Source organism: Medicago sativa, chromosome 4 (genome assembly GCF_051527215.1).
Source record: "Medicago sativa cultivar Bolivia chromosome 4, Bolivia_mono, whole genome shotgun sequence".
In the NCBI taxonomy this organism is placed as follows: Eukaryota; Viridiplantae; Streptophyta; class Magnoliopsida; order Fabales; family Fabaceae; genus Medicago; species Medicago sativa.
In genome coordinates, this window is record NC_140752.1 from 99,020,864 (window position 1) to 99,091,660 (window position 70,797).

The following is a 70,797-nucleotide window of genomic DNA, read 5'->3' on the forward strand; positions in this document are numbered from 1 at the left end:
CTCAAAAGCTCGTGCTCATACCGTTTCCCACTTTCCACCACCTAGACATCCAATGCGTCCACAAAGATATACTTCCATCCACCAAATTGGTTATCTTCTCGCCATATTTTCCCGAAGCACATCATTTCAAAGAGCTCTCTCCTCTTGTAACAACCTTCACGTCCATTTAGCTAATAAACTCAAATTAACCATTTAGCTAATAAACTAAATGTAAAAATATAATCTTGAAAATTGTGCAATACTATCTTAAAAGCCTAAAAACTTATCTTTTCAATGCAACATTTATTTTTTAATTCCATAAGGGCGCAATATGCCCCTTAATTTTTATTTATTAAATTACATAAATTTTTTTAAAATAATTGGAGTATATTTGACTAAGAGATGCAACTGAATTGAGAGAGCTTACAAATTCCTTATCGTGAGTTCGTAAGAGCAAAGAGTTTCAAATGTATAAGCGTGTGTGTTTGGGACCTCAGTCAAAATCATGGTTGCAAATGCATTGTATGGCATTTGGCAAGTTGATGCAACGCGACATAACTTCTAATAGTCACATTGGATTTGGATTGCATGCACTCCAAACTACATGTAGTCAAGAAAGATTTGACAGTTCGATTAAAGTTGTCTACATTTGGGCTTGGCATTTTTAAAGTTAATAAAAGAATAAAGATACTTTAAATTTGGATTGTTTGATCTTAATCGGTGGTCAAATTTATTCCAACTATAACATTGCATCCAATTTTGGTTACATGTAATCCAAGTTTGGATGACACTTTATAATCAGAGAAATGTTAATGAGTGTTCTCGAGACATTTTTTAAAAACTTTAAATGATAAGTTTTTATAAAAATTTGCATATTCTATACATTGAAAATTGAAGTATTTGATTTTTTTAAAGAATAATTTTTTAATTTAAAATCATTAAAGAGTGTCTCGAGGAAACTCAAGATCCTTAAAATTATACGAGTAATGAAATTGCTACTTAATTAAGGCTCAAAGTCTATGAAGGAAAAATAAAAACAAGATTGAACAAAAAGTGAGTCAAGTTATTTTTCTATAATAGCATAACAATTTAGGTATCTCCAGAAGCTTAACTCAATTGATAGGAACAATGCATAATGTATTTATGGGTCATAATTTAAATTGCGACACTCCACTTATTCACCTTAAAAAGGTGAATTTCTACCACAAGACTACTAATTTATGCTAAACCAAGCACACGACATTACAATTCTCCCTAGAGAATCCTCCCCTTAATACCACACGACATTACAATTTTTTCCAAACCACATAATACCATGTTGTTTGATAAGTAATCTGTAACGCCCTCCTTTTTATTTAATTATTTTACTTAGTTTTAGAATATATTTATGTATTTATATGATTTATATGAGGGATATATGATTTATTGAGATTAGATGTCTTTTTATAATTTAGTTAATATATTTTGTTGAGTGATATTTTGTTATGTTATATGTTGGTATTTACTAGCATAATATATATGTTATTTGGTGTAGAAATATATTTTTTATTTTGTGTAGAAATATATATGTTATTTGGTGCATAAATATATTTGTTATTTTATGTGGCAATATATTTGTTATTTGGTGTATTATTATATATTTAGTAGAGAAATATTATTTATTAGAATATGAGGATTATTAGTGTGAGTGGATTTGGGGGTTAGAATAGAAAGAAGAATAAGTTGTTGGACCTAAATAGATTTGGGAAGAATATTTTAGTATTATAAATAGAGAAGCTTAGGTTAGAAAGAGTTTACCGGAAACCGCTTTTTGGAAAAGAGGAAAACAAGAAAGAAGAGAAGAGGAGAGAAAAGTCAAGAGAAGAGGAGAAGACCTTAGGAAAGAAGAACGCTGCCGCTGATTCAGGAATTAATCTAAGGTGAGGGTGAGACTATCTTGCATTAATATTAAGTTGTTAAATCATTAGATTACATCTAACAAGTTGGGGAGAGTTTGTGAGAATTTGAGAATTAGGGTTTTGAGAGAGATTTGATGATTAGATGATGAAAACTTGTTGAACTGATGTATAAATTGTGTACAGACCTTAGATAATCTATAGGATGATTATTGGAAGTAGTTTTGAGGTTAGCACCATGAGATTAGGTGTAAACACGAAAGTTGTAGGTATGGATGTTAGCTTTCTAATGTCGTTGGTCTCACGTCAAAAAAATTTATAGAACTTGAGTTATGATCAAATTACTACATGTAGGTCACAGTGAATTTTTATGGACTTTCAGCACAACTTTTCCTAATTTAAAATGAAAACTGGTATTGATCGGTACAGAATTGGTCTTAGGCGCATGAAAGTTTTAGATAATTTTGTTAGCTTTCTAGTGGCTTTGGTTTGACGTGAAAATGATGTTTGGTCTGTGAGTTATGATGAAAATACTACAGGGAGGTCTTAGCAAAATTGTACGGTGACAGCATTCTCTGGTTCATGTTTTTGCGTTTTGTTCATATGTTTCTGTTTTGAATTGATCTTTGTTGTAAACATGAAAGTTGTTGATATTTGTGATATCTTTCCAGTAGCTTTGGTTTGACATGAAAATATGTTGTGGATAATTTATTATGTTTTTACAAAGATACTTAGTGAATTATTGTCGATGTTTAAATACGATGTTATATGAAGTTGTTTATGATTGATGAATATGATGTTTTAAGATGTTGTTTATTATCATTTGATATTGTTATATTATGATATGACATGAATTATTTATGTGATCCATATGTTGTAAAGATGCTAAGATGTTAAGATGTTAAGACGTTAAGATGATAAAAGTTGTTAAGTCGTCGAGTCGTTATGAAGTCATCAAGTTGTTAAGATGTTATGTTGTCAAGATGTCAAGATGTTAGGATGTCATAGATGTTCATGATGTTGTTTAAGTTTCCAAGTTGTAGGAAGATTGAGTCCATTGCATACTCATTAAAGATGGGGGCTTGAGGCCCGGCAGCTTAATGCTCAAACTACGTTGGGGGCTTGAGGCCCGACAGCTTTATGCTCACTTGTTGAAGAGCCTATTTACGCTCATATATGTTGGGGGCTTGATGCCCTGAATGGTACCACATGCATTTGCATATCAAGAAGTTTACGATGAGTTAAGTTGTTAAGAGTTGCATCGTCAAGTTGAGTCGCATTGTCAAGTCAAGTGTCGAGTCGACTATGAAGTTGTTTAAGATTGAATATGAAGTGAATGATGAGTTTGATTAAGAATGTTGTTTATGTTTGATGATGATGTTTGATTATGATGATGATGTTTGACGATGATGTTGTTCATGTTTGATGATGATGTTTGATTTTGATGATGATGTTTGACGATGATGTTGTTCATGTTTGACGATGATGTTGTTTAGGATTGATGATGATGTTGATTATGATTTGTTTATGATGATGTTGATTATGATTTGTTTATGATGATTGAATATGAAGTTGTTATGATAAGATGCTATGTGATTTATGATATGCTGATATGTGAATATGATAAGATGTTATACGTTTACTAATGATGATGTATGATGATTCCTCGTGATTATATTTAAGATGGATTGTTTGTGATTATGTTTATGGTTGATATATAATGTTATGAGATGATTATGATTAGTACTTGATGTTATATGATGATGTTTATGTCTATGATTAAGATGCTATGATTAAAAGGATATATGATAATGCTTATGACTAATATTTGTAGATATGTGATGATATTTATATGATGATATAATATGAAGTATATGACTAATGTAGGAAGAATAATGATACTAGTTAAGGAAGTTTAAGTTGCTAGATATGATTAATGAATTATAGGATGTTTAAGTTGTTGAATGTACTTTACATGATTTATATGTTTTATATTATTGTTTGAGAAATTTTCACCCCTCTGCTTGGAAATGTTGCTCTTCGTATGGGTAACTTGCAGATAATCAAGATTAGAGGCGTCGTGAGTGGACTCCTCACATGTGTGTCTAGGTGCTCTGATACGTAACGGGATGGGACTTGACTTTACTTCTATTCCTTACGTATTGTTTATGAACTTTTATGAATAAATATTGAACTAAGACTTATGAGATTTTCTGATGAGGCCTGCGTGGCAAAGACTTTTTATGTTGAATGAACTAATTCCGCTGCGAAGTTTTGAATTACTTATGTTAAATGATTTTGAAGAATAAATTGTTATTTATTCAGTTTATGAATTTTTAAGAAGTGTAGCATTCCGTTTAAAGTTGAATTACTCTGATTTTTAATTATGAAATTTTTACGTTGGGAAAACGGGGTGTTACATAATCAGCCAAATTATTTACGACACTTGACAGCATACACATAGTATGAGTTATACAGGCAGGCAAGCTGCCAAGTTTAGTCTTCGAATTATTTAGGGTTTCGCGGACAAAAATAGATGGAAAATTTAACAAGTTTCTTTCTTTTGATATCACAATTTATTAATCACCCACATAACATAATCAACTATGATTTTTAATGTCATTAGCCATTACTTTTTGGGTTGACAATATCATTAACCATGATTTTTAACATTTAGCATTTGAAAAGTAAGAAACTTGTATTTCTTTTCGAATTCTCTTCAATGTGTTAACATTTTCAAGGAATCGATTCTTAGATGCCACAAGTATGCCTCTTTTATTCGAGACATCAAGATCTCATCAACCTTAACCGGATCACATGCATTGCCTACATCATCTGAGAAGGTACGCTAACTTTTTAACAAAGCTCGAAGCTTACTTCCTCCTCGGATCTTATCATCCCCACCTCTCCTCGGTCAAACTTATCGGAACTTCTAGTAGTAGGCTCTACGAAAACTTAATTTAATTTCATAGATTGTTATTTTCTTTGTTTTCTGTTTTTCTTTCTTGGCCTTGTAAAAAAAAAACTAAAATATATGATCAATAACATTAAAAATTATGGTTAATATGTTTAATGGATAATTAATGAATTTTGACGCTTCATAATCAACTATGATTATTGACTTTAGACTTGAAACTTATTGTCCTTTAGTTCAAACTTGTTGAGTTATTTGATTTGTTGTCAAATTTATGTGTTAAAATATATTTTATTGAATTATGATGAATGGATGAATATTTGTTGGCAAAGAACACCTCACTCAAGTCACATGCACCCATTCAAATCCATCGCCTCTAGCATCATCATTATTTTGTTTTTTTCATCTTAATTCTAAAAGTCAACAAAAGCATCTGAATCCCAACCTAAGGAACTTTTTTTTTTGAAAGACCTAAGGAACTTTTAAAAATTTAATAATGTATTATAGTTAAAATAAGTTTTTTTTTAAAATAAGTTTTTTTTTTAGGAAATATAGTTAAAATGTTAAACTTTTGTTTAGATTAAAATAAGTTTTTTTTTAACTATATCTTTTAAAATAAGTTTTTTTTTTTAGGAAATATAGTTAAAATGTTAAACTTTTGTTTAGATTAAAATAAGTTTTTTTTAACTATATTTAAAATGTTAAACTTTTGTTTAGATTTTGGTGGTGGCCGGGATTCGAACCCCGGACCTGCTTTAAAATGTTAAACTTTTGTTTAGATTTTGGTGGTGGCCGGGATTCGAACCCCGGACCTGCATATTTTATGTATTTGTCCCTACTAATTGAGCTAAGCTCACGAGGACAAACATTTGTTTAGATTAAAATAAAATAAATAATTCACATCACTCAAAAAAAAATCACATAAATATTAATTAAAATAAACAAAAAAAGAGAGAAAAGAATTAGAGAGTGGTTTTGAAAAATTTATCATTTCTGCAATTCTTCCACGGCGTAGAATACAAATTATTCACATATCAAGATTTCTAAACGACGTCGTAACTGATAATTCCTCCGGCGATGGTTGACGACAAATCTCCGTCGACGGTAATCGGCAACAGAGACAGAGATCGAGAGCTTCTCATCCCCGTCGCTAATTCCGGCGACGATACCGATGCCTCCAGACCATTGGCTTCATCCTCTTCGATGCATCATAGCGGCCGCGAGGTACTTTAGGGTTTTAATTGTTCATTGTTTAATTTGAAGCATTTGATTAATCTCAGTTTTATGCGTGCTTGCATTGAATTTGTTAGTCTCTGGAATTTCTTTAACTTGAATTGTTACTAATTTTAGGGATTTATGTTAACTGGATGAACTTCTTAATTAAACTATTAAAATAATTAAACTACTAGTCCAATTAAGGGCATAAAAGCTAATTTTTTATTACCTTTTTTTATAAGCATACCAAATTTAAATTGTCCAAATATTTTCCTTTTTCTTCTTTATCATTCAAATATTTTTACCGGGTCTGTTTTTCTGTTAAATAAATACTTGATTAATAGAATTTTTGCAAAACTGATATTGAAGCTAATTATAGCAACAGCACAAGCTAGACCTTTGATTCGTCAAAAAAAACAAAAAACCGGAGCTTTGAATTTGCATGAAATTCAATGGGTTTCAGTGAAATTTAATTCACTGACTATGCATCTGAATTAAATTATCTGTCTGACATTTGGCTATGTGATTTTTTCTGTTGATTTGTAGACTTTTTCCAAAGTTGTTCAGAGCTGGGCATCAAAAAAATTCATGACTGGATGGTGCGTATCACTTTACTCAACCCAATATCTTGCTGTGTGCATTCATACTCAAACTAGTGCCACGTGTCATATATGTTGCCTTCTTGTTGTATGGATGTCTGTGTCTTGAATAACAAAGTTAACACTTAAGATTCTCATAGTTGTATTTATGAAACCATTTGCTAGTAATATATTCAAAGTGGTACTCCTTGTTAAATGGGGAAGGGGGATCCTAATTGAACAAAACCTTTGAGTTCTAGATTATAAATCTCCATATAGCTTATTCAATTTTGTGACATACTGACCAAAGAAAAATATAGAAATATTTTCGTCATTATCTCTATCACTGGTTTTAGAAGGGTGAGGCAATGGAGAAGTAGTGATCAGGATGATATGTTCTTACACAATAAATCACTAATCAATGGAGAAGTAGACAACTTTTTAAAGGATTAACTATTTGTAAGCTAAAGACAACTTATGAAAATAAATTACCTGAAGGAGTTTATGAAAATAAGCTGAAAACGTCTTACACAATACGATAAATAAGTTATTTCAAACGCCCCCAAACCTGATATGTGCATTATTACCTATAAAATGGCAGTAGCAGCTGAATGTTATGAATTCTTTGTTAATATGTCATGTTTAATTAGTTGATAGGTCTTTTTTTTGTTTTTTTTTTTGAAGTGTCATTCTTCTTCCAATTGCAATCACCTTCTACATAACATGGTGGTTCATTCATTTCGTGGATGGATTTTTTTCTCCAATCTATGCTCAACTTGGAATCGACATCTTTGGTAAGTGCTTCTATTTTATGGTACTTCCCTTTACACCTTTACTATTTCCCACATAAGGTCAGTATTATGGCTATTCAATTTTATTGGATGGATCAAATATTCCAGTGCTACATTCATATTATTTGGGTTTTGCTATTTTTTGTTTTTGGGGATTATTGGAAGTAGTATTGTGCAATAGAGCTTCCAAAGAAATACAAATTTCTACATGGAAAATATGTTATTGGCTTTTGTTGTCTGTCTCTAACCCATTAGGCCATGGTAGCATTATACATGTTGATTGTTGAAGTAATTGCTAACACTCCTTGGCCAGGTCTTGGATTCATAACTTCCATAACCTTCATCTTCTTGGTTGGGGTTTTCATGTCATCATGGCTGGGTGCATCTGTCCTGGGACTTGGGGAGTGGTTTATCAAGCGAATGCCTCTTGTTCGTCATATCTATAATGCCTCTAAGCAAATTAGTGCTGCTATATCACCAGGTGTGTTTGCAAAACATCATTTTCTATAACATCTTACACTTTATTGTGTTGTTATTGTTGGGCTAGAACTGTTTACGTTAACATATGTATTGCCACAGATCAAAATTCACAAGCCTTCAAAGAAGTAGCTATCATTCGACATCCACGTGTTGGTGAATATGCATTTGGATTCATTACCTCATCCGTTGTCCTTCAGGTTTCTGAAAATTTTCTACATTTGGCAGCTTATAAGTTTAGATTTTTTTTTTCTTCATAATGACTTAAATTTGGTATTTCGCTGTTTTCGTATGAATGTCATGGTGTTTGTTAATTGTTACTTAATGCTCATAGTCAAACAATGAGCCAAGTTCTGGATCGTGCAGAAAAAAGCCTAACATATGGCTTGTGCACTCTAGGAGAAACAGGAAAATAATAGAGAAGAAATAGTAATATGGTAGTAAGTAATTTTAAATTTTGTAGCAGGGCAGTTATATAATAGAACAATCCTGTATCAGTTTTTTTTTTGTTTTTTGAAGAAGCTAAATTAGTCCACTCAAATTGACACCGGAGAGAATCGAACCTGAGACCTCGAGGAGGAGCATACTCCCAGGTCCCAAGCCAATACCATCAGGCAAACCCAAGTGGGTTCCTGTATCAGTTATTTAATTGTATGTGGTTTAGTTATTTGAAGGATCTGTATCAGTTTCTGGTATGCATTCTGTTTTTCCTTTGTGTAACGCTAAGAATCGGTTTCTCAAAGGACAGCCTTGGCTCTAAAACTGGTCGGGAAGTTCAACAATTGTGATAGAAAATCCCTTGGTGATTTAGTTAGTGAGGACCGGAATAATTAGAGAAATAAGGCGTGTTGCGTATAAATAAGATGTGGGTGGAGAGAGAGATGTCTAGTCATTTGTCGAAGAATTGGGGCCTTTGGCTGTTGGGAGGTTTATCGACCCTCAAAGTTTTGCAATGATCTATCTCTGTAATTGGGGTTTATCCCTATCAATTGTTATAAGAGTTCTTGATCTTGGGCACCAAAATTCATGGTGCAAAAAGGAAAGGGAAGGATGTTTGGAAGGCTTGGATAAAGGGTCTGAGGCGAAAAGTAGAAATGTGGAGAGTTTATTTTAAGGGGAAATGGAGAGTTTTTGCTCATAGTCAGCCGGAACTGCAAGATGCTCGGACGACGATAATTGAAGGGATGCTATGAAAGTTTAATATCAGGAAGCATTGAGACAGGAAGGTTGTTTGATCAAAACTCACAGGGAAAATTGTCAAAATGAAGGAGGGAGCAAGGAATACCAAGCCGAGTTGAGGAGGCATATGGATCGATTAATAAGCTTGAAATGTATATTGGTCCTGTTAGTTTAGACTAGAGTCCATTAGGTTTTATATATATTCTCTAGTAACCTTTTGTAATGTTAAGCTAATGGTATTCTATTGAAACCCTAGCCGTCATTGTTCCTGTTCTCTGTTTTTCTATTTTGTATATGTATTGTTAACAGAAGGGTTATGTAATTGTTGGTCTTAAGGATGTGCTCCAAGTTGTTATCAACTAGAGGTTTTCTCTCCCAATCCGACTTTGAGTATCGACCAAGACTACTTTAAGGAATCTTGCGTTCCTAATCCACCTTTTATCAAGGAATTCTGATAGAAATATGAGCTCTATGCAAAAACTTTAAGGAGTATTTACCAAAACTACTTGAAAGGAATTCTCTGGAAAGGGTTGAAGGAGGAAATTGAGGTGGAGTTGAAGTTGTAGAATTTGGTTGAGTGAATTGATGGACTACGTCATAGGCTAGAAGAATCAGATCATTGATTTTGTAGGGGCAAGCTGGGTGATTCGGGGAGGGGAAGGTGATGGTGGAAATGGTTGAAATGGAAGTGCTTCACTAATTTGATAAATAAGACTTGTTACCTTCGGATTTTAGGCATAGAGAGGTTTGCAAGCTCTCAATGTTCTGAAGTGCTCTCTCTGCAATTGGAGTTTATCCCTGTTTCATTCTAATAAATTACCAGTTTCCATTCATTATTGTATGTGTAATCTTCATGTGGAGTGCAATGAAGTTTGTGTTAAACCCTATGAGTATCATTACATTAGTGTCTCCCTTATACAGTAATCCTGGTTGTTTTCTGATGGACATGTGCCATTATATATGATTTTTCTTTGGGAGTCTTTGGACTTAAAGGATAGTGCTGTATTTAACAGTAAGTTTCCACTTTTCTGAATCCTCGTTCAAATTGCTTGTAATCAATAGTTTGGAGTCATGGATTTATATAGATAAGCATTTGATGTATTGTATTTGACAAACAGGTTTAGTTTTAATTAATGAAGATTTCTGCAAATTGTCGCAACTTTGAATAACTTGTTGAGTTTAACTAAATTATTTATACAACTTTTTCAGAGTTACTCTGGAGATGAGGAGTTATGCTGTGTCTACGTTCCCACAAACCATCTTTATATCGGTGATATTTTTCTTGTAAACACCAAGGATGTCATTAGGCCTACCTTATCCGTCCGCGAAGGAATTGGTGAGTTGTCTAGTTTTTATACTTACTCATAGTCTTGAATATTTTATGGAAGGAACCACAGGCTAATGATAATTACTTTGCACTTTGTTAATGTTCTGAAGATGGTCTCTTTTTTATGAGTGAACTAATTTCTCGAGCTTCCTTTGCTAATTCGGTTGATGCGGTAAAATTTGAACCAAGATTTGTTTGGTCTTACTGATTTAGAATTGGGGGATAATGATAGAAAAGACTTGTACTTCGCTCACACTTTTTTCATACTTTTTCAAATCAGTACTAGACACTCAAACCCTGTTGCAATATTTTATGAACATACAATTTCTTTGAATGCCTCAGTATGTGTTACTGGTGCACTTTATGTTGCAAGCAATAACTATTTGTGAATGTTTGTGGACATTCTAAATGGCAAAGTAACTAAACGATATAGTTGAACTCATTCCAGTATACTTTTAACATTTGCTATGTTTTGCTATGATTTGCAGAAATTGTTGTTTCTGGAGGCATGTCAATGCCACAGATCCTATCGACGCTTGAATCACGTGTTCCAGCTCAAATAAGTAGACCTGATAGAAGATGAAAGCAAAAGTATAGTAGTTATTCATTGAGCAGCTTATGTTGTTTTATATGGAGCCATCAGAATGGCAATGCAACCAACTTGTGTTGCGAATGCAGGCATTTAATTTACATTGTTGATTTATGAGCAAATGTTAGATTCTGATGGTTAGTGTAACATTCATTTGTGTAATAGAAATATAGGAATTAGAGATTGTTTGGAAATATAGTTTGGAAGTACAGACTTACCACGTTCTACTGTGGCAGGAGTCCCAAATGTTATGCATGTGCATATTATTATGGTGGTGATCTCCTGTTGTTATAGCAATTCAATTTTGTAGTACTGATCACTTGCTAACACCTTAATTTATGTTGTTTCTGTGTGGTTTACAATACATTAGGCGACCAACATATTCAATTATTACATCCTCATTTGTTTGAGTCAAAAAAAGAAAAACAACTTAGATTAAATTTGCATAGATTTTTTAAGTCTGCATGAGGAAGCTAGTTTCTCGTAATTAAGGTAGCAATCACGACCTTTGCTTGGAGGTTTATACCTATACATATCTTGTGTCTTATGACTCTTCAAACATGATTGTCTTGGTCGATGGAGACTTGTGGTTCCAAGTGACATGTTAAGTTATTAAGATAATGATATTTTAATGTCCAGCAATGTCATGTTATAAAAAAGTGTGGCTTAGAACATGTAACATAAACATTTCTAGAAAGAAAAAAAAGGATAATGTTGATAACAGAAAATTTAGAGGGACCAACGTTTGAAGAAATTTTTTAGAGAGACTAAAAATAAAAATTAGTATATATGGAAGGATCAAAAACATATTTAACCAAAACGGTTTCTCAAAAATACTTATACTAATAGATGTTAAATGAACATGTGGTATTATTCTACATGAACTTTAGGCTTGTCACATCAAAATTTACATACATTAATTCCAAGTCTGTGAAGCATGAAGAAAGAAGATTTGAAGCAAAGAGGAGCTGATTGAGTTAGGGTTCAAGTGAAGAGGATAATTGAGGAAAGAAAACTAAGAGCAAATAATTAGAGAAATGGAGCATTAGAGCTTGGAGTATAATCATTGCAACATAGAGCATTAAGCAATTGAAGGTGTTTTTACCACAAACTTGTCAATTGCCATTTTTTTTAATATAATAAAACCAATATATTTTTTGTATTAATAAACTGTAGTAAAAAAGATGAAAAAGTTTTTGCCAAAAATAGGGTGGGTGAGTGTTTGAACCCCATCTTAGTGGTATTAGCAACATGTCAAGAATTTTGCTCTCCACCCAGCACGTTTTGCTCGCACCCTGCAAGCGTACCAAAAATGTCCTTGCGCAAGTTAACTTGCGCAAGTGTTAATTTCTGCGCAAGTTAACTAACGCTACGTGAGTTAACATGCGCAGCGTTAGTTAACTCACGTGGCGTGTTGTCTTAAGCATGCAGACCACCTCATTTCCTCATTTCTCATCTAGAATCTCAAAAATCTCTCTCAAATCACCCAACTCCAAAATTCCTTCAAGTTCAAATCAAACAACACTCCAATAACAAGTAAGTTCTCATGATCAAACACCATTAACCTTTTATGTTTGCATGTTAGATTTTTTCTCTTAAATTATAAATTTTTTAGATTTAGAGTTTGTTTAAATTTTGGTGTTTTAACTAGGAAATCATACAACTTTAGCATGTAAATGACTTGTGTTGCTTAAATGTTTAGATGTTTGCATGTTTATGTTGATTTTTTTAGAATTAGGGTTTGTTTAAATTTTGATTTTTTTTTGCAAGATATGCTACAATGTTACATGCAAATGAGTAATATTGCTTAATTATTTAGATGTTTGCATGTTTATGTTGTAGTTATCATTTTTAGGGTTTATGTATAATATGCACACCAAGTGTTTGATTAAATGTTTGAATGAGTTTTTCATTGATTATTTTTAATTTCTATGTGCGTAGATTTGAAACAATGGCCGGGTGGATCGACGTTCATGCAACATTCAACGGCGGAGAACCTCAGAGGTTGAAGGTTCGGTGCCTTGATGTAACGCTAAGAGATCTCAAGGATCAACTGAATGAATTCAACCAAGGAGTCAACCTAATAGACACAAGGAGGGTGCAAAATGTTCGATATAAACGTCCAAATCTCGACGAGGGGAGCGTATCATTCACTTGGGTGGAGTTAAAGAACGACGAAAACGTGACGAGCATGTTTTGGGAGCACACCAAGTTCCAGTGGATCGATATGCGGGTGACGTTGCTGAGATCAACTGAAGATATCATCAACAGCTTGATTCCGCCAGAAGATCGTCATTAGTTAGGGTAAGGTGCATTCCAACTACAACAATTGTCTCACCTCTGAAATGGGGTGATTCAAACTTGCCAAACGGCTAAGACTCAAACATTTCGCTGGGCATTAATGTTTTTCCTTTGAAAAGATTAAATTTTTGTTAGGCTTGCTTAGATGATGGTATTAAGTGTCAAGGAATGGACCTCATTTCGTTGGCACTTGAATACCATCATCTAAATCAAGCCTGGCAAAAATTTATTCATTTCAAAGGAAAGCATGAATGCCCAGCAAAATGCTTGAGTCCTGTTGTTCGGCAAGTTTGAATTTACCCCATTTCAGAGGTAAGACAATTGTTGTAGTTGGAATGCACATTCCAACTACAACAATTGTCTTACTCTGGATGGGGTAATTCAAACTAGTTAAATGGCAGGACACCGACATTCAATCGGGAGTGTTTTTATTCCATTCTAAATGTTAATTTCTGGTTGGCTTCGTTTAAATGATGGTATCGAAGTGTCAAGGTCTGAACCTCATTCCGTTGGCACTTAGATACTATCATTTAAAACCATGACCAACCAGAATTTAACATTTGGAATGGAATAAAAACACTTCTGGACGAATGCCGGAGTCCTGCTTTTTAGCTAGTTTGAATTGACCCCATTCAGAGGTAAGATAATTGTTGTAGTTGGAAGGTACATTTCCGAATGTTATGTAATGATAGTTGACGTACATGTCTTTTACGTAATGTAATGTAATGATACCACAATGTAATGTAACGTAGATGAAATTATATCTAAATAAAATTGTATAAGAATTAATGTTGTGTACTTATCGAATTTATTTATTCAATACGCCATTTTTATTTGAATTAATGTTGTGTACTTATTATAATTTACTTATTTGATACGCAATATTTATTTGAATTCACGCTATCGCAATATTTATTTGAATTCACGCTGTCGTAATATTTATTCGAATTCACGCACTCGCAATATTTATTCGAATTCACGCACTCGCAATATTTATTCGAATTTTATTCAAATTTATTTTATTGACTTTATTCTTCTAATTTATTTTTTTTACTTTATTAGAAAAAATATATTGCGTTAATTAAGTCACACTGCGTGACTTAACTAACGCACCATATAAGTTGTGCGTGACTTAAGTCACGCACGTTATAAGCTCTGCGCAAGTTAACTTGCGTAAGTTGGCCGGTTCTAAAAACTGAAGCACAAACGTTTCTTGGACGGTAGTCAATGGTCTTCAATGGTTTTTGCACGTTTTCCTTCACATTTGACCACGTTTTTTGACTCATTAATTGCTATATACCTAATACCCCCTATAAAAACCCTCACATACTTCCTCTTTTCCTCACATTTTCTCATCCCACTCCCCCCCTTCTTTCTCTTCTTCTTGTTCTTCTTCTTTGTTTCTTATTAGTTTCTAGGGTGGTTATACCGCTTTAGGTATATACCAGTGGCTTATGGGAGAAGTAGTGGTCGGTCCGGTCGGGAAAAGGGCATCTTGATGTCGTTTTCCCCAGGGCTGATCATTATTTTCCCCATGAGCTATTTGGCATATACCGAAGAGGGTATCAAATAAGTTTTGACCTCAAGAGGGCATAAAAAAACGAAGTAAAAATCAGTCTTATTTGCGCGACTTAACTCGCGTATTGCGTGACTAAAGTCACGCATAAATACAACGTGCGTTAGTTAAGTCACGTTGCGTGACTTAACTTGCGCAAGGGTATTTTTGGTACGCTTGCAGAGTGCGAGCAAAACGTGCTGGGTGGAGAGCAAAATTCACATGTCAAATGATCTTTTGCTCTTCTCCATATAAGCGGATTTTGATTCCCTGTCCATATTTTTTTTTTGTTGTTAGGATTTCAAGTTTACAATTAAAGATTTTTTTTCTCGCAAAAAAATTAAAAGATTTTTTTTTAGACCTTTGTGACATTTTATTGTACAAAATAAATGATAAATGATGTGATAAACAGGTAGATCGAACTTCATCTAAAATAACGAGGGGCGAAAATACTTTTAATTTTATGTTTTTGTTGCCATAAATTACAAGTTGTAATCACATTTTCTTTTTTTACATCGAAAACAAATTGCTGAAAATCGCTTTATGCAAGAGACACTCATGATTAAAAGTATAATTTTTTTTTTTGTGATCAAGGTTTGAACCCCAAACTTTACATATAATATGCATTGTCCTTGGATAAGCTCACGATAACGATTAAAAATGCATTTAACAATCATAGACATTTTTTTTTTTTTTTTGGGTTACTAGACATTATTTTAAACAGACTAACGACCACTTCAAAAAAACTATATTTAATTGGTAAAAGAACTAGGTTATCTATGGACTTGAATGGTGGCGCAGGTTAAGCAAAGGCGCACCATCCGCACATTCTAGAAATGAGTTACACGTGTCTACAATTTCACACTCAAAACCCTAGCTCACGCTCCCAGCACTCTTTATAAGCACCTCGATACTCCCTTTGCCATTGTATCACAGTAACGACTAGGGTTTATCGCCGCAACTCCATGTTTTCTAGTTGTGTTCTTCTCGCATGTTCTTTACTTGTTTTCATTACTGTTCAATTTAAATTTTAGTTATTGTTTGATGTAAAATTGAATTTGAAAGAGGACGGTGACGATTGTGATTAGGTCTCGTTCGTCGTAATGGCCAATTGGCCTTGCCGACCATCCTGTTATATCACCACCCATATTCTGAGTCCTTTATTCTTTTCAATTTAGGTTTTTCGTTTTTCTTTTATTTTTTGAAATTATTTTTCAATTGGCCGATGATTAAAATAATTAATAGACAAGCATATGTCTGAATTAATTCATGTGGAAAATTCTAATCTTCTCTATGAGGCCATTATTTGAATCATAAATTGCTTATAGATCTAGTTTTGTTCTGTTCTTCCAATGATGAGATCGATGGAAAATGTGTTAGGGTATGAACATTGATGATTACTATACCATACTGCCTTCCTTCTGAGGAATAATTTTATTGTTTTATTTAATTTTGTTGTAATCTCTATGTTAGTATTATTAAGTTTAATATCTTTGATTGGTTGGAGAGTCATATGATGATGAATAGCATAGTTCAAATGATCTATTCATGATTAAACAAAACTTTAGTCTTTCGCTCCTATCTGATGACTCTTTCATATCAACCAGCCACATAGTTTGTATTAATAACTTTGTATTGTTAAAGTGGATCTGTATTTATTTGCAGTTTTTAGGGACTGTTCGTCTGCCCTGTAAGCATTATTTCCGATTGCTTATGGGAAGAAGGAGTTCCTTATATGCAAGTTATCCATCTGCTTCACTTTGTCAGCTCTGTTATTTTATATTTTGCTGATCATTTTAGGATGGAAAAGTATATTTGTTTGCTTTTACATTATTTTTATAATAATGTCGTCTGTGATGATAACATTAAGGCTGTTTCTCAAAACATTCGCAGTGGCCGCCTAAGAACTTTCGCCTTCGCCAGGCTTGAGAGTTAATGCTGCTTTATCCTTCCTTGGATGTCTGAGACGACACTTATTTTTTTTTTTTTATTGTTTTGTTTTAGTAATTATTAGTGTTGTGTTTTGTTTATGTAATTGTTTAAGTTTATTTTGAATCATTCAATGATGACAATCCTAAGGCTTGTTTCTCAAAACATTCGCAGTGGCCGCCTAAGAGCTTTCGCCTTCGCCAGGCTTGAGAGCTAATGCTGCTTTATCCTTCCTTGGATGTCTGAGTTTATGTGTAGAAAATTCAGTATTTTGTTTTTGTTGGAGTTTATATGCTTGTTACAAGTTTTTCTTGTCTTTGATTGTGCTGATTTATTTGCAATTAATAACTTTTGTAAACGTAGATGCTTCTACTAATAGAGTTTGTTCTTTTTGTTTGCATATTCCGTTAGGCAGCATGTATGTTTGCAACTGGTGAGCAATAATCCTGTTGAAGATGGCATTGTCAGCATCCTACACAACCAAGTTCGCAAAAGGAGATGTCTATTAGCAATATCTGAGGATGATGTAGATGTATATGTATACTGTTTCATAATTAATTATCAAATGTAAATGCTGAGCTAATCTCATTAAGGTCTAATGTTTATGTTCTTAGGGTTTTTTTCTTGCTATCTTTCAGACATCGTATTCTGTTACTGGATACAATTCAGTGTAGAAATTCTATGGAGATACAAATTATTCATTTGGACACACTTATAAGTCATTCCTACCGCCTTGTATTTGTGAAGCTAATTTTGTATATTGCATTTTGCCAGACGTATAAATTCAAACAAACTAACCAGTTAAAATATTTAGGCAGATTGATTCGATATGTTAATTAAATAACTTAAAAAAACGTAAATGGTATGGAAAAAAACTTAAAATCAATTTATTACAATTAAATGTGTAATTTAGCCTAAAAGTTTAGTGCTTAAAAAAAATTTCAATCACTGTTAACTCCTCCTGAATCCTTTCCCGTCTGCAGCAGCAGCGATGGGCCTGATTAAGATGGAGGAGTGCCTTTACCGGCGTGTTTGAAGAAGCAAGGAAGATCCACAGTACCGCCACTGAATCTGGTGGCGATCAGGAGATAGTGAAGAAAGGATGCTCAGCTCTGAATAAATGCGAGGACATGATTAATAAACTGGGTTTGTTCTCATCTAATGAAACCAAAGAGGATATCTCCATCACCGATCTCAAGTACATCCTCGTATGCTACTTCTCTCTTCTTCTGCTTTGCTTCTTATTATACTACCACTTCTTATTATACTACCAATATCTAATGAAACCACCGATCTCAAGTACATTATAGAGTATAGATTATAGGTAATTACCGTTAAGAATCAATCGTCCGTGTGATTCTAAACCATGTTAGAATAGAAAATGTTAGTGAGGCTCGTTATCTTTTCCATCTGGTATACTTGTTTCTGCTTTTAGCCTTCTTCTGGCGGTTTCGTAATCAAATCAGTATTTTAAGAATATTTTTTATAAAATAATTATAGTTAAGTAAACCAAGTGAAACCTGGAAATTTAGTACATTATTTCTTCCTAAACATCACTTAAAAGGAATGTGTGCAACAACTGGTACTTTCAATTTAGTAGTTATGCATAAATTCTATCATGCACATATAGCCCTTTCTTAAGTATCCTAATGTGTATTAATATGGGAAAGCTGGCTGGAAAATGCACTATGGAATATTTGTTTCATCTGTGTGACCTTCAAGTACAGATTATTGAAGATAACTGATGAATTAATGTTAGCTATTTTTAGTTACCATTTGCCAATTTTTTGTTATGATTCCCTCAGGTGCCGTATTATCTTGCTGAGTCAACCGAAAAAATAGCACATGATGACAGGATACCGATTCTAAAGGCTTCCCAGACAAAATTGAAGGTGAGAGCTGATCGCTAGAAAGGAAACACTGGCCCCACTTCCAACAACCAATTCACATGATATGCTAAATCCTCATTAGTTTCTGCAATATTATTTCGATTAATGTCCTTTTATCGAAGCTTACTGAAAAAACTATTTTTTAGGAATTTATCTCATCTTATATGCAAGGGGTACCAAAATCTGTTGCTGATCAAAGAGCCAGAAAGGTGTCATTTATTTTAACAATGGTATATCTGTTATGCAGATAGCTAGATTTAAACGACAAAAAGCTGCAGAATCGAAGTTGTTGGAAATAAATGAACGGAAGGAACGGCAGGCGTTCTACTAAAGCAGCTGCCTTGTCCACCCCTGTTGAGGCAGGAGAGGAAGAACTATTGGATGATGATGGAGAAGAAGAAAGAGAGGTTTGAATCTTGATCTAATCTGATACTTATTTTAGCTCAGTGCTGCTAAACTCCATTACTGCTACTTTATTTATTGGGTGTATGTTGTATGACAGCTTCCCTGAAAATGTGTTTTCGCCTGGTGATTTATCTACCATTAGATGGGCTTAAAAGTAGGTTTGTGGGACCTATAGTTGTCTTATATATTCTCTGACTAGCTTGTGATTTATGAAATGGACTATGGCGATTCCACACTTTCAAAAACATATCTATATGTATAAACAATACCGATTCAAACAAAAATCATTCCTGCAAGATTGGATCGGAATTCTCATACAATCTTGCAAGAATGATTTTTGTTTGAATCGGAATTGAATTACAATGAAAAATCTCAACTTAAGCTAAAAGCAAAAATAAGCACTTTTTTTTTCTGAATCGTAAAACTAGAGCTGAAAATGTGATGCCCTTTCTGATCAGCTGCGCCTCATTATATAGCTCTGAAATTGTAACTGAATTGCTCAAACTTGCGCCCAAAGATGTGGGAATTGATTGAGATGAAATCTGAAATTGTATGCAGGAAAAATCGGAAGCCTGGAACGCGTGAGTTCTGGCTGATCTGACTTAGGTGTGACATCAGCATGGTGTTGGGCTGACCATCATTGACTAGCTCAAGTTGCTCTTTTCACCTCCTTTTTGATTCTTTTACTTTTGACACCCTCGTTACCTGAAACACAACGAAATACCAGGCAGAAGACATGCAAAACACAATAAACGACTCTAAAATAAATAAAAATATTTAGACAATGTAATTTACGTGTTATCAAACTCCCCCACACTTGAACCATTGCATGTCACACCTAAGTCAGATCAGCCAAAACTCATGCGTTTCAGGGTAATTCAATGATGCCCCCTATATGGAGAGGTGAGGGTGCACTGAGAATAAACACAACTCATTAAAAAAAATCACATTCACTAAAATCTTAATACAATGAATATATGAGTCTCATTTAGTGCATTACTAATCGAAATGAGATTAATTACTCAAACAAATTTTAAATTGAAATAGAATAAAACGTGAAGCAGTGAAGAACAAAGACTTTGTTTTTATTTGTTTTGTTTCTATCTTTCCATTAACAAGTAGATATATGCAATTTATATAACTTAGCTCTGCTTACTTATATTGATTGACTTATGATCTTGTATGTATTTGTGTTTGTGGCAAATAGGGACTTTTGGGATATATCAAGATTTTGGCATTTAAGAAAAGGGTTGCCAACATACTCAAAGATGTTAGTGGAATTATAAAACCATCAAGGTACTTCAATTAGTGATGCTATATCAAATCTTCTTCTATTCAGTGATGTTCCAAACATGAACTCAAAGTTAATTATGCATCAAAATCCTACAAAATATTTGAGAAAATTGAGAAAATTATTTAAAAATTATTTTCATAAACAAAATATTTGAATTACTAAGCATAAGTTGTACTTCAACCCAATACAAAATAGAATCAATGTATTAAATACACCTCAAAAAACTGAGAAGATTACCATACCATGCTGCCAAGGGCAAACCAACACTGCTCTTCTCGTTACATATATATAAGCTACTCCCCGCACAGGATTTTGATTTGGTTAATGATAGCATTACAATCAAGTCTCAACACTCCTTTAAAAATATATAATTTGGTTTCTCAGAAACAAATGTGAAAACGCAACAGCTAGGCATATAATGCGTCGGACCCTCATGAATTTTCTCATAAAACACATCCACATAGCCATTCCATCTATAGACATCTAGCAGTTCAGGTATTGTATGAGAACGAACAACTAAAGAAGAGTGGCCACTATTAGACATTATGAAGATAAAAATACAAGAATTAAGCTTAACATTGGAGTCAACCTTACAAAAATAAGTAAAACGGTCAAGAATAGAGTCATAATGATTTTATAATTCCATGTTGTCTTTTTATCATAATAAATTCTTGAATACATAGCTCCTCTTTTTCAGAATGACTTTATTATTGGGACCTCCAAGTTCAGGAAAAACTACACTGCTACAGGCACTTGCAGGGAAATTAGACAAGGATCTAAGGGTTTGTAATCTCATTCTAATTCCTTTTTCCAAAATGATAAATGCATCATATAAATGAATTGTAGCTCAATAGTTGAGTATGTTCCTAACATTAGTGATCATAATTTGTCATTTAAAACATTTTGAATAATTCTTTTCAAGAAGAAAAAAAAAAGGATGTTCATGATAATTTTTTAAAAAGAATAACTATTTCCTTATATAAGTTTGCCAAACATACGCATCATAAAATTCTCAACAGGTATCAGGAACAGGAAGAGTCACTTACAATGGTCACCAGGAACATGTGCTTATATTAGTCAGCGATCTTCACCATGAAACGACAGTGAGAGAGACGCTTGGGAGTTGGAACAAGATATGATATGTTGACAGAATTGTCAAGACGCGAAAAAGAAGCAGGTATCAAACCAGATCCTGAAATAGATGCTTTCATGAAAGTAACATCAATAGAAGGTCAAGAAACAAGTCTTGTTACAGATTATATTCTCAAGGTTTGGTTATGCTATTACTTTTAAAGTTGATTGATTTTTAGTCAACAATAATCCAACTTTCTTTCATCTAATTTATTTATATAATACATAGATTCTTGGGTTGGAAATGTGTGCTGATATTTTGGTGGGAGATGAGATGAGAAGGGGCATATCTGGTGGGCAAAAGAAGCGTTTAACCACCGGTAAGTGCTGTGTGCTTCTCAAATTGCAAGTCTTTATAGAATAATAACAATATCGCATAGAATCTTTGCATAGAATCATATTCATTTTATCAATTCTCAATCTCAATTCATAAAAACACAATGCAGGTGAAATGTTAGTAGGACCTGCAAAAGCACTCTTTATGGATGGAATTTCAACTGGTTTGGATAGTTCCACAACCTTTTAAATTGTCAGGTTTATGAGGCAAATGGTTCATATCACGGATGTTATTATGATAATCTCACTTCTGCAACCTGCACCAGAAACATATAACCTTTTTGATGACATAATATTACTTTCCGAAGGTGAGATTGTCTATCAAGGTCCCCGGGAGAGCGTTCTAGATTTTTTTTCAAAGTGTGGGCTTCAAATGCCCAGAAAGGAAAGGAATTGCAGACTTTTTACAAGAGGTAACTTCTAGAAAGGATCAAGAGCAGTATTGGTTCAGAAGGGACATACCTAGGTATTTGATCCATGTAGCCGACCCCACTTAGTGGGATAAGGCTTGGTTGTTGTTGTTGTTGTTGTTGTTGTATGAAGAGTTTGAGTTAGCATCAAGAGCAACAACAAAGATACCACAACACTACATCTTCATCCAAAACCTAAAGAATGTGTTTGGATAAATGAAATTTCTGAAGCAATGTAATTTCTCAGGTCATTTTGTTGGCGACGGTTTGGGAAATCTGGAAAGAAAGAAATAACAGGTTGTTTAATGATAAAGTATGCTCGATAAGTCAGGTGGTCGATAAGATTAAGTCACTCGCTTTTCGGTGGTTGAAGGTGAAATTTGCTACTCTTCCCATCAACTACCACAGTTGGTGGCTTAGTCCGTTCACCATGTTGGGCATAGGCTGATAGTTATTTCTTTTTTGTTGTCTCTTGTACAGTTTTCTCTCTTGTAAATATTGTTTCAACTTCATTGTCTTTCCTTCGTACATCTTGTGTTAGGAAGACTCTTTGATTTGGTAATATATTCCATTTTAGCCTCTTAAAAAAAAAATGTAATTTTAGTGATTAATTCAAATTCTTATTTGTAAGTTCTTATTTTCAAAATGAGTATATTTTGTGAATATTTTGACAAGAATTTAAAATTCTATCATTACTATAAGATTGTACATGGATTGGTTTTTTTTTTGGTAGTGTACATGGATTGGGTTTTGCCAAAACGGAATCAGGACCAAGTAGTAAACCCCAGGTTGGATTTGGGAAATAAATAACCAACATACAATTAAAAAGTTCATCCAATTGCTACCTACTGCAAAAGTTCAAAACCAACAATTGCTACCTACAGCAGAAATTCACCCAATTCCCAATTACCAACCATTAACCAATGATCTTTTGTGAGTGTCTTGCTAATTTGGATTCAATATCTCGTTACTGAAGGTTGATCGGCAACGACACGAGCTAATACAAAGAATGGGAAGGAGCGTAAAAACGTTTTCCCAACAAACTGTTGTACACGATGAATGCTAAAATGAAGCTTGACAAAAGGTTGATGCCTTCATCATTGAGATGCCAGAGTAGTACTAGGAGTCTCCTGCTTGGTATCAACAGGGCACCCTCCCTTAGCAACTGTGGCAGCAATTCTATTTGGTGGCCAATAGCGGAATACTGATCTACCTATGATATTCTTGGCTGGCAGGGGACCCCTAAGAAAATTGCATTTAACATTGTAAGGAAATAACTCATAAGATGTAAGAATAGTGTACATAATGCATATAATTCAAACAAATTTTACCAGACATGGGAGTCGTAGCTGTTATTGCGGTTGTCTCCCATCACAAAAACGGAGTTCTCAGGAACACGCTGCAAAAGCAAATAATATTATTAAACTAAATAAAAATTCAACTAGTTCTGAACTTTTGTGCAATGACAGAAACGGTCTGAGCTCAATGATCACGCCTTAAACACAATCAAGCACAAGACAACACAATAGGACGACCAACCCTCATATGCCCGTCCCAAATTATCTTCATAACCCTTGTTTAGGGCTCATCCACCACAGCGTATATATTAAATTTGATTATGCTTTCTTGACATAACTTCGTCTTTTAGTCCATTCTCTCAAAGAATGACATGCGTAATTATTCTAAAAATTGTTTTGTACATTAATTACGCATAGGACTAATAAAGAAAATAAGAGGAAAACTGAGTACAATATAAAAGGGTAGAACTTACTGTGGGTTTCATCTCATACTTCGGTTGTTCATTGATAAACTTCTCATCCCTCTCAACCCCATTAACTATTAGATGCCCATTACGGACCTGCAAATAATTCAATTGCTCACATTTAATACACCAAGGCACTGAATCAAACACAACAAGAATCTGACTCAAGTTTTTTTTGAAGAAACTAAATTAGTCCACCCAAATTAGCTCCGGGGAGAATCGAACGTGAGACCTTGAGGATAAGCACACTCCAAGGTCTCAAGCCAACACCACCAGATCCACCCAAGTGGGTTAGAATCTGACTGAAGTTACAATTGAATATTGATGAAATATACTACATTCATGCAAATTTCAAACTTCCAAGTGCAGGTAACAGACAGTGAGCATAAGTCAGTTAACCAAACCTTAATCGTTAAAACAGATTAACCTTCCACTAAAAACTTTAATCAAGCAAGAGTAAAAATAAGTCATCGACAAACAAAAGATAATGACAAGACCTTGAATGACGTTAGCTCAACAAGGAATTGAACAAAAAGCTAAGCATGAATGTTCATCTCCAAATATCATACCTCTACGACATCACCTTCCTTTGCAACAACACGTTTTATGAAAACATCATCATCAGTGTACCCAACTTCTTGAAGGACTGGAGGGCTTTTAAATATCACGATATCATTTGCACACGGCTTTCTAAAATAATATGAAACCTGAAAACATGAGGATTTATCATTACTAAGAGATGCATCATAAGTTCATAACAGAAAGTCTAGTTGACATTTGATGTCAAATCTATTAAAGGGGTATAGCCATAAATCCACATGATTCTATCCGGTGAGTATTTGAGTTTTGAGACTTGCAATAACAATTCTCAAGACAACAAATAGCTACAGCTATGAGACTGTTATCAGTAAATAACTAAGCCAGCAATTAATATGCTTCAACAACATGAACTAAGAATTAACCGAGTATGTATGAAAATCAATATTGTATCAAATTAGTGCACTATGAAATACAATGAACAAAAATCTATGATGCACAGCAAACTTGAAACATAATATATGTTCTGAATCTGAATCAACATTCAAATCACCAATACTCGCACGAACGTCATAATCTAACCATTCCATGTAAACTTATGTCAATCAATTCAAAATTAGTGTTTGGAAAATGAAAACAACAACTCAGCCCCCTTGTTCTCTATCCCTGTGAATGTTACAGAAAAGCCACTGAATATAGAAGTATACCCCCATCTTCCAACAAATAGGTGAAGTTTTTCAAATGGAGAAGCATCTAAAATCTACAAAGAGATGCACCATTATAGAGAGTCTATCTAATTGGATGCTGATGTCAAAACCTATAACAATAGCATGGCCATATATATTTACTTGAACTTCTATGAATCACCGATGCAAAACACGTTGATACCGTAAATAATTTGAGAAAATGAAATATTTGAATGTAACTAGTATTCGATCAGACTCGTCTTCAATCTTAAGTGTCGGCGCTACTACATAACTATCATTACTGTTTATATTTTTCATTTTCGATCTGAAAATGAAATATTTGAACTAAACATAGCTTAGTGTTTTTTTTTTTTTTTATCTCATTTGTCTTTTGGAGTAGTTAAATACAACATCAAGCAAATACAAAGCCAGTAAGAAGTTCATTTCATTGAAACCCTCTTGGATTGAAATGAAGAAAAAAAGTACCTTTTCAGCAACAATTCGATCTCCAACATCATAAGTAGGATACATTGACAAAGAAGGAATGAACCTAGGCTCGGCAATGAAAGTACGAAACGCAAGTGATATAGCAAGAGCAGCAAAAACCGTTTTCGCATCATCGGAAGTGAAATTCAACCAATCAGGAAAAGGTCCCGACGACCCATTTTTCTTATCCACCTCCCGGTCACCACCACTATCTCCACCACCGTCGCCGCCACCTCCGCCGGAGTCTTTCAAAGCTTTACTACATGGAATTCTTCTACGGCGAAGAGTGGAAGAGGTTTTGTAGAGATGGGGAAAGTTGGGGTGAGAATAGAGTGTTCTTGAATTGAAATGGAATTTAGGGAATTTGATTGGATTGAAGAGATGAGCATGGTTGGAGTTAGGGGTTTGAAGTGAAGGTGGTGATGGGAAGATAGAGAATGATGATGGCATATCTAAGAAACAAGAACAAGAACAAGAACAGTGTGTTAAGTGTTTGAGTTGAAGTTGAAGCTTGAAGTGAAATGAAACCTGGTGAGAGATATTGTAAAATCTTTGTTGTGTTTGGTTCGTTTATATATGTACGGCTAAGATGGGTTTTTGTCTTTTCCCTATGCACTCTCTCTTTTCTTTCTTGTTTCTCAAGTTTGTTTTTCACATTTATTTTTTGGAATGGTATGATTTTTAAAACATCAAAATTGCACATTGATGTTGGTTACTCAAGAATGAATTGTTCCACCAATAAAATTGAACTTAGATTCTAAATGTTTGTTTTTAGTTGGAGTCCATTAACCATTTGTAACTAATGACTTGGTTAGGTTTGGTTTTATTTGTGTTTATTTACTTTTTGGAAAAATATTATTTTATCATCAAAATGGTATATCTCAAGAATGAACTGTTATACCTATAAAATTGAATTTGAATTCTAATAATTTGTTCTTAATTGAAGTTCATTAACCATTTCAAATTAATGATTTCATTAGGTTATATTGTGTTTACTTTTATTTGTCATATAAGACAAATTTAAGTGTAAAATGTTCAAATATAAATATTTTTTTTTATGGAAATATTAGTAAACTTTCAACTATTTTTTCTTTATTCGATTTTACAATATTGTGGTTAAACTCTCTTTCGAGCGGATAAAAACCATAGTAGGTGACAAAACTCTTCCTCAATCGATCAATGTGATAATAATATTATCTTTTTATATAAAAGATGTGATAATAAATTTCAACAACCAATCATACCGACATTGTTATACTCAATGGTGCTCGCCACTTGGTTATAGACCAAAAGATCGAGATGTGTATGACTCTTGGACATGAAGTCTTGCTATATTACTTAAATATGCTTCTCTCAACAGTGGTGGATCCAAGACCCTGGTCTAGGAGTGCAAAAAATTCATGTGGATAATGAAGGTGAGAAAAACACAAGAAGGGGGGTTGAATTGTGTTTTAGAAAAATTCTTCGTTTCTCCTAAAAACTGAACACACTGATCAGAAGCTAAGCGAGACAGCTTCTGAAGTGATAATCAGAATCTAAATGCAGCGGAATAAAACAGAGAGAGAGAAGAAGAACGACACAAAGCAATTATACTGGTTCCTTCCACAATCCGGAAGTAGTCCAGTCCCCCTTGCACTTCCAAGGAGATTTCACTATGAGTAATATCTGATTACAAATGCTCAAGCACACAAGCAAGAGACTTCCAATGCTCAAGCACACAAGCAAGAGACTTCCTTTGCTCAAGAACACAATCAAGAGACTTCCTGCTCAAGCACAACTGCAAGAGACTTCCTAACTAAACAAAATTACACAGAAAATTGTTTAAGGTTGAACACTTGATATACAATCAGAGGTGCTCACAATACAAATCAGATACAGACTCAATGGACTTAAGAATTTCTAAGATATGACTTTGAGACACAGAAATTCTAAGTGAATGCAGAACAATTTCAGCAGAGGTTTGGTACTTGTGAAAATCTTGTGAGTCTTTCGTTCAGCGTTCTTGCATTACCAATTCTCTAGGTCTTCACTCCTTTATATAGAGGTGTGAGAGAGACGTTGTGAAATTGCCAGCACACCAAAGAGTCGTTGTTGAAGCTTGATCTTTCACCAATAATCTTTTGCCTGATTTGGCTGTTGTCCTATGAAGAACAAATTTGAAATTCATTCCTTATCCAAAGGAACATCTATGCAGGCGAAACCGTATTCTGGAGCTGTTTTCTTGTCCTGTAGCGCGGACACAAAACAGAGTAGTGGAGAACGTGGTTGTACAATTCGTACAAAGTACAATGTCAACGCTTTCGTCCAAATTGCAAACACACGCCTTCAAACACCTTTGAAATGACCGTTGCAAACTCCACTAATCCTTTGTTTGTGTTTTCGAATCCAATAGACAGCTTTTGCATTGATAATTCTTCAATTCTTGATTCTTTGCAAATCCAGTTGATATTCAGCTTCTGGTGAAATGGCTTCTGATGAGGCAGCTTCTGATGATGCAGCTTCTGATGATATGACTTCTGCAGCTTCTGATGACGCAGCTTCTGATGATGTGGCTTCTGGACCTCTTGTCTTCAGAAGCACTATTCTTCAGGAGCAGCTTACTTCAGGAGCGCTATTTCTTCAGGAGCAGCTTGACTTCAGGAGCGCTTTTTCTCTTCAGTAGCAAGTTGCCTTCAGGAGCGTCCAAGCTCCAAATTTTTGTTGTTTCCATAGCTCTTTATTTGCTCATTCAGAACCAATGATGATGTAACTTTATAATTATGGTCCTGTACACTTGAACAAATATTAGCTAGTCCAATTTACAATTTTTAATACCTTGTTATCATCAAAACCCTTTAAGGTTCATTGTTAAACACATTTTGTTCCAACAATCTCCCCCTTTTTGATGATGACAAACAAAAGTATTTAAAATTGATCAATTGTTGTTAATCTAATTAACAAGTTGACTTTGGGGTTCTGAGGTTTGTAAGCTCAGAATCTGAGGTTTGTAAGCTCAAACTCCCCCTGAGTCTGATAGTCTTTAAGGTGAGGTTTGTAAGCTCCCCCTAAGTTCTATCCAGGTTAATTAAATTCATTTTTCGCGCAATAATATTATCAGAGCTTAAAAACAAAATTGAATCATTGAAAGAATTAACTTATAGATAAGAAGAATGGTTCAATTAATTTTACTTGAATTTTGATACTCCTTCGTTCGTTCATAGCTTATACCAATAAGGTAAAAAAAATGATAGAAGGTTTTCAAAAATTTCAAATGCCATTAATGGGGCTCAGAGCCTTTAAATACTTGTCACATATACTCCCCCTTTTGTCATTATCAAAAAAAATTAAAATAAATTTAAGCATAAAAGACAAAAAGATATGAGAAAAACTCAAACAGGAGAGAGTATAAAAGAAAGTGAGCTAAATAAGTCAGAGCAAAATATATGAACATGTATATCAATTGTCAGAAGCAGCTAAACAGTCAGAATCAGTAAGCATTCAGAAGCAAGAGAAATAAGACAAGATGGTTTCAGAAGCAAGGACTAAGAAATTTTAAAACAGACAACAAACAAAGAAAAACACAAGGGTGTGCAACTAAGGGTTGGTTTGTTGTTGTTTCTTCATCTCTTCCATTTCTTCAATCTTCTTCTTCAACAGTTCTTCAAGTTGTTGTTGCCTCTGAAGAAGAGCTTGTTCCCTTTCTCTAGCTTCTTGCTGCTGCTGTGCCATCTGTTTCTTCAGAAGCTTACACAGCCTTGCTTCTCTGGTCAAGTAATCCGTTTCAAAGAAGAAAGGCTGGTTTGCCAGGAGCAGTGTAGAACTTCTTACTCTAAGACTCTGATTCACTTGCTCCATTAGCCTTCTGACTGAAGCTTGCTTGACTCTGATGCATTTGGCCTTGATTTCTTCAATAACCCCAGCTGCCCGGTTTTGAAGAGATGCCCAGGAGTCTTCATATGCACCTGTGAGATCAATTGTCCTTCTTTGATCCACCAAATTATGCATCTGACTCAAGATTGTGAGAAGCTCAGAATTAATATATCCAGATTCCAGGATGTTTGTGGGTGGATGATCAAGGGTTTCAAGATCAGAATCACTGATTTCTAAATCTTGAATGGGGTTAGGAATTGGAAAGGTAAGGTGTGTTTGTGTGTTTGAAGACGAAGGCTGGTCAGAATCAATGTGTGTGGTGAAGGTTGAGTCTTGAACATTGACTTGAGAGATGTCAACATCCATGGGAGTTGGTTCTGGAGAGTGTTCAGGTAAAGGTTGAAATTCAGTTTCAGTTGGTGGTTGTTGTAGTGAAGTTGTTGTTTGATTGTTGAGTTGGGGGTCAATGATGGCTATTGGTGATTGTGGGGGTGTTGTAGGTTTTTGTGGTTCAGGTGTTTGTTGATGGGGGTTTTCTGAAACAACATTTTCAGAAGCAGCTGCTTCTGGAGTTGCTTCAGAGGCCTTTTCTGAAGTTTTGTCTATGGGTAATTCACCTGAGTAGTGGAGAGCAAGATTGTCTAAGACAGAAGTGTCTTCTATTTGTTCAGGTGCTGATGGTGAAGAGGGTGAAGAGGGGATAGAGGTGACTGGAATCTGGATTACCTGATCTGCAGGGTCAGCTTCAGAAGTGATCTTCTGTGGATCAGCAGATTGAGAAACTGCTTCTGAAGTTCCCTCTTCTGGAGCATTTTCAAAGACGAGCATCATATCGTCTTCCTCATTGTCTTCAGTAGGTTTACCAGCAATGGCTCTTACTTCAGCCGGTTTATCTTTGTAGAACCTATCACAGTCCTCCAATCCCAAAGCCTTGAGCTTTTCATCTCTTTGATGAATGTATTGAGCTTTTTGATCCTTTCTTTCTGATATAAGATCAGCAGCACGTTCATCTGCCATCCTTTTCCTTATTCGAGTCATCTCAACCATAGGACTCACAAGTTGAAGGGGAGCCTTCTTCTTCTTCAGCTTGGGATCAGCCTCCTCTTTCTCTATTTCTTCAAGAGCTTCATCCAGCTGCTCTTGAGTGATTACCAAGTCTGCCTTACCTTTTCTCCTCTTCTGTGGAATAGAAGCAGCACCAACCTTCTGCATCTTTCCTTTTTCCTTGATAAAAACAGGTTTAGCAGCTTCTGACTCAGTACTAGTTCTGGCCTTCTTTCCTTTAGTAGGAGCAGCTTCTGATTCAGAACTAGTTCTGGCCCTTTTCCCTTCAGGTGCCTCAGAAACAGCAGCTTCTGACACAGCAACTGCCTTGGCCTTCTTGCCTTTCCCTTTAGCAAGAGCAGCTTCCTCCTGAGACCTTGCATCTTCCTCCAAGACGTACTCAGCTACTGATTGAACTAGGAAATCAGAGTCACTTTCCTTAAAGATGGGAGGAAAGTCCCTGATTATCTCAGTTTCAGCAGTTGTCATCTCTAACCACTTTTCATCTTTAGGGGCTTCTTTGATGAACTTCATAGAGCATAAGCTCCTGCTACTGATAGTCCTTTCAGCAGTAGAAACTTCGAAACATTTATCAGAAGCACTCCTTGTCCTTTTTAAGAACTCCAGCACCCTTCCTTGATGAAAGAATTCAGAAAGCAATCTTCCATAGGGTACTTGTTTTCTTCCTCTTGTAGTGCTTTCGTTTATGGCCCAGCAGAGATGATCCATTACATATCTGGGGAAGTTTATCTTTTCAAGATTGGTCATGAAATAAATTGCTAGCTTCTGTTGGTTGTTGGGTTGGTCAGACCCTCCTGCTCTTTGAAAGAAGCAATCATTACTGAATTTCACCAACATTCTGTTGTGAATCTCCATCTCTGAAGGCTTGACATCTTTCTTCCCACCCAGAAGAGAGTTGTAGTAACCTTTTAGCAGGACATCTTCCTTCCTGACTATTTCTTGGAATCTTCCCTCTGCATGCATCCTACAAGCTTTAGCTATAACGTCCTCAGTGATGGTTATAGGAATGCCCATCACTTCAGACCTTATTTCTAAGCTATCAAATGATGTAGGATTCATATCCATGACCATTTTCCCTTTCTTTGACCCCGCTTGTTTGCTTACGACTTTTGCAGGCTTTTCATTGTACACTTCAGCTTTTAACCAAAAGTCCTTGACCAAGTTCACATATGTTGGCCCATTTAGCATCTTGAAATACTCAGACATCATCTGAGTTTCTATCAAACCTTCCATGTTTACTTCATACTTCTTGAGTGAAGCAAAATCCACCGGTGACTCTACTTGAACTATTAAGGATTCCCATGGAATATCCATAGTCTTCTTTTTGTAGATGGACCCAGATTCTGATACGCTTTGCTTGTTTGATGTAGATTCTGAAACTTTTGAGCTTGATGATGCCATTTGATGATTTACGAAGATTTGAAGAAGATGAAGATTTTAGGGTTCTAAGGTTGAGAGAATGCGCTTACTTCGCAAGAGGTTTGAGAGCAAATGTGTTTGTTGTGAGTGAGTAGTGTGTGAATTGACAAAGTGTTAAAAGTAAAACGATTGCAATTCAAAAGAGACAAACAAACATAACATTAATGACAAAATTGGGGGCGCGTGAAAAGTACTTTCAAAGCTTTTAAATCATCATTGCCCTTTTAGTTATACACCAACACATACAGGCCACGTAAGAAGTTCACAGAGTAACTACCAAGTTAGTGGGCCAAAAGTTACTTTTTAAAAGGTAACTTCCAACGTTTCCACTAATTCAACTATTCAGAAGCAATAAATCCAGCTTCTGGACTTCAGATGCTGACGTCATCATCAGAAGCGAGTTTTCCTCAGAACCTCAATAAAGAGCTTCTGATGGACTACTGCTTCTGAACTAACTTCAGAACCTAAAATCCTATTCAGGAGCAAGCAAGCATTTAATCAGATACAAAGTGCATGTTCAAATTTTTCTTTATAAAATCAAATCTTTCAACAGTTAAAGGCTTAGTAAATATATCAGCCCATTGATTTTCAGTATCAATGAATTGTATATCTAAAATTCCTTTTTGAACATAATCTCTGATAAAATGGTGTTTGATTTCAATGTGCTTCGCTCTTGAATGCAAAATTGGATTTTTAGACAAACAAATAGCAGCAGTATTATCACAATAAATGGGAATACTGTTAGCAGTTATCTGATAATCTTCCAACTGATGTTTCATCCAAAGTAGTTGTGTACAACAACTTGCAGCTGAAATGTATTCTGCTTCTGCTGTAGACATAGCAATAGTTGTTTGTCTTTTGCTAGCCCAGGATATAAGATTATCACCCAGAAATTGACAATTGCCACTGGTTGACTTTCTTTCAATCCTATCACCAGCATAATCAGCATCACAGAATCCAATTAGCTTATAATCTAAGGATTTCCTATAAAGGAGTCCAAGATTGGTTGTTCCTTTCAAATACCTGAAGATTCTCTTGACAGCAGTCATATGAGATTCTCTAGGATCTGATTGGAATCTTGCACACAAGCATACACTGAATAAAATATCTGGCCTAGATGCAGTGAGGTATAACAAAGAACCAATCATACCTCTATACAGCTTCTGATCTACTTTAGTTCCTTCATCTTCTTTGCTCAGGTTGCACGTAGGATGCATTGGAGTGTTCATCACTTTACAATCTTCAAGTTTGAACTTCTTCAGAAGCTCCTTTGTGTACTTTGATTGATGAACATAGACTCCATCTTTGCATTGATTGATTTGAATGCCAAGGAAGAACTTCAGCTCTCCCATCATGCACATTTCAAATTCATCCTGCATTAACTCAGAAAATTCCTTGCAAAGAGATGCATTAGTAGAACCAAATATTATATCATCAACATATATTTGCACAACAAGAATATCTTTCCCAAGGGTCCTTCTGAAGAGTGTAGTGTCAACCTGTCCTCTCTTAAAATCATTTTTGATTAAGAAATTACTTAGTCTATCATACCAAGCTCTGGGAGCTTGTTTCAAGCCATATAGTGATTTCTTCAATTTAAAAACATGGTCAGGATATTTAATATCCTCAAATCCAGGAGGTTGCTTAACATACACTTCTTCTTCTATGACACCATTGAGAAATGCACTCTTGACATCCATCTGATATAATATTATGCCATGATTAACTGCATAGGAAAGAAGTAACCTGATTGCTTCCAATCTTGCAACTGGAGCAAACGTTTCAGTGTAATCAATGCCTTCTTGTTGACTATACCCTTGTGCAACAAGTCTGGCTTTGTTTCTTGTTACTTCACCTTGCTCATTCAGCTTGTTTCTGAATACCCATTTTGTTCCAATAATGTTCTTGTGCTGAGGTTTGGGTACCAGATCCCACACATCATTTCTTTGAAATTGATTCAACTCTTCTTGCATAGCTAGGATCCATCCATCATCTGAAAGTGCTTCATCAACTGTTGTAGGTTCAATCATTGAGATTAGTCCAATCATTGACTCTTCTTGTCTGAAATGTGATCTTGTTCTTCTTGGACTATCTTTGTTTCCAATGATTAGCTCTTCAGGATGTGAAGACTTGTGTTTGAATGTGTTTCTGGGAGGATCTTCTTGATGTGAGTCATCTTGTGCTTCATCAGAAGCAGCTTCATCTTGTGCTTCTGATGTGGGTTCAGCTTCTGGACTATCTTCAGACTCAGCTATCTGATCAGGTTCTGGAGTAGCTTCAGGAACCTGTATCTCTGCAAAACTTTCACCTTGCTTTGAAGTTTTATCTTCAAGCTCTTTGTCATCAAATTTAACGTGCATAGATTCTTCAACACAGAGTGTTTCTGAATTATACACCCTGTATGCCTTTGACCTTTCAGAGTAACCTAAAAAGATTCCTCTTTGGGCCTTGGCATCAAATTTCTTTAGGTAGAGCTTGTTGTTCAGAATGTAACATGTACATCCAAATTGATGAAAGTAAGAGATATTGGGTTTTCTTCCTTTAAAGAGTTCATATGCTGTTTTCTCCAAAATAGGTCTAATATAGATCCTGTTTTGAACATATCATGCTGTATTCACTGCTTCTGCCCAAAAATGTTTTGGTAAATTGTTTTCATGAATCATGGTTCTGGCCATTTCTTGTAAAGTTCTATTCTTTCTCTCTACAACCCCATTTTGTTGTGGTGTTCTAGGAGAAGAGAATTCATGGAAAATTCCATGTTTTTCACAAAAAGCTTCAAATGGCTCATTTTCAAATTCTCCACCATGATCACTTCTGACTTTCAAAATTTTTGATTCTTTTTCAGATTGAATTTGAGTGCAGAAGCTACTGAATACATCACACGCAACATCTTTACTCTTTATGAATTTCACCCAAGTCCATCTGCTGTAATCATCAACAATGACTAATCCATATCTACTTCCATATAAGGATGCAGTACTTACTGGTCCAAATAAATCAATATGGGGTAATTCTAAAGGTCTTGAGGTTGAAACAATATCTTTTGTTTTAAAAGATGATTTCACAATTTTCCCTCTCTGACATGCACCACAGAGTGCATCTGAATAATAGTCAATGTCTGGTAGCCCTTTCACAAGTTGTAACTTACTAAGCTTAGAGATTAACCTCCAGTTAGCATGTCCCAACCTTCTGTGCCACATCCATTTCTTATCATTCACTGATAGTAGGCACATCACCTTCTGATCAGCCAGTTCAGAAAAATTGATTTTATAGACATTGTCAACTCTCTTTCCTTTGAACACAATGGATTTGTCTTCCTTGTTGATTACTGTACAGTTGGGTTTTTCAAAAAGCACATCATAACCATTATCACAAAATTGACTAATGCTCAAAAGGTTATGTTCAAGACCATCTACCAACCATACATTATTAATTGAGGTAGAGGAGTTACCAATAGTTCCTGTACCTATGATCTTGCCTGACTGGTTGCCTCCAAATTTCACATTTCCTCCCTCTTTCATTGTTAGGCTGAGGAACATGGATTTGTCTCCTGTCATGTGTCTTGAGCAACCACTGTCTAGGTACCATGATCTTTGCTTTGGCACTGCTCTTAGACATACCTGCATCATTGACATTTTTAGATTTAGGTACCCATTGTTCTATGGGTCCTGGAAGGTTAGTACTTAAGGCTTTACTCTTCACTTCTTGTACCTTGTGCTGTGAGTTGGGTTGCTTCTGATTAACCATCACCTTAGGTTTTGGTACTTCAGAAGCAGTAACTGTCTTCTTCTGAAACTTAGACTTCAGAACCCCAGATTTTGGTTTCACCAGACTCTGAGGAATAGGTTCTGATCTTTTCAGGATCCTAACCTTTGAAGTTTTGGAATCAGATTTGATCATAGCCTTTGACTTAGAGTTCTTTGGCTTTGAAGTAATCTTAGCCTTAGAACTAGAAGCTTCAGGTTCTGATTGAACAACAGTTTCCAACTCAGCCCCTTCTGGTACAAAGAATGTTTTCAGACCTTCCTTGATGCATTCACAACAAGACTTTAGATTGGTTTTCTCCAGTTTCACTTCTGGAAAACCAATTCCTCTGCCATTGTTCTTGTAAATGCTATAAATCATAGAAGCCACTCTGCTTCTGTCAATGCCAGATATAATAAAATCTTCAAGAGCAATTTCATGGTTACTTAAAGGTTTTTCATTACACTTTTCTTGTAGCTTCTGACATAAGAACCTGAGCTGATCTTCATATGTTTTACACATGAAGTCAAAGCCCCTAAGTCCTTGTTCAGAAGCTTTCAGATCCAATAAAGTTGATTTTTGCTGTTGTACCAAATCAGCATATTTTTCTTTTAAATCCTTCAACTCATTGGTTCTTACTTCAAAATGTGTAAGAAGTTCTTTAAGTGACTCAACAAGTTCATCTCTGGGAATTTTGGAATATACCTCGTTTTCATCTTCTGAGTCTGAATCTGACCCAGCTTCTGAAGTTGCTGTTGCTACCAACCCAACAACTACCTTTGCATCTTCATCAGCTTCCTCTTTATCAGATCCAGATTCACTACCCAAATCATCCCAGGTTGCCATTAAACTCTGCTTAATCTGCTTCTTGAATTTGCTTGGTTTGAATGTAGACCTCTTTGACTTGTCCTTTGACTTTTCTCTTTGAAGATCAGGGCATTCAGCAATGAAGTGACCTGGCTTCTTACAGTTGAAGCATCCCTTCTGATCTTCTTTCCTTGAGCTTCTGGAGTTACCCCTTCTGGAGAGAAACTTTCTGTTCTTCTTGGCCAGATATTGAAGTCTGTTTGAGAGCATGGCCATTTCTGCAGCATCTGGTTCAGAGTCTGAACTTGACTGTTCTTCCTCTTCAGATTCAACCACTTTGAGAGCTTTTGATGACTTGCCTTTGGATGGAAGAGCTATTGATTTACTCTTCTTAGTAGACTCATGTTCATTAAGACTTAACTCATGAACTTTGAGAGAACTAACAAGATCTTCGACACTTAAAGTGTTTAAATCTTTAGCTTCCTCAATGGCAGTCACTTTTGGTCTCCATCTGGCAGGTAAGCTTCTGAGTATCTTGCTTACATGATCAGAAGCAACATAGCTCTTCTTTAGAATCTGTAGACCAGAAACTAAGGTTTGAAACCTTGAGTACATCTCCTCAATAGTTTCATCATCCTTCATTTTGAATAACTCATACTGATGTACAAGCAGGAGAGCCTTTGCTTCTTTGACCTTCTTGCTCCCTTCATAATTTGAACAGAGAGAAGCAAACATAGCTTTAGCAGTGGATTTGTCACTCATCTTCATGTATTCTGCTTTGGGTATGGCAGTGACAAGAGCTCCTCTGATAATATGATGCTTCTTGTAAAGTTTCCTCAGTTCTGGAGTATGTTTCTTTCTATCCACAGCAGCTCCTTCTTCATCAAGGACTAAATCACCAACACCATCTTCCAGAATATCCCATAATTCTTCATCTAGGCTCATGATGTAACTGTAAAAGTTGGTCTTCCACCAAGAGAACTCTTCAGCATCTCCATTGAACTTTGGAACTTTTCCAATACTGGTTTTCTTACTATCACTATAATCATGTGAGACATGTTTATAGCTAGTATCACCAGGACCAGTAGGAGTAGGAGTAGACATGTTTTTCTCAGATCTTTGACTGTTGCACGGTTAAGTGTTACACAACAAACCAGGCTCTAGATACCAATTGAAGGTGAGAAAAACACAAGAAGGGGGGTTGAATTGTGTTTTAGAAAAATTCTTCGTTTCTCCTAAAAACTGAACACACTGATCAGAAGCTAAGCGAGACAGCTTCTGAAGTGATAATCAGAATCTAAATGCAGCGGAATAAAACAGAGAGAGAGAGAAGAAGAACGACACAAAGCAATTATACTGGTTCCTTCCACAATCCGGAAGTAGTCCAGTCCCCCTTGCACTTCCAAGGAGATTTCACTATGAGTAATATCTGATTACAAATGCTCAAGCACACAAGCAAGAGACTTCCAATGCTCAAGCACACAAGCAAGAGACTTCCTTTGCTCAAGAACACAATCAAGAGACTTCCTGCTCAAGCACAACTGCAAGAGACTTCCTAACTAAACAAAATTACACAGAAAATTGTTTAAGGTTGAACACTTGATATACAATCAGAGGTGCTCACAATACAAATCAGATACAGACTCAATGGACTTAAGAATTTCTAAGATATGACTTTGAGACACAGAAATTCTAAGTGAATGCAGAACAATTTCAGCAGAGGTTTGGTACTTGTGAAAATCTTGTGAGTCTTTCGTTCAGCGTTCTTGCATTACCAATTCTCTAGGTCTTCACTCCTTTATATAGAGGTGTGAGAGAGACGTTGTGAAATTGCCAGCACACCAAAGAGTCGTTGTTGAAGCTTGATCTTTCACCAATAATCTTTTGCCTGATTTGGCTGTTGTCCTATGAAGAACAAATTTGAAATCCATTCCTTATCCAAAGGAACATCTATGCAGGCGAAACCGTATTCTGGAGCTGTTTTCTTGTCCTGTAGCGCGGACACAAAACAGAGTAGTGGAGAACGTGGTTGTACAATTCGTACAAAGTACAATGTCAACGCTTTCGTCCAAATTGCAAACACACGCCTTCAAACACCTTTGAAATGACCGTTGCAAACTCCACTAATCCTTTGTTTGTGTTTTCGAATCCAATAGACAGCTTTTGCATTGATAATTCTTCAATTCTTGATTCTTTGCAAATCCAGTTGATATTCAGCTTCTGGTGAAATGGCTTCTGATGAGGCAGCTTCTGATGATGCAGCTTCTGATGATATGACTTCTGCAGCTTCTGATGACGCAGCTTCTGATGATGTGGCTTCTGGACCTCTTGTCTTCAGAAGCACTATTCTTCAGGAGCAGCTTACTTCAGGAGCGCTATTTCTTCAGGAGCAGCTTGACTTCAGGAGCGCTTTTTCTCTTCAGTAGCAAGTTGCCTTCAGGAGCGTCCAAGCTCCAAATTTTTGTTGTTTCCATAGCTCTTTATTTGCTCATTCAGAACCAATGATGATGTAACTTTATAATTATGGTCCTGTACACTTGAACAAATATTAGCTAGTCCAATTTACAATTTTTAATACCTTGTTATCATCAAAACCCTTTAAGGTTCATTGTTAAACACATTTTGTTCCAACAGATAAGACGTTGTAAATTTAAATTAAAATTTGATTTGATTTAAATTAGAAATTAAGATTAAATTAAATTATTTGATTAGGTAAAAAAATAAAAAAATGATAAATTTAGAAGGAAAAATCACACCAATACATAATATTTATTATGACTTTACTAAAACATAAATCTGTCCAATGTGGATGGCCTATAGTGGCAGAACTATTAATCAAATTTATTTATTGTTTTTTTAGGGGTATTAATCAAATTTATCAACAAACAATAAATTTAGTAAACAGTTCAATCTCTCCTCATATAAAGTGTGATTTGATTTGACTGAAATGGTTATATTCATTCACAGTAACACAAAACAAACAATTCTGTAGCCTTGCATCTTGTGCATTTCATTGCAAAGTAAATTTTACAACAACACTATGGCAAAACTGTAAGTGTAATTTCTGATTTCAGAAGTACATGAATGAAACAAATAAATATATTCAAAATATGATTTTGTGTTTCATTACAAATCAACGAGATAACCACAATTGAAAGTCACCTCAGCAATGTATTGACCCTAATCTGCAACAGTCAAGTAAAGGCCTAATAATCTGATTTTGAGTTTGATGCTTACTTACAATCAATGGCTGTACTCCATATGAATTTGTACGAACAAAAAACATCGAAACGGTAGCATTCCGCACTGTGCCATATGTTTTAACTATCATTTGGCTTTTTATGTTGGCGTTATTAGTTCTTTCTGGCTGAGCTACAGCTATATCAGGCATTTGTAGTAGATTATTAGATTGAGAAGCACCAAGTTTCTGCTTCTTATAAATTCTATCCAAGCTCTGCCCTGGTATCTTTTCACTATCAAAACTTTCATCCAATTCAGATTCTTCTTCTGAACCATTTAGAATTCTGTTGGCTTCTGTAGAAAAACCAATGGCGCGCCAAGCATCTGCAACCAGCTCGATGGTGGACATTTCAGGAGCTACACCGCTTTCTTCCATAGTAACCAGTAACTCTTCTGCTTTCCACGGTTGTTTTGCTTCTCCATATCCCCATATTAAAGTTTCATATGTTTTCAAATTCAAGGGAGTTCCCATTTCGTTCATTTTCTCGTAAAGTCTAAGAGCGCGGTCCATTTTGCCAGCGGCACACCATCCACTAATGATGGTAGTGAAGATCACAACATTTGCTTGTAAACCGTATTTGGTCATTGAATTCAGAAGAGCCTCGGCTTTATCCGGCTGCCCTGCGCGTACATAGCCTTTTGCAAGGATGCTATAAGCTTGGATGTCGGGTTCTATCTCAGCCTTCACCATGTCATCAAATATCTCCTCACAATTGTCCATAAGCCCTGATGAACTCCACGCATTCATGATGGTGCTATACGTCACTACATCTGGCTTGATCCCAAATTCTTCCATCAATGTCAATGCCTGGCCAGATTTTACTGGTAGGTTACTATCTTTATCACAAATCAAGATACTGACTAATTAAAGGCCAGCAGGATATAACGAGTATAGAAAATCAATTTCGAAATAGGTGGTTGATATCTTGGAGTATTAATCTTGCTAGTCTTATGAACCCATGTAATGCACAGGGAGAAATTGAAAAGAGTAAACATTAGGAATGGTTTATAATTTGATGTGTTCAATTACTGGCAACAACAATGTTTAACCACCTCTCATAAAAAGAAAAAAAAACGACGTTTAACCATAAATCATAGTATAACACATTGCACCCTTTTTTGTGTGTGGACATATCACATTACACCTACATCAATGTTGTGTATGAACTGTTAAATATCTTTTGTATAAAGCTAAATATAACACCAAAACACGTCAATAATGTTTAAGAAAGCAATGTGAATCCATAATATGCTATATCAAAAAAATGAATTATGGAATTGTCATAAATAAATAAATGAATTAAGGAATGTCAAGAAAAAAATTATTCATAAAGAGCAACACAAATTTAGGTAGGGACAAATCAAACACATAATACCTTCAAAACCTGTTGGAAAAAAATACAAACAAAGGTGCCCATGAATATGTCATTATATCAAATGGATGTTGACTGACAAATATGCATAGTATCAAATACCAGAACTTACCTCCTCTACTCCATCTGTGTCTGTAATGTCTAAATATCCTTTGATAAGGGAGTTGAAAACTACAGGATTTGGATGCACTCCAAGCTCCTTCATTTTGTATAGAAATCTCAGGGCTTCTGTCATGTTACCTTCCTTACAATAACCGCGTATTATGATACCGCAGGTTCGTTCATTAGGCTTCACTTTGTTATTATACTGCTGCATTTTCAATATCAACCTTTCTGCATTATCTGTCTCACCATTCTGAGCAAACGCCCTCGCCAGTGTGTTGTATGTGACAATGTCCGGCTGCATGCCAGAATTCACCATTTTATGCATAACATTCCATGCCTCTTCCAATTTATTCTTGGTACACCATGCTTGGATGAGAATATTATATGTTCTCTCATTCGGTTTCACATTTCCATCCTGAATCATCATCTCTAGCAATTTCATGGCTTCATGAGGCCTTCCAACAATTCCGAATCCTTTAATGAGAGTATTAAAAGTACTAGTTGTTGGTTTGCATCCGCATTCCTTCATTTTTCGAAAGATTTTCATGGCTTCATGTACCTTACCGGAATCAGAAAAAGCGTTGATCATGGCATTGAGAAGTATTGAATCTGGCTTTATTCCATTCTCTTCAACTTTAGAAAGAAGGGAAGGAATAGAGTTGAAACGCTTTAGACGCGTTAGGGCAGCCACAAGTGTTGTGTATGTTATAATAGTTGGCTTATGTCCTTCTTCAGTCAAACTATTGAAGATGGTCACAGCTTCGTGCGGTTTCCCTTTTCTGATCAAAGTACTCATCAGTTTTGTTCTTGAAATAACCGTTTGACAACTGTTGCTCCCCATACAGATAAAACAGCGGGATTCATCGCACGTTTCTTCTGGATTAGAGCTTGATTTTGATTGATTGTTCTTGTATTGCCTCAGCTCCTATTTCAGAATTGCCAAAAGTTGAAGATTATAGGCAATATTTCAATACATCTTGATGATTATCTTTAACACTAACACGTGACAGTTATTGGGATCCAATGCATAAATCAAAGATCAAATAAGTTGCAGACCATCACTTATAGTAACTAAATTTCCATCCTTAATACCTAAGATGTGGATAATTATGCAGTCAAAACATATTAACATTTTGATATATACACATGACCATATTTACTATTTAGATAATCGCAAATTATTCTAGTTTTAAATGAGTTTGGATCACACTCCTAAAGCTAGCTCAAAGGATTAGAGTCCCAAGCACATATATACATTCAACAGCCTAGGAACCTTAGCAAAGTGGAACTCCAATGTGAGTGAGAGTCTCGTATTGGATGAAATATGACATGAAAAAGCGTTTATTAGCAGGAGACTCTCTCAGGTGGCAAGTTGATTTTGTGAGGTTAAGTTAGGTCCAAACAAAACCCTACGATGGTAATGAAGCCTATCTAAGATCCGTTGAGACTATCTAAACTATCTTCAAAATTTAGATGCATATTATCCTTTTTATGATAAGATGAAGGAAAAGCTTTTCTTCATACTCCGCGTCTTAGTAACCTAAAATTCAGTGTTTTTATGATCAATGAATCCAAGAAATAGTAACTCGAGTAATATATTTCTACAAACGTCTAAATGGTCGATATCATAGTGATTATTACAGGTCACATCTAAATGCCTTACGCAACAGAAATGATTTTCTGATATTGTCACTAGAAAGAAAAAAACAGTTAAAAAGATGAGAGTACCATGACTAATAAATCTTTAGCGTTTTCATTACTCATGAGGGCTACCTTCTGGCTGCTATCCATGACAATGAATAGATTTGATCTGATTCTCAGAAATCTCTTTTGACTCCTGCTTCTGAAAGCCTCGGATTCTGGCTGCAAGACTAGCTATATTCCTATCATCATCATCATCATAAGGACATGTCTCATTCAAAACTGCAAAAGATAACCAACCAGAAAATGTTATCATCAACTGTCATATTAAAAAAAAATACAATGATTAGCAATAGGAACTCACAACAGTAATCCATAAATGACTAAATTAATCATGAAGAAACTATATTATATGCTACATATTTGATGACATTATGGTAATGTTTACAATTGTTATGAAGACAAGTAGAAGTAGAGGTACCTATCTGAGTTGTTCTTAGACGAGTTGAGTGTACATGTTATGTTATGGTGTGCATGTAATGTGATTAGTGAAGAAGAAAGAATAGCATTGATTTTAGTGGGTTTCGTGTGTATGGCATGAATTGGAGATTCTTATCCTCAAATATTTATCTCAATGGGATTTCGGGGCACTTTTTTGAGGCTGTCTTGACAAAATGACAATAACAAGTTCACCCGTGGAGTGGATTAGGCCACGCCAGCATTCTACTCACGAATCAAACTATACCACGTAATAAATAAATATTTATTTCTAAATGTTCCTTCAAAAAAAGAAAACTATCAAGTGTCTTTGTGCATTTGTTAAAGATTCAAAATTAAAAATAATAGATGAAATTTAGATAGAAAATATTACTTTTTATTATTTCAATGTGTTGAATTTACAATTTCTAAGATAAAGTTATCATTTTAAATTTCTTAACAAATACATTTTAAAGCAATTGTTGACATTTCCCTTAAAAAAACTTACTTTGTTCAAGTCAAGTGTGTTTAGAGTAGAAAATCACTTTCACCATCAATCAATTACAATTTCTTTTTTGTTTAAAACAATTACAAATTATCTAGTGTGAGACTTTTAAGATATTTGGTATGTTATATATATATATTTACAAAATGTAAGTCAATATTTTTAATATTGTGTGAATATATGATTACAATTTATTTTATCAAGATTAAACTCTAAAAATATCTTATTTTATTTATATTTCATTAATGAAAATGTAATAAACTAAATTAATAAAAATTAAACTAAATTATTTTCTCTTCAAAAAACAAAATTAAATTTTTATTTTATTAATAAATATTATTATTAGTTTATTTTTTTTTATCTTGTTGAGCTATGATTTTTAAGGGAAAGGAATCGTAGCAAACAAAAGTTCGGCACAGCATTACTACTATTGTTAATTAAATTAAAAAAAGAAACCCTTTTTAAACATCTAAATTCTAATAGGGATATTTTTCCTCAAAAAAAAAAAAAAGGATGTGTGGGTGGGTTACGATATTTGGACGCTTAAAAACGAAATTTAAAGTTAAGGTTTTCCAAAATGAATATCTAATCCAACAGTAGACAGAGAAACACGAAATTATTCTCATGAATGAACATAGGCAATGTAAAGCAAAAATTGTAATGTAAATAGGCCAACGAAATCCAGATTAATACGATAAGAGACAGTTAGGTTCCCACGTCCTCGGCAATTAGTTATAGCTGTAGTCACTTGTCACTAACATCACAACAGCACCTGAATAGAATAGAAACGATGTCGATGATATTGAAGGCATGGAATTGGTATCAGAATAGCCTCTCAATTCATCCAGTGAAGACCCAAGTCGCCACCTCCGGCGTCCTTTGGGCTGTTGGAGATGTCACTGCTCAGTACATCACTCACTCAGCGTCAGCATCTTCTAAAAAACGTCTTCAATTATCTGCCACTGTATGTCTTTAACGATACCCATTTCTATATTACCCTCTTTCTCTCTCTCTGTAACTATCTAAATTTATAATATTTGTAATTGCAGGAAGAAGCAACAGATGATAAATTTGTCATCGATTGGAGACGTGTTGCTGTTACTAGTATGTTTGGAATTGGTTTTGTTGGTCCAGTTGGCCATTTCTGGTATATTTTGTTTTGTATGCTGTTTATTTACATTACAGGCTTTCTAGTTAGCTATTATTTGTAATTGTTGCCTCTGTCAAATTGTTGTTAACTTCACATTTTTGTTCAAAGGTAGTTGTTAAGAGTTTCCACATTGAATAAGATATTGACCTGAAAATGACTTTACAAGTAGGAGACATCCCTCATTTACAAGCTGATTTTGTAAGGGTTGAATTTGGCTCAACCTAGATTCTAAGATGGTATTAGAACCTATACAAAGTCTGTTGGGCCACCCGCTATCGGGTCATGCGAGGGGATGATTCCTTCATCTTACAAGCCGGTTTTCTGGAATTGAGTTAAAACAAACCCAAATTCTAAGACTAGCAGTGATTTCATAAGATTTTGGGAGGGTTCTGCTTTGAGAGGGCTTTCATGTCATTCAGTTTACTAAGAAGCTTGGAGAATAGCTCTTCTAAATATTATAAACAAATTTATAATTTCCTGCTGCAAAAGGATTTGTATGATCACATTGAACAAACCAACCTTCATCTCTTGTAGGTATGAAGGCTTGGAAAAATTCATAAGTCACAAGCTTCATCTAATGCCACAAACTGCACGATCCGTAGCTACAAAAGTTGCAATGGACGGCTTGATTTTCGGTCCGGTGCATTTGTTTGTTTTCTTTACTTACATGGGATTGTCTGCTGGAAAGACTATTCCTGAGGTGAAGGAAGACTTGAAGAGGAATTATTTCCCAGCCTTGGTTTTAGAAGGTGGTGTGTGGCCAATTGTGCAGGTTTTTAATTTTCGGTATGTTCCTGTCAAGTACCAGCTTCTGTATGTAAACCTGTTCTGCTTGCTGGATAGTGCTTTCTTGTCTTGGTTGGAGCAACAGAAAGATGCAGCTTGGAAACAATGGTTTCAACCATTTCATTCTTCAAATGGAAAAGGTGGTCAATGATGATGAAGATACTGGAAACAACGGTTTACACCATTTCATAATTTTTCCTGTGATGTTTTAGAAATTGTAATAGATAGATTCATAGGTTGACTGTTTGTTTTTGTTCAGCCCCCAAGATGTTCTTCAATTTTAATGATAATATCTGATTCCCGAAAAGATTAAAAGAGTAGAATCTTGTAAATACCATACACATGCACAGAATTTCGAACTCAGTAATTAATTAATAGTGGAATTCTATCACAAAAAAAAAAAAAAGTAGTAGTGGAATTCTAAGTTTCAAGCTTCCTAGATAACTCTGTCTCCCCCTTCCTTGCTTGGTAGATTTCAAGCTCTGGTGCACTTTGTTCATAGGGGCTTCTCCTTCATCTCCTTTGAGCTCCAAATTGGAGTCTTTCGGTTTGTTATATCTACCATAAAGCTAATAATTGTGTCAATTAGGGTTGAGTAATTCAACTGGTTTGAGTTAAGCATTGAAGGAGTTTTTTTTTTTTTTTGGTGTACAGCGTTGAAGGAGTTAAATGATCAATAATTAAATCATGATGAAGCAGAAAATACTAATATTTATCTATATAAAAAAATGTATCAATTTTCTTGCCAACTTAGGTCATCTTAAAAGCTTTATATGGACTACTATGAAAACACTCCAACTTCCATTATCTACTAAAATTAGCAAAATTAATGGTGGAATTGCTTGCTCTCAAGGAATTTTTTAAAAATTCTTTGAGAACTTGTACCGTTGAATACAATCCCCTCGTATCATGAATAAGGCGGGGGGGTCTGTGTTAAATGGACTTGAATCTCACTCCAAAAAACTTTCTTCAGGGGTAAAGATGTCCAAACACATATATACATCCATACAACTTCAATAGTCTAAATCGGATAGCAACGATGCCAAAACTTGAGCATCTTGGCTGTAAGAGTTAACTTAAAATCAGGTTCAGAAATCAGGAGCAACGTGCCACGATCAGAAGCAACGTGCCACGATCGAGAGCAACGTGCCATGATGAAGAGCAACGTGCCACGATGGGTTGAAAGCATATCCTGATGCAAGCACTGGAAAAATCGTGCCACGATGGAATCGTAACGTGGCACGATGGTACGCTGAAGGAAATAAAGAAAACGTATTTTTAGTGCAGATTTGTTCCAAATTTTAAGCAAAACTTTTACTATAAATATAGGCCTTGTATCAGACTATTTTGAGAGAGATAGAGGGGCTGAAACAAGGGTTTAGAAAGGCAACAACAAAACTAGGGTTTGTATAGAGTTTGTCTCTTGGCAACAAAACTAGGGTTTGTGGGTTGATTCACCTTGGGAAACACTATTAGGATTGAGTCTCTTGGTTACGGGAAGAGGCTGGGATTTGGGTAGAATTAGGCGGGAGACTTATTCTTGTAATCCATCTCTTTGTAACGCTACTCATCATATAGTGGAACGGAGGGCTGCTCTCTCCCCCAGACTAGGTCAATTTGGACCGAACTGGGTCAACAAATTCTTTGTGTTCTCTCTTCCTTTTCTTTGGCTGTTGTTTTCTACTTTTTGCTTGTGTTAATTGTTCCATACACTTTGATTTTGGTTGCTTAATTATCTCTTGCTCCACACATCAAGTTGTTATTGGTGTGAGTTTTCTCATCGAATCCTCAACATTGGCAATGTTTCAAAAAGAGAAATCAGTGTTTTGTGAAAGAAATTGACACGTAAAATACATTTATTAATTTTTCTTGGTAAGGCATGTAATTGGAGCCTGAAAAGGTTGGAACAGTTGATACATTAATTCTGCGTGCATTGCAGAAAGACGCTGATTTAAAACAGAGTTGAGTTGATGACACGCACCTGAAATGATTGGGGATCCCTTTTGTTTTAAAGGACCTTGACCGTGGTTGCAGAGCATGCATGGTTTCTTTGGCTCTTTTCAGTTTTCACTATACTGCATTAACAAACGACCTATAATTTCAGGTTTGATCACATGTTCTTTCTCTTTTACTACTTGCTACTAGAAATTCATTATTCATTCTATTAAGAAATTTTGTTTATATTAGTAAAGTGGCGACTGACAAGTTGAAACCATAACCAGTAACTGTATCTCACAAGTCTAGAATCTCAACTTATTGAATTTAACAAGGAGGATTCGACCACTCTATCTTCTTTGGAATCCAGCTTATTAATGTTCATAAATTTAATTAAATGAGTTTTATTTATCTATGCGATTCACTATTTAGTTTCATTCAACAGTTTCAATCTCCTCAGTGACGCAAAAATGGACTCCAACGGCAAAGAAGAAAATGCCTCAATTCGCATCAACAGATACACACTCCTCTGTGCTCTTTTCTCGTCAACCAACTCCATTCTCCTCGGCTACGGTCACTCACACTCACTCGCTGTTTTCTTTCTTTATCATTAATTTTCATTCATTTTAATTTCTCCCATCTTTCTATTTATGACTTTGAATTAAATTGTTAATATAATGTTATAATGCATTGCAGATATTGGAGTTATGAGTGGAGCAAGCATGTTGATAAAAGAAAATCTAAAAATCTCACGAATTCAACAAGAAATACTGGTAGGCAGCCTCAACGTGTGTTCCTTAATCGGATCACTAGCCTCTGGCAAAACCTCCGACACAATCGGACGACGCTACACAATCGTCTTAGCAGCAGCCACATTCTTAATTGGAGCTATCTTCATGTCACTTGCACATTCCTTCCTTTTCATCTTAACTGGTAGAATGATTGCCGGCATTGGCGTTGGTTATGCACTCATGATTTCGCCTCTCTATACGGCAGAACTCTCCCCCACCACCACACGTGGTTTCCTCACTTCGCTTCCTGAAGTATTCATCACTCTTGGAATTCTCATTGGTTATGTTATCAACTACGCTTTAACAGATCTTCCTATAAACCTTGGTTGGAGAATCATGCTTGCGATTTCGGCTCTACCTGCGATTTTAATTGCTTTTGGTGTTATTTTTATGCCTGAATCTCCTCATTGGCTTGTTTTCAAAGGAAGAGTTTCTGAAGCCAAACGTGTTCTTCTTTCACTTTCAACTACTCCAGAAGAAGCTGAACTAAGGCTTCAAGAAATAGTAACAAACAAAAATGATTCGACCCATGGGCCTGGAAATTGGAATGGTCAAGGTGTTTGGAAAGAGCTTTTTTTAAGGCCCAGCAAGCCCATTAAGCGTATGTTGATTTCTGCTATTGGGATTAATTTCTTCATGCAAGCATCTGGAAACGATGCCGTTATATATTACTCACCGGAAGTTTTTAAAGCTGCTGGGATTCACGGTAAGAAAAAGCTATTCGGAGTTAATGTGATTATGGGCTTGTCAAAGAGTTTTTTTGTTTTTCTTTCGGCGATTTATTTGGATAAATTTGGGAGGCGGCCTCTTTTGTTGATTGGGTCGTTTGGTATGGCTGTGTCGTTGTTTGGGCTTGGTTTGGGCTCAAAAATTCTAGAGGGTTCGGGGAAGCCTGTTTGGGCTGTTGTGGTGTGCATTGTGGCTGTTTGCGCTGATGTTTCGTTCTTTTCTATTGGGCTTGGGCCTATTACTTGGGTTTATTCGTCGGAGATTTTTCCTATGAGGCTTAGAGCTCAAGGTTCGAGTATTGCAATTTCAGTGAATCGGTTGGTAAGTGGAGTGGTGTCTATGACGTTCTTGAGCATTTCGAAGAAGATAACTTTTGGGGGAATGTTCTCTGTGTTGGCAGGAATTTTGGTGGTGGCTACCGGTTTCTTTTATGTTTGTATACCAGAGACCAAAGGCAAGACATTAGAAGAAATGGAAACTCTCTTCGTCGAGGATGATGATGATAATAATAACAATAGTAATGAGAAACAGGGTAGTCACGATAAGGGTGTGGAAAAAGGAGGTGTTTAGGGGAAGAAAATGTGTTGGTAAATTCGTGTAGTCTTTACTTTTCTGTTTGCTCTTTGTACATGTTATATAATCAATCTATGTCAGTTACTAGCAATTGCATATTTGAATTTAGTTCATTTATAGCTAGACCAAACTGTATTTGTGGATTGAAGCATTTACGAAATTGTTCTTGAAACTACCAATGTTATGAGAAGGTGGCATAAGCAATTGAACCATCATAAATTATTTTATAGGTCTCATTGCAGTTCGCCCTCATATGACTCATGCTTCGGTGCTTGTAGATCTACATCGTTTTTTTTTTCCGGTGCTTGTAATCTAATGGTTGAATCATGGTCTTGTTTCTTGGAAGTTAAAAAACAGATAGATGAAATTGTCTTGAGTTAACTAAGAATATGTGATTCATTATTTCTCATATCTTCAGAGAAGACAATCGTTGTGATGACAAGAGACAAGATTGCTTCCGTTGGACTCCAAAATATGTGATTTGTCTGGTGGTACTTTTTCCCTTCTTGTGTGTTCAAACTTGTTTAACTACACTAGGTTAAAGCTTCTTGATTATCGTTTCTGCTAATGCATTTCAAAGGATCAATCTTTTGTTCGATTTGCATGCCATTACTGTCTAATGGGACCATGCTCCGAGCTACTAGTCTGCTCATGTACTTGGAGAAGGGTGCAGAACAAGGAACCATTGTTGAGGAAACCACTAAAGTTGCTATCATTCTGAAGGCATAGAAGGGGAAATGGAGACTACAAAAAGCTAAGTTACTCATTCCTCAAATAAAACACCTAGGCTTTGTTCACGACACAGTGTTGAGTATGGCTCATATAGACACAAGATGGACAATGGGTTAGGGTGCTTTCAAGGGTATTGTTGCAATTTGGATTGTAGTATTATATATATGCCTTGTAACATTGTAAACTGTTATTCATTCAAGTGATGTACATAACTACAACTACTTTGTAGTCGCAGAGGTATGCACACTTGATCGAAATGCATAAACAAAGACCATGTTTATTGCCTTGCGATTTATGTTTCATTTATTCTCTTACTACAGCAACAACAATTGTTGCAGTAACACATAGTCTCCAAATATCACGCGTTGGAACAACAGTTAAGCATATCTCTTAGCTTAATATGATAAAGAAAAGGTACTGACTTTGAAGGGGTAAAAAAAATAGGAGGCTAGAAGTACTGACTATGAAGGGGTAAAAAAAATAGGAGGCTAGAAATAGGTGGTGTCATTTTCCATGACCCTAACCAGAGTGATGGGGTTCAGTTAAAAGGGAAATAAAAAGAAATAATGAAGATAAAAAAAAAACCAGTACCAGCAAACGTGTAACATGAAGGAAAACAATAGAAACAAATCCACAAAAGAACATTCCTTCAACAAAAAAAAAAAACCCACAAAAGAACATACCACAACTATAGAAATGGAATTTTGTCAAATAAGAAAACATTGAAATAGAATTCAGTAAGTTGTAAAGTTGGAAATGAATATTTACTGAACTTGTAGTGGAAATTAGGGATGTTCATATTGCAATTTAGATCGCTTTTGAGAATGAAAAAAAACCTATCCCATTCAAAGATTAAATTATATGCAATTCTCTTTGGATGACTCCTTTAAAAACTTCGATCCAAATGAATTAAATGTGATTTAGTTTTTATCGATTTTTGGTTATCTAAATTACAATGTATAATTTGTTTAATACAATCTAAACAAGTTTGATGCAAAATATAACACATTATATATTAAAAATTAACATTATAGAATAACTAACAATCCTTGATTATTTTTTGAAACATATGAAATAAAAAAATATAGATCAAATTAAATTAATAACTATTCATACTAAAAATATTTAAAAAATAATTAAGGAGTAAAACTTATTACAATTTGGTTTAATTTTGAAAATGAAATCTGAAATTAGAACTGATTCAAACATTTTTTTACAAAATGACATCCAATAATCGTTTGTGTTGTGCGGCTTTTGATGTGCTTGGCCAATTTGAGTCCGTTTGTTATAGTTTTTTTAAAAAAAAAAATAATTTTTTAAAAAAAAATAATCACTTTTAAGAGTTTTGCATCCGTTTGTTACAACTTTTAAAAAAAAAATCTAAAAACAGCTATTAAAAGCAGCTTCTCGAAAAATATATTTTTTTAGAGGAGAGAAAAAATATGGTTGGAAAGATTGAACTAGTTTTGTAACAAAAAATCCTTTTTATATAGTTTTATCCAAACAAACTAAATTATTTGTTTAAAAAAATGATTTTTATTACGGTAAACAAACGCAAAATAAATTCTGATTTTTCATAAAATCTCTAAATTATTTTATGTCAAAATCACTTTTATTTTAATCCGTAACAAACGGACCCTTTATCTTTTTATTTTGAATCATTTTAGGTTAATCTAACTAAGGACAATCTAGATGTTCCATTTTATCCCTCAAGAAATACTGCTACCTAACCTATTTTTGTACTATTGTACATGAAGGAATTGTGGTCCACTTACCATCCCCATGGGCCATGAGCAATGGATTTGGTTGGTCCCTAATGAACCAGCACACAAAGAATTGCTTAATTAATAGTTTTTTCTCTTGAATTTCAAAGAAAAATGGCGAAAAGAATGTTTGGAATTTGTATGTGTGGGTGAAAAATTATGATTTTATTAAAGGAACTCTCAAGAAATATCCGATTGCACTCGAATCTATTTAAAATTTAATCATAATATCCAACATGCATTTGTTTATACAACCACCTGACTATACTATTTGTAAAAGAGTCTTAGTTCATACTTTTATTGGTTTTTTTTTAGATTACCTTTAAAGAATTATGGATAATTTACCTAACAACTAATGAAAATTAGTCGCATAATTAAATTTGTAAATTGAGTAAATTTAGTTTGTGGATACCACTTGTAAATTTAGTAATATAACCAATTTTTATTGACAACTCATCTCGCTTTTAAAATATAAGTAGGAATGGAATTCGGTACTTTCGAGAGTTACACTCGCACACAATGTGCGTAAGCCACTTACGCTGGACCCGGTAGTAACGCCCATACTTACTTCGACAGTGGCTGCATGCTAAACCGATTCCTTGCTGCTTCTAATTCAAATTATTTCAATCACATGATACTCAACTGTGTGATGAAGTATCAAAGTCTACAATTTTGTAATTCATGGTGTCAATTTGTTCCAATGCACTTGTCTTGTTCTGCAAGACTAGTATATGTTTGATGCAAACTTGAAGTTAAGAATTCAAAATAGTTACCTAATCAGTTGACAAAATATACTATATATGGTTTGTGCCAATGTACGTGTGAAATTTGAGCATTATACAAAATTACAACGTGTTGTGTATGTCTAGCCAATATATAAAAGACAAGCTTATGAAATTATGTAAGAAGAGAGATAAAAAGAGAATACTACATCAGAAATTAGGACCATCCGTCACGTACCAAATGTCAAACACTAACATCTTCCCTTTGCTTTCATTGACAATATAATAAGGTAACAAAATTTGGGTTCAGAGAACCTTTTTATATAATGATAGGCAGAGAAAATCAGAGTAAGAAATCCATGTAAATGTGATATTTTCTTCTTGTCATTCTTGAATTCATGTGAATTTTGAAAAGTGGAATGTAACTATCCCATAATGTCTGTTATCCCTTGGTAGGGCATTTGAAATAAAAGGGTAAGGGCCACTCTCATCCATGTGTCCTTATCTACTTGGAAGCTTCCACAACTTTGAGATGCTTTTCAGAGAAAGACCTTGACTTCACGATTCTAAGGTCTTTTTTTAAAGGAAATTTATGGGGTAATTGTTAAGATTAGCCAACCAATTCAAAAAGATAAACAATAAACGCAGACAAGAAACAAATGATGTTTTGTAATAAAGTTCAGTCAAATATACATATATCTTCCACCTACATAGTAGCCACAATCTCTTTATATCATCAATGAAAGATTTTGAATTTACACTGTTGAAGTTGTATTTAAATACTCCTCACTTCGCTCGATCGATCATGTCCGCTTAACAATGAGACATAAGTAACATTAATAGATCCAAACTCATTGCCATAGGAAAAGTAAGTGTTTTACGATTGTGGACTATGAACCACATGCACTTTTTAGATTAGACGTGTCCTGGTGTCGGGCACATGTCGGTGTATGACACCAAAACATATGATTTGTGTCATTATTTTTTTCAAATTATTATTAGTGTTAGCGTGTCGGTATCCGTGTTGTGTTCGTGTTTGTACTTCTTAGGTTGTAGAATATATTGGATATTATATAATATTAAATACGTCAAATTAAACAATAATAAAATCAGATTCAATCAATTTAAATTATTAATTTGAGATCAGACGGTTGAAGTTTAAAATGCATGACAAATTTTACGACAATTCAAATATGTAATAAAAGGGGTTATTATTATTATTATTATTACGTACCCTAATTTTATTATTGGGGAAGTGAAGAATAGGACTCATTTAAGACTCAACTTGTTAGTGAAGAAGCCAAATAATACTTGAAAAAACCTATGATGTTGTCTTGTAACAACCGGACTAGTTGAGGAAGACACGAGCATGTTGCCAAAGTTGATTAATAAAATCCATTAAGATAGAAACAGGGAAAAGGTGACAATAATACCTTTGTCCTCCACCTCCAGTATCTCACATTTCGAAAATCAAATTTCCCCAAACCTCTCTCTTCCTCTCAAACAAACATACACTATCAAACTTTTGTAGCTTTCTAAATTCAGAGAACTGATAAAAATATTGGGAGCCCCCACTATCTTTTACATCCAATAAAATATAATAAGAATTAAGAAGGGTCAAAATCAACCAAGAAATATAATGCATTATATCATATTATTTTTCTGAAGCACATATATATGTTAGGGTTATGTTACAAGACACCCTTTGGTGATGTCTTTTATCAAGCAATACTTTAAGGTGTGATTTTCACTTTTTAGTTATAACTTTGCTAAAAGACACCTTCATAAAAGTAAGTTGGTGTCTTTTCGCAAAAGCTCATAGAGTAACTTGATAAAAGACACCTTCACAAAAGGTGTCTTCTATCATAACCCTATATGTTATTACTATTGAAATCCATTTTTCTTGCTTTAAGGTTTCATGTAATAGTAGCAGAAATTTAAATATGCTGCAATATGAAAGGGAAATTTCCTAGCGTTTCTAGTCACGAGTCACTATTCAATAATGTGCATATATTGTTTATATTTCGGATGCTCAGTTGAATGCTATAAATAAAGGTACTAGGTTGTATATTATAGTTAATGCTCTAAGCAAAACCGTTCCATTTTTAAGCATATTCTGAAGGTTGTTGAGCTTGCAAAGATAATTTTGAAATTCTGTCATACTAGCTTGTAGAGTAGCTGCAGACACTATCTCATTAAAATAAATAATTCTTGTTTAATTTATAAATAAATTAATAATCAAACAAATAAACCAATAGGTCGGCTTGCCATTAAGAAATTAGCTTGCAAGTTTGTTACACTATCAGTCTGTCAGTATGTAGCTAGGTGAGGATAATCAACTGAAATTTAACCGACAAACTAGTTGGCAAGCTTCCAAAGCTTATTCTTGATTTAAGTTGAGTTTGGGATTTGCATTAATTGAGGAAGAGGGAAAAAGTGAAGAAAATAAACAAACAAGTGTGACATGTTTGATTCAATTTTAGGAGGAGGTAGAATTGATTCCAATTTTTACATGTTCAAATTGATTTAGTTGATTTTGTCCTTAAAACATTCTAACTTGAAACTCATATATTCATGTAATTAAATGGGTTTACAAGTCACGGTTTGATTGTGTTAATGTTGTTCTTTATTCGAAAATAGTGGTCAATTACTTTCATAAAAGAAGTAACGATGTCAATAACTTCGATGTTGTGTTGTCCGAAGCGGCGGAGTCTCTCTAGGGCTTGGGTGGGCGGCTTGGGTGGGCCACAGCTCACCCTACCAAAATAAATAATTTTTTTATAAAGAAAATTATTAAAATATCTTTGTTTTTCAAATAAAATTACATTGTGATTCACCCTCTTCATCATCGATCTCACCATCTCAGCATATAATGCGTAAATAATTATTTTGAATTTTTAAGATATGTAATTTAATTTTTTTTGGGCAACTTTACGTTTATTGCTTGTTAAAACATTTTTTGAGTGAATGCTTAGTCAAACATAAATTATATATGTGTGTGTGTGTGTGTGTGTATATATATATATATATATATATATATATATACTTTTTTTCTTGCTCCGCTACTGGTTGTCTAAATGTAAATGGTGTTCTAACTTATATTTTAAAAATTCTGTTGAGTTTAAACGAAGACGAGTGAGGTAGTTTATGTTTTGACAAGGATAGCTAACCCCAATATTTTAATTTATGTATCAACTTGTATTGAACACTATCATTTTTTTAGTGACAACTGACAAGTGTTAATAATTAATTTTTTTTTAACAATCGTATTCATTCAAATAATATAATTTTTAGATAACTTTGCTCTTGATATATAACGCTGCTACTCCCTTTAAAGAAAAAAAAAACGTCGCTACTAAATGTCAAACTTTGTTATACAGAGTTACAGACTGGAATTTTATGGCATATCATTCACTCTTGACCTTAACCATACGACTTTTTTTTTTGTCGGTACGTATAACCATACGATGACGATTCATACAAGATGTAAGTAGTGCAAAATGAAATGGTATAAATTGTTGGAACACTAGTTAATTCTAGTGAAGAAAATTGGATAGAAAAACACTATGAAAGAACTAGTGTGTGGGTGTGACTTAAAAATGTCCCACATTGGAGGGTCACCCCAACTAGTAAGTGTTTATATATGGGTCGTGAATTAAAAAAAAAATGATATATTTTTTTGTCACTTGAAAATGTTAAATTAATTAATTAATTAATTTAATCATTATCCGTAAGCGCTACGTGTAACAAATAAATTTGTTACTATCCGACCCAATCCAAAAGCATATCCAGAAACTTCCGGATATATCCAATTAAGAAACAAAACGCGTTTGCTTAAGGATTAAGCAGACTTAATCCCCAAGTCACTCGTTTTTTTGTTACAAACTCTCCCTATAAAAGGAGAGCTCGCCCCATTTGATTCTTTACACCGAAAATTCACAGTCGATGCTTCCTGTGTTTTTTCCTCTCTTCTCCCTCCGACTTGTTTTTAACAAGTTTCTTCTGCTTCTACTCCTTTCTGTCCCTTCGATATTAAGAGTGTTCTTAAGACCATAGTCCCTTGGTCTTAAGTTCATATTCCCTTCGATAATATATGATTCTTCGGAATATAGAGTACTATTAAGATCATATTAAAGAATGATCTTAACAGTATATATATTATTTTTTAAGGAGAAATGGTGGTATCACCATATTTGAGTGGTCGTAGTGCCATATTCATGTTTTGGAGAAGTTAGAATGGTGGTAACACCATATTTGAGTGGTCTCAGCACCATAATAGGATGGTAATAATACCATATTAATTTGAACGGTTTCGAATAGAGCGGTTACGTACCGTATCGAGTGGCTTCGATCAAACGATTGAGCCATATTGTGAGGGTGTAATTCTCGAACGATTTTTCTACTGTGCAGTAGTTAATCGAACAGTTGTAGCTGGGCTTGTTTTATCCTGGAGGCGGCGTGGTTGATAGTCTACCTTGCACAACTTTGGGTAGTGCCACGAAACGTCTTAAAGAGAGCGACCTGGTCGTGACTCAACCTAGTAACAACTTCGGTAGATTATAGAATTTGGAAATTCAAATTTAACAGTTTGGAAATCCAAAAACAACAATTTTAAGACGTTTCGATCTGCTATGTCTACCGAAGAAGTTACATATTAAGGTTAAGTTATCCCTAAATACATTAAGGATAAATCAAGCTATAGATTTACATCTTTCGAATGAAACGATGAAGTGATTGTTGTTTCAATCAACAACACTAAAAATTTATTTGATGAAAACAATAATTTGTTACAAAACAAATTATTAGTTACTAGAAATTTATTTGATGAAAACAATAATTTGTTACAAAACAAATTATTAGTTACTAAAAATTTATTTGATGAAAACAATAATTTGTTACAAAACAAATTATTTGTTACAGAACCAAACAAGTTTAGTTTGTTACAAAACATAAAAAAATTGTTTGGATCGGAAAATAAAATAATGCAAGGTTGTTATTTTGTTATGGTGAATTCTAAAAGTGTTTTGTTTAAACATTGATATCACGTACTGGTTTTCAAATCTTTAACAAGAATTGATAAACATATGCATCGATCGCTTTACATAATCCAAACTTGTAAATATGCAATAAGGAAAATAAATGGAATTGTGAAATTCTATTTATGTTTAAGAAAGAATCTGAATTTCAGATTTCTATTGAATAAGACTGAGTTGACTCAGACTTAAAGAGAGACTTGTGTACCATGCACTCTTGTGGAAAAAGATTGCACTTTGATGGTATGTTAAAAATTAAATTCTCCTTCTATGTTATTAGTTGTGTGATTTTAATATTTGACATATCAAAATTGATCACGAACAAGTGTTTAAATTTTAAAACTTGAGTAACTTGGACCTAATTCCAAAGTTATATAATTAAACAATTTTATTTATTGCAGTCAAGATATATGAATCAAAAGTTCATATAAATTAGAATTTAGAGGATATGAATCTCTAAACATAATGATATGTGTTAGTTTGATGACACATAAAATAGAAATGATAAAATAATATTTTTATCATATTTATTGATGACTGTGAACTTTGGAAAAATAAAATTGATATGCTTGAATGTTCAATTTTTTATAACGAAAATTGAAATTTATAGAGTACCCAAGTCTAAGAACAAAAATTCTAATTAAGAAATTTTTGAAGAAAAGACAATCCAACTTGTCTTATTTTTCGAACTTGGGATTGTCTGGACTATATTAAGATCATGGACCCCAAGAGAGTTGAACTCACTAGTAGAGCCTATGAATGTGTATTCATCGGGTATGCGATAAATAACGAAACATATAGGTTTTATGACCTAAATGTTAAAGTGATCATAGAATTTAAAAGATGTCGAATTCTATGTAAATATTTACCCCTTTAACTAAAGAATAGTGGGGGCACTAGTGGGGGCTCTAATGGGAGCACGACATTAGTGGGGGCAAAATAAATTTCCCTTTAAAAATTAAGAACTAGTGGGGGCACTATATCTAATCACATTCATGTAATCAGAAATAGTTATGAAAACATCGTACGAGATGTTATAGAACCTCAAGGAGGTAAGAAAGCTAAAATTGCTAAAGAGTATGAACTTGGTTTATACAATGGAAGAAGATCCATTAAGCCTTAAAAAGCTATATCCTTAATGGATGCTGAATTATGGCAAGAAACAATAAACGATGAAATGGATTTTCTAGAGTCTAACAAAACATGAAACTTAGTTGACTTGTCTCATAGTTGCAAAACCAATCGGTTGTATTTGGATTTTTGAAAAGAAAAAAAAGGAACTAAAACCTGATGGTACGGTTGATGAATACAAGGATTTCCTTGTAGTCAAAGGTTTTAGACATAGAGAAAAATATAGACTTCTTCGACATTCATTCACCAGTCACTAAAATCATATCCATAAGAGTACTAGTCCCTTTAGCCGCCGTTTATAACTCGATAGTACTCCAAAAGGATGTGAAAGTTGCCTTTTTATGGTGAACTAGAAGAACAAGTCTATATGGAACAACCTGAAAATTTTTGCAATTGATGGACAAGAAAACAAGGTCTGTAAGTTAGATAATTATTTGAATGGTCTAAAATAAACTCCTGAGGAATGGCATGAAAAATTTGACATTCTAATGTTATCGAATGAGTATAAAGTGAATGAAAGTGACAAATAATATTTGCACGATCATATATCTCTATGAAGACGACTTGCTCATATTGAAAGATTCATGTTATGAATTATGTGAAATCATTGTTTATCAACAACATTGATAAGAAAGACCTAACCAAAAAAATTGAAGTAATTCTTGGTTTCAAGATTACTAGATCAGAAAAGATAACTTTTTTGATAATTCTCACAAAGTTGAGAAGATCTTAAAGAAATGTACACTTGCAATCACATATTATGATCCAAGTGAAAGAACACTTGAGATGGAATTAGAAAAACAGAATATACGAGCATCATTGGCAGCACTTAGGTATGCCACTGAATGTATTAGATCCGACATTGTCGATGTCGTGAAACTCTTGTGCAAGTTTACTAGTAGAAGCATTGCCATGCTATAGAAAGAGTCATGAGGTGCCTTAAGAAGACTATGACTCTAAGATTACTTCACTAGGAGTAACATATTGTACTTAAATGGCACAATATATAGAATTGAACATCTTTCAGATGAATATTTAGTGACTAGTGTTTGCACATTGAGCATCACTAGAGGAGTTGTTTGTTAAAACAAATGATATTGACTCAGTCCACTATGGAATGAATCTGAGATGAGAACACTAGAGAAAACTAGTGAAGAAGCAAGTTGGCTAAGATCCTTGCTAGCTGAAATCCCTTTATGGGAGAAACTGTTACCAGCTGTGTTAATTCATTGTGATAGTACCGCGGCTATTGCAAAGAATAAGAATCGTTATTACAATGGTAAGAGACGACAGATAAGGCGAAAACATAGCACGATTAGAGAGTGTATCTCTAAATGGAGCGGTTGGAGTTGATTTTGTACGTACGAATGAAAACTTAGCTGATCCTTTGACGAAAGGACTTAATAGAGAGAAAGTCCAAGAAACATCCAGTAGGATGGGACTAATGCCTATAGCCCACAAGTGATGGTAACCCGACCTAGATGACTGGAGATCCCAAGAAATAGGTTCAATGGGTAATAACAAGTCATGAAGTGGTAGAACATGCTATGAGATAAAGAATATAGAAAGCATGATCCTGCAGCGAAAGAAGGATGAGGTAATAGTAACTCTTAATGAGATCTATACTCTATGTTGAGTGGGGTACACAGCTACAGGAGTACCCTTGATAGACTCACCTATACGAATGTGGAACTTAGGCCGGTCCTATGGAATTTCGAGGCAGAATTCCTAGAGCATTCGTTAAAACCGGGATACACGTGCAGGGCCTTAAAACGCACGGGCTTTTAGAATACACCTATGAAAAGGTTTGTGTGTGGATTCTATGTCTGAGATAGAGTTCAATGCTGTAAGCAACTCTTGTTAAATCAGAATACCTTCCACTATGCAAAGGTTCAAGTTGTTGGCGACACCTTTGTAAATTAGCAAATCTTATTGAAAAGTTTACGAAACCATTTTGAAGTCAAGTGGGGGATTGTTGGAACACTAGTTAATTCTAGTGAAGAAAATTGGATAGAAAAACACTATGAAAGAACTAGTGTGTGGGTGTGACTTAAAAATGTCCCACATTGGAGGGTCACCCCAACTAGTAAGTGTTTATATATGGGTCGTGAATTAAAAAAAAAATGATATATTTTTTTGTCACTTGAAAATGTTAAATTAATTAATTAATTAATTTAATCATTATCCGTAAGCGCTACGTGTAACAAATAAATTTGTTACTATCCGACCCAATCCAAAAGCATATCCAGAAACTTCCGGATATATCCAATTAAGAAACAAAACGCGTTTGCTTAAGGATTAAGCAGACTTAATCCCCAAGTCACTCGTTTTTTTGTTACAAACTCTCCCTATAAAAGGAGAGCTCGCCCCATTTGATTCTTTACACCGAAAATTCACAGTCGATGCTTCCTGTGTTTTTTCCTCTCTTCTCCCTCCGACTTGTTTTTAACAAGTTTCTTCTGCTTCTACTCCTTTCTGTCCCTTCGATATTAAGAGTGTTCTTAAGACCATAGTCCCTTGGTCTTAAGTTCATATTCCCTTCGATAATATATGATTCTTCGGAATATAGAGTACTATTAAGATCATATTAAAGAATGATCTTAACAGTATATATATTATTTTTTAAGGAGAAATGGTGGTATCACCATATTTGAGTGGTCGTAGTGCCATATTCATGTTTTGGAGAAGTTAGAATGGTGGTAACACCATATTTGAGTGGTCTCAGCACCATAATAGGATGGTAATAATACCATATTAATTTGAACGGTTTCGAATAGAGCGGTTACGTACCGTATCGAGTGGCTTCGATCAAACGATTGAGCCATATTGTGAGGGTGTAATTCTCGAACGATTTTTCTACTGTGCAGTAGTTAATCGAACAGTTGTAGCTGGGCTTGTTTTATCCTGGAGGCGGCGTGGTTGATAGTCTACCTTGCACAACTTTGGGTAGTGCCACGAAACGTCTTAAAGAGAGCGACCTGGTCGTGACTCAACCTAGTAACAACTTCGGTAGATTATAGAATTTGGAAATTCAAATTTAACAGTTTGGAAATCCAAAAACAACATAAATACATGTACAGCTATTAAAAATTTAGAACAGTTCTAACGATGGAACACCCAAAAGAAAGTATGTTCTCTTCTCAAAAGATTTCTCAGAACCTATCATTCTAGCATTAAAACATCTCTTTTTGTTTTACATAATTCTCTTGAGTTCATTTCTTTTCCTGACTAAAAAAAAAAAAGGCATCGTGGATTACAAGTTAGAACTTAGAATAATGAATTACCAGGCATAAAATGTTGAAGTCAATTACTTACACTATTAAAATTAGCACATAGACACGCTATTTCAAATAAAAAACGTTATTTGAACGCCATGCATCCACTCCATTGTACACAGTGAATGAAAAATAAACACAGAACAAGTTCTATAAAATTTGTGTCCTCCAACTTTTTCTTTCACATATAACATTTTTATGTCTACAACAATTTCAAAAAGTTTACTAAAAATTTGGAAAGTATGTATGTATCTATTAAGAACGAACTGAGTCACGTAGTAATGTTGTTGGATCATGAAGTAAGTCCAAAAAATAATCACATTGAGTCATGGACAACTATACAAGTGAGTTTGAACATTATATCTTGATTCAAAACTTTAAGACATCAAATATACAACTCTTTATCATTTATACGTTGTATTTATGAAATGTGACACATTGTTGAATCCAACCCAAAACCATCGGATCAAGACAAGTCATCCGATTTGGTTGGATTATGCATGCTGACATAAACTAACTATCCCACATCAAGAATTAAAAATGAAAAGGATGTGAAATTAACTTAACTCTAGTGCTGGTTTGTTTCAAATTAGTAAATATTTCATATTATAGTACTGCCTATTGTATCAATCTATCACGGGGCTACGTAGAAGAAATCAAGTTTAGTTAAAGATTCTTGAGCTTTGTTGAAAAGGCTATGCTAATGTAGCAAATTAATTTATTTTTCTTATTCTTATTGTGTGTTACAAGGAAATGCCAGCTCGATCCATTTTTCTACTATTTGAATTTCAAACATCATTAAGCGCCTTTAACTAGTTCAATTAGCGTCTTGATCATGGTCCCCTACACCATATATATGTCCCATAGCAAACATAGGGTGCAATCGTTAAACTTGTTTTTAGTACTTAACCAATTAGTACAATTCGTAAATTACTTTATTAATGGTAATCAATTTCAAAAATTTAGACGTCAAGTACAAGGGGTGTGAGTGAATACTTTACTTTAATACAAACTTAACCAATAAGTACAAACTTTTTTAGTTTAAATTATGCACCAAAAAAGGTTAAATTTTAACAAAAGAACTTTTAGGACTAACTATTTAACTTTTTAATAACCTTAGTATAATGATTGGCGTAAGATTTTTATTGAAGCACATATTTTTCTCGATAACTATTGTAGGCAGCATTTAAAATGATAATTTTGGTGACTTATTTTTTGCTGAACATATTATCGACCTTTTAAAAGCTTTAGGCCAAGATTATTCTCAAATATAGCTCAATTGTATTAATCTTTAATTTTTTAAATTGATATTATTAAATTTAATTTTCAAAATTAATAAACTCTTGTATAACATTCAAAAACAAAGTATAAGCATGCTGGTACATTAGTACTATGGAGCTATGCAAAGTGACAAAGTGTTATAGTCCTGTACTGTTGGACAAGTGAGAGTTATGCTTGTCCGGTAAGCCCTGCCCATGCCCATGCCCTTGTGTTGTGTTGGTGGTACTTATACATACAGGACGTTTTAAGCTTTTCAGACATCCAGTAGTTCTGATTCCTGAACCTATAGCAATAGCAATAGCAATAGCAAAAACTAAAAGGACAAGTGACAAATTTTACACCCAATAAATTAATTTGAATTCTGTTATACGCCACCAGACCAAGTTACTCACCTCAACTTTAGTAGTAATATGTTGGATATTATTTATTAACTATTCATTTTTTTTGTTAAAAAAAAAAGATAATAATCAAATAAATTCAATTTAATCAGTCTAACGACGTTAAATAAAAGTTGTTATTACCATTTTTTGGTGCACACTATGCGAAGCCTTAAAACTCTTATTTTTGTTATCCTTATTTGTTTATTTCTTAATTTCTCATCTTACATAACACGTACTATAGGGTAATGAAAAACCCGGTGGTCACGCACGCACGTTTAAAGGCAAAGCCAGAAGAAGGTCAATTAACACTGTTTACCAAATCGAATTTCTCTCATTGATTCACTCACTGTACAAATCAGACCCAACATACTACACGACAAGAAATAAAAATACCATAAATTTAAGTTTTTTCAGACCTTTTATTTTTATTTTTATTTTCAAATACTAGTACTAGTAAATGATTATTAATAAGACTTCCACTTTCTGTTTCTCATGCATTTATATCTTCCTTATTCCTCCCTCCCTCCCTCCCCATATTCTTCAACTCTCTCTCTCATGGAAAACCAAAACCGTCTCAAAATGAGAATCTCTCGCATGTTCCGATCCTCATTTGGATCCTGCAAAACCAAACAACACTTAACTGATGTTATGGAAAAACCACTATTTGCACCCCCCATCTCCTCCAACACTACTGTACTACCCTTTCACCCTATTTCCAAACCCAAACCTTCCCAAACCATCGACGACCCTTCAGATATCATATCTTTCAAAGACTCTCATTCTCTTCCACGACGCAAATTCTCTTCCTGTTCATCACCCTTTCTCTGCGGTGCAAATAGTAATAACAACAACCTTAAACTTGATAGAAAACCATGTACCCCTGTTTCACCAAACACCCCTCTCAACAACACTATATTCCACGAACAGAACAACCTCAGTTTCTACGAAAAAACAAACAGTTCAACGAAAAATGTTGCAAAGAAAAACAAAAAGAAGAAGAAGAAGAAGAAGAAGAAACATACCCAGAAGAAAAACAGAGCTTTTCCTTTCAACTCATGTGCTAAAGACACAAACTTTGATAGTTATTGGTGGTATAGCAGTGACGAAGACGATGAAACAGATACACTTTTCTCTTCAAAGTCTCTCTCATCAGATTCCTCTAAGTCTCGCCGCCGACATTCTTCTCGCCGGAAAACTGACCGGAGTTCCGACATGGGTGTTCTTCCGTTGAACGGAAAAGTCAAAGACACTTTCGCGGTGGTGAAACGTTCAAGTGATCCGTACAATGATTTTAGAACTTCAATGGTGGAAATGATTGTTGAGAAACAAATATTTTCACCAAGTGAGTTGGAGAATCTTTTACAGTGTTTTCTTTCACTCAATTCACATCATCATCACAAGATCATTGTTGAAGTTTACACAGAGATTTGGGAAGCTTTATTCTCTGACTGGCTTTAACAAAAAAAAAAAAAATAGGGAGAAAGAAAATAAGAATAATTATCTTATTATTTGTTTTTTTTTCTCTGTTATTATTATTAGTTTTGTGTTTTTGTTTCTAAGGATATTATTAGTTTAGTTTTTCTAACTCAAGTTCGAATGTATGATATTCCATTTGCTACTCATCAATTTAGTGCTCAGTTTTAGTTCTTCAAATTTAATTTGTTTGTTTGTTTTACAATTTTATATTTATTTATTTTTGTAATTATTCTAAAAAAGTTACTCCCTCCGTTTCAAAATACATGTCCAATTTTTACAATGTGCACTATTCACTTGACTTACTTTGACCATACTTTTTAACTAATGTATAAATACAAATATTAGCATGTAAGATGTTGTTTGATTTGTCTCGACAAATATTTTCGAAATATTAAATTTTTATAATTTTTTACTTTAGATAATTAAAGATATTAACGGTCAAAATTGTACATTGGCATATGTGAAGTGGTTGACTTGGACATGTATTTTGAAACGGAGGGAGTACATTTTTGTAATTGTGTTCCAAGAATGGATATGCTGACAAACAACTGTATTAGCAAAGGTGGGGATAAAATTGTGAAAGGACCTATAAAAAGGGGACTTGTCTTGTTTTTGGAAAATGCCAGCTTTTATCTTTGTTTTATATTTTAAAAAAGGCGTATATGGAAAAGATTGCTCAATGAAAAATTGAAAAGGAAAACACAAGGGGACTTTGGATTTGAATTTGATCATTGTTACTACATGGTTGGACTTGTGAGCCATAAGCTTGAAAAGGGTTGAGATAGGATTTTTATTTTATTTTATTTTAATTTGAATGAAGGAAAGTGATTGAAAATGCAAAGCTCTGTCTTACTCTCTTTTTGAAATTCCTTTTATTCGGATGCGCCAAAAGAATACAAAAAGATCTAGCTCGTTTTCAAAGGTCCCCAAGAAAATAAGGGAAAAAGTAGGAGTACTATTTATTTAGTGCATTTTTCCATTGAAATTAGGAGGTTATCTTTATTAAACTCCACATGGGATTTGACTTGAGAGGCCAGGGAGGCAGGGAGGAGTGTAAGAGATCCACTTTTTACTATGCGGTAATACACTACTACCTCCGTTCCGGTATAATTGACCTACTTTAGTTTTTCACACAGATTAAAAAAAAAGTATAAATAAAGGGGAAAGTGGAATATATTGTATTGGGAATGATAAAAGTAATATTATTTAGTGTTATATTGTATTGGGAATGATGAAAGTTGTATTGAAAATTGAAATGAGTCAGTTATTTTGGGACACTTTTTTTTAGAAAATGGATCAGTTATTCCGGGACGGAGGGAGTAGCAAGTGGTAAATCTTATATACCAAGTAATGAGAAATTTCATAGTAAAAAAACAAGTAATTAAAAATTTCAAATGATACAATTATTCCGACAAGATTTCAAACTAGTAAATACTCCCTCCGTTTCAAAATGAGTGTCGCTTTAGCAAAAAAAATTTGTTTTAAAATGAATGTCGCTTTCATTTTTCATTGCAATAATAACTTTTTCTTTTTAATTATACCCTCCAATTAATATTCTGCACACTACTTCCAAATTATTACTTTTAAAACTAACCAATAGTTAATAAGGATAATTTGGTAAAATAATCATTCTCTTTCTTTTAATCATTGCATTTCTTAATATGTGTGTAAACACCTAAAACGATACTCATTTTAAAACGGATGGAGTATCTTATTCCTATATATGTCCCGCATTTCTTATTTGAACCAACTGTCTAAGTTAAAACTTGCCAATTAAGTTGGAGAACCGAGACCCAGAATCCGATTGAACATCGATTTTATTTGTCTCTTGCTTCATTTTATTCAAGCTAAACAAACACGAACATCAATTTAATTTGTCTTTTGCTTCATTTTTTTTTAAGAATGCGTGTTTAATATATAGATAAAACGAAAATTTGTCTAAAAAATATAAGTTAAAGATTTGGCGAAATCATAACTACATCATTTTATATTAAAAGGCTATTTATCCTAGTTTCTTAGACAATGCTTTAACGGCACTCGTTAGTAAAAAAAATTATAAGTCTTTTAGATCATCAACAATGGAGACACCTATTTTTAAGTATGTAAATGAGTTGCATGTGTAAACATCGCTCATTTATAATTTTTTTAATAATAACATATAATAAGCATTTAATCATTCTAATCCAGCATCTCACAAATTTCTTAAATTAGACGCATTAATCAACTATCAATATTTTTATATCATTATATTTCAATTTTTTAATGTGAAAAAAGCGTATGTATCCCTCTTTTCTGTACCAAAAAAAAAAACGTATGTATGTCCCACTTAAGATTGAAGTCTTAAATAAGACTTTGAATATCTTATAAGATTAAAAAAAAAAAATCTCCCCAATAAAAATACATAACAAATATCAGGAGGTCTTTAAAACTTGAGACTTCATTGGAGATGGTCCTGCTTCATTTTACTCAAGCTAATATGAACAATTATTAGTCGGTATATAGGACCGAAAAACATAATCGTTAAATTCTTTTCAAATACTAACATGGTATCAGTCAGGTCAAAGAAAAAAGTTGTTGGATAATTTGAAATAAGTGTCAGCATGTGAGTGAACAATTATTTAAAAGTAAATTAAAATATACTTTAGAAAATAAAAAAGGAATGAAAAACTTGTTGGTTATATATATGCTGTTGGAATACACAGCAACAGCATGAGGAAAATTAAATCATTGTTTGGTAAAAACAAATATGTTAAGATTGTTTTGTTATCCAAATTCATACTATACATAACTATCATCAATCAATGTATATTCATTCATTGTCTGTGCGCTAGCAAACTGTCAACAAAGGACGGAATATCAAACATTGTCGGGTGAGGGAGATCATGTTCTTTGTCTTTGCCATGTACTTCAAAATTGAGAAATTCACCTATCCATAAAGATATTGAAATATTTCAAAGATGATTATAAGGAACGATCATCGACTGTTCATGTACATGCATCAATGACAAGCAAAGATATTGAATCTTCACCTAACAAGCAACAACAAATGCAAAACAATGGTACTCATTCTTTTTTGTTTAAAATATATGTTTTTGATACAAAAGGAATGTAATAAATTAACGGAGGTGTATAATATTGAAGATTTTAAAGAATGTTGCGGTATAAAAAATTATGTCAACAAATTTAATTTTTATACATTGTCAACATAAATATATTTTAAAGGATGATACAACTATTTAACTAACATTTGAAGTTAAAAAAAAATTAGTTAAAAAAAAAAAACTATAACTATGTCACAAACTTGACTTAAATTATTAGAAAATGTAACTTGAACACCCGAAGAGTCCTTTGTCAAAAAATAAAGACCTGTAATTGAATAAACCCCAGATAGTTTGATTGGCCAAATCCCTTTTGAAAATTAAAAAGAGAAAAGGAAAGGTTTGAGGCATGTGTATTGTCAGATGGTGGAGCCGTACAATTCCTTCGCATTCTCCATTACTACACATACACATACTTACGATAACCAAAGTTGAAACATCAATTTAAGGTGTACATGTAACGTCCATGTCAAACGAATGGGTAGTGCGGCTTCAAAACTGAGATGAAAGATAAGGCACAGCGGAATGAGAAACTCTGTTTGCATTGCAGGAAGAATGTAAAACCAAAAACGTTCCCATCTTTCATATTTCTTCTTGTGGGGACTGTATACCCTATTCTACACAATGCATATTTACCCAACTATGATAGCTATGTGACACATTCACATGGCAACATGGAGTTTGTTACCTCTCCCTCTCGTGTTATCTCATTATTATCATGAATGACATGTTTATATATAAAAAAAAAAATTTAAAATTAATGCAAATTTCACATTTTAATATTTTTAAACTATACCCTGTTTTTTTTTTTTAAAACCATATCTTATCACAAGCGACATTCCTGGTAACAATCAATGTGTCTCTTGCGAGATTTTGATGGAAACTTATATGAACACATTTTTTGTCTGTTCAAAGGTTGCAAATTGTTTGGAGAATATTGAAATGGGAAATTTGATTCGTGATTTTCTTCTCAAAGTCGATAAATTTGCAACCACATTGTTTGATCTTCTTGATAGGTTGTCATCGCACCAACAACTCCTAGCCGCAATGCTTATGTGGAGCATATGGAAAAACCGTGACACCAAGTTATAGGAAGCAACCGAAACTCCTTCCACTTTCATCATCTCTCGCCCAAAAGACACTCTACAAGAATGGAGTTGTATATCAAGTTTATATGCCTCTATTCTACAAGTTGAAACCATCACTTTACTAGAATCTATCAAATTGGCAATTTCAAACAAAATGCACTGTGTCTGGTTTGAAATAAGATTGTAAGTCTCTAGCAGATGCTCTTTCATCGTATATTGTTCCCAATACTAAGTTTGGAGATCTTGTATCTCAATGTTGAATTCTTTTGTCCAATAATCCCAACCGACAAGTTCATAGGGTTGTTCATAGTGTTGCCAGAGCATCTTTTTCTGACTCTAACCCTTATATTTTCTATGATGTACCATCAACTATGTACTTTTTTTAATGGTCTACTAAATACTCTTTGATTATGAATGTTATCCGATAAATTTGCTTTTGTTAAAAAGAAATCTAAATATTTATTGAAACAATTTACTTAATTAATCTTAAGAAAAATTATGTTTTTGAGACAATTAAGAAAAATATAACAATAAAAAAAAATTATTGACGGAAGTTACTTGCAATCTACTCCCTCCATTCCTTTTTATTTGATGTTTTAGCTGATTACACACATATTAAGGAATCATTAAAGAATGAAAATAGTTGTAGATTTGGACTACAATACCCTTATTTTATTTTTTGGCTGCCATGATTACTCCTTGCTTTTTTCTTCTCAAAATTTCAAATCTTCTTAAATGAACGGTGGGAGTATACAATTCTAATTTCAATACATTTATTACTTACACTTCCAAAAAAATGAACGTGGGAGTATACAATTTTTTCATCCAAAAAATAATGGTGGGAGTATACAATTGAAAAAGTATAAGGTGACACTTTTAAAAAGTGAACGGTTTATTTTTTTCCCACTTTTTTTTTTCCAGAAAAACAGTTAGTATTTCCCACCTTATACTTTTGAGGTTTTTA

General features: G+C 34.2%; 6 protein-coding genes, 6 non-coding genes and 1 pseudogene across 14 annotated transcripts; 11 read left to right on the plus strand and 2 right to left on the minus strand.

Moving 5' to 3' along the window:
* Positions 1-5,743: 5,743 nt before the first annotated feature.
* Positions 5,744-11,308, plus strand: LOC146934556 (protein LIKE COV 1-like). The gene is made up of 7 exons (XM_085706462.1): positions 5,744-6,012; positions 6,550-6,602; positions 7,266-7,375; positions 7,686-7,853; positions 7,952-8,049; positions 10,238-10,364; positions 10,844-11,308. The coding sequence occupies exons 1-7, from the start codon at positions 5,866-5,868 to the stop codon at positions 10,936-10,938; spliced, it is 798 nt and encodes a 265-aa protein (XP_085562588.1). The 5' UTR covers positions 5,744-5,865; the 3' UTR covers positions 10,939-11,308.
* A 4,558-nt stretch (positions 11,309-15,866) lies between these two features.
* On the plus strand, positions 15,867-15,959 carry LOC146934557 (small nucleolar RNA Z43). The gene has a single exon (XR_015009248.1). It is a non-coding gene; the product is annotated as a small nucleolar RNA Z43 (small nucleolar RNA).
* A 188-nt stretch (positions 15,960-16,147) lies between these two features.
* LOC146934558 (small nucleolar RNA U83) lies at positions 16,148-16,229 on the plus strand. Its single transcript, XR_015009643.1, has one exon. It is a non-coding gene; the product is annotated as a small nucleolar RNA U83 (small nucleolar RNA).
* A 75-nt stretch (positions 16,230-16,304) lies between these two features.
* On the plus strand, positions 16,305-16,394 carry LOC146934559 (small nucleolar RNA snR60/Z15/Z230/Z193/J17). The gene has a single exon (XR_015009255.1). It is a non-coding gene; the product is annotated as a small nucleolar RNA snR60/Z15/Z230/Z193/J17 (small nucleolar RNA).
* Positions 16,395-16,507: 113 nt separating this feature from the next.
* Positions 16,508-16,612, plus strand: LOC146934560 (small nucleolar RNA snoR99). The gene has a single exon (XR_015009269.1). It is a non-coding gene; the product is annotated as a small nucleolar RNA snoR99 (small nucleolar RNA).
* A 36-nt stretch (positions 16,613-16,648) lies between these two features.
* Positions 16,649-16,769, plus strand: LOC146934561 (small nucleolar RNA SNORD14). Its single transcript, XR_015008525.1, has one exon. It is a non-coding gene; the product is annotated as a small nucleolar RNA SNORD14 (small nucleolar RNA).
* Positions 16,770-16,857: 88 nt separating this feature from the next.
* Positions 16,858-16,979, plus strand: LOC146934562 (small nucleolar RNA SNORD14). The gene has a single exon (XR_015008638.1). It is a non-coding gene; the product is annotated as a small nucleolar RNA SNORD14 (small nucleolar RNA).
* Positions 16,980-17,223: 244 nt separating this feature from the next.
* Positions 17,224-22,892, plus strand: LOC146934563 (PP2A regulatory subunit TAP46-like; annotated as a pseudogene). Its single transcript, XR_015007798.1, has 8 exons — positions 17,224-17,937; positions 18,535-18,621; positions 18,866-19,025; positions 20,231-20,319; positions 21,015-21,099; positions 21,337-21,586; positions 21,678-21,768; positions 21,895-22,892. The product of XR_015007798.1 is annotated as a PP2A regulatory subunit TAP46-like (transcript).
* Positions 22,893-22,969: 77 nt separating this feature from the next.
* Positions 22,970-26,210, minus strand: LOC146934564 (chloroplast processing peptidase-like). The gene is made up of 5 exons (XM_085706429.1): positions 25,666-26,210; positions 24,526-24,663; positions 23,966-24,052; positions 23,526-23,593; positions 22,970-23,436 (listed from the first exon to the last, which is right to left on the minus strand). The coding sequence occupies exons 1-5, from the start codon at positions 26,113-26,115 to the stop codon at positions 23,292-23,294; spliced, it is 888 nt and encodes a 295-aa protein (XP_085562555.1). The 5' UTR covers positions 26,116-26,210; the 3' UTR covers positions 22,970-23,291.
* A 13,323-nt stretch (positions 26,211-39,533) lies between these two features.
* On the minus strand, positions 39,534-43,455 carry LOC146934565 (uncharacterized). Of its 2 annotated transcripts, none has more exons than XM_085706428.1 (4): positions 43,390-43,455; positions 43,041-43,190; positions 41,275-42,192; positions 39,534-40,597 (listed from the first exon to the last, which is right to left on the minus strand). In XM_085706428.1, the coding sequence occupies exons 2-4, from the start codon at positions 43,056-43,058 to the stop codon at positions 39,713-39,715; spliced, it is 1,821 nt and encodes a 606-aa protein (XP_085562554.1). In that variant the 5' UTR covers positions 43,059-43,190; positions 43,390-43,455; the 3' UTR covers positions 39,534-39,712. The 2 variants fall into 2 exon arrangements, with proteins under 2 accessions (XP_085562554.1, XP_085562553.1); XM_085706427.1 differs by having other exon boundaries at positions 42,996-43,190.
* Positions 43,456-44,451: 996 nt separating this feature from the next.
* Positions 44,452-46,133, plus strand: LOC146934566 (protein SYM1-like). The gene is made up of 3 exons (XM_085706464.1): positions 44,452-44,854; positions 44,940-45,037; positions 45,575-46,133. The coding sequence occupies exons 1-3, from the start codon at positions 44,681-44,683 to the stop codon at positions 45,975-45,977; spliced, it is 675 nt and encodes a 224-aa protein (XP_085562590.1). The 5' UTR covers positions 44,452-44,680; the 3' UTR covers positions 45,978-46,133.
* Positions 46,134-46,878: 745 nt separating this feature from the next.
* LOC146934567 (putative polyol transporter 6) lies at positions 46,879-50,090 on the plus strand. Its single transcript, XM_085706463.1, has 3 exons — positions 46,879-47,930; positions 48,207-48,334; positions 48,458-50,090. Exons 2-3 carry the CDS (start codon positions 48,232-48,234, stop codon positions 49,849-49,851), a joined length of 1,497 nt encoding a protein of 498 aa, XP_085562589.1. The 5' UTR covers positions 46,879-47,930; positions 48,207-48,231; the 3' UTR covers positions 49,852-50,090.
* A 14,552-nt stretch (positions 50,091-64,642) lies between these two features.
* On the plus strand, positions 64,643-65,824 carry OFP8 (ovate family protein 8). The gene has a single exon (XM_085706465.1). It carries the CDS (start codon positions 64,664-64,666, stop codon positions 65,627-65,629), a length of 966 nt encoding a protein of 321 aa, XP_085562591.1. The 5' UTR covers positions 64,643-64,663; the 3' UTR covers positions 65,630-65,824.
* Positions 65,825-70,797: the final 4,973 nt, after the last annotated feature.

Bases quoted from the DNA above. Each gene is read 5' to 3' on its own strand.
- LOC146934556 (XM_085706462.1), top strand. From the start codon at position 5,866: ATGGTTGACGACAAATCTCCGTCGACGGTAATCGGCAACAGAGACAGA. The intron at 6,013-6,549 runs GTACTTTAGGGT...GTTGATTTGTAG, and splicing joins TGCATCATAGCGGCCGCGAG to ACTTTTTCCAAAGTTGTTCA. The intron at 8,050-10,237 runs GTTTCTGAAAAT...CAACTTTTTCAG, and splicing joins CCTCATCCGTTGTCCTTCAG to AGTTACTCTGGAGATGAGGA.
- LOC146934564 (XM_085706429.1), bottom strand. From the start codon at position 26,115: ATGCCATCATCATTCTCTATCTTCCCATCACCACCTTCACTTCAAACC. The intron at 24,664-25,665 runs GTACTTTTTTTC...TCATGTTTTCAG, and splicing joins ATCGAATTGTTGCTGAAAAG to GTTTCATATTATTTTAGAAA. The intron at 23,594-23,965 runs GTAAGTTCTACC...TTGCTTTTGCAG, and splicing joins AGTATGAGATGAAACCCACA to CGTGTTCCTGAGAACTCCGT.
- LOC146934565 (XM_085706427.1), bottom strand. From the start codon at position 43,058: ATGGATAGCAGCCAGAAGGTAGCCCTCATGAGTAATGAAAACGCTAAA. The intron at 42,193-42,995 runs GTACTCTCATCT...ATTCTGAAATAG, and splicing joins CTAAAGATTTATTAGTCATG to GAGCTGAGGCAATACAAGAA. The intron at 40,598-41,274 runs GTAAGTTCTGGT...AAATCTGGCCAG, and splicing joins ACACAGATGGAGTAGAGGAG to GCATTGACATTGATGGAAGA.
- LOC146934566 (XM_085706464.1), top strand. From the start codon at position 44,681: ATGTCGATGATATTGAAGGCATGGAATTGGTATCAGAATAGCCTCTCA. The intron at 44,855-44,939 runs GTATGTCTTTAA...TTGTAATTGCAG, and splicing joins GTCTTCAATTATCTGCCACT to GAAGAAGCAACAGATGATAA. The intron at 45,038-45,574 runs GTATATTTTGTT...CATCTCTTGTAG, and splicing joins GGTCCAGTTGGCCATTTCTG to GTATGAAGGCTTGGAAAAAT.
- LOC146934567 (XM_085706463.1), top strand. From the start codon at position 48,232: ATGGACTCCAACGGCAAAGAAGAAAATGCCTCAATTCGCATCAACAGA. The intron at 48,335-48,457 runs GTCACTCACACT...AATGCATTGCAG, and splicing joins CTCCATTCTCCTCGGCTACG to ATATTGGAGTTATGAGTGGA.
- OFP8 (XM_085706465.1), top strand. From the start codon at position 64,664: ATGCATTTATATCTTCCTTATTCCTCCCTCCCTCCCTCCCCATATTCT.